The following is a 50,687-nucleotide window of genomic DNA, read 5'->3' on the forward strand; positions in this document are numbered from 1 at the left end:
TGTACTTGGTGACGGCCTTGGTGCCCTCGCTGACTGCATGCTTGGCAAGCTCTCCCGGCAGGAGCAGGCGAACTGCTGTCTGCACCTCGCGGCTGGTGATGGTCGACTTCTTGTTGTAGTGTGCAAGGCGAGAGGCCTCGGTTGCGATGCGCTCGAAGACGTCATTGACAAAGCTGTTCATGATGCTCATGGCCTTGCTGGAGATGCCCGTGTCGGGGTGCACCTGTTTCATGACTTTATAAATGTAGATGCCGTAGCTCTCCTTGCGACGCCGGTGCCTCTTCTTGTCTGTGCGAGTCGGGGTCTTGGTGTTTCCGGCCTTCTTCTGACCTTTCCCGCTAACTTTAGGAGCCATGCTGGAGCGCTTGAAGTGTGAGAGATCGAGGGATCGAATGAAAAAGCGTCACGGCTACGCCGGCTTTTATCATGGGCGGCGTGGATTCTGAACACGGGCGCATTGTCCACCTTCCCGCCAGTTGAAAAGAGCGCCCCCCGGCCACCCAGGCGTGAAGACGCGCATGGCTTGCAAGGGCAAGCTGAAACTTACGGCAAGGGAAACGCTGAAAGCGGTCGGTCGTTCGTTCGGTCAATAACCGTTCCGTGCAACCGAGTTATCTGTTCTATTTGAATATTTGGTTATTTTCTCCGCCATCCTCTCAAGCGGCTAACGCGGAATTCGTCTGCCAAAGCACAACGCAGCCTTTCGCGTCGCTAACTAAATTGACAAGAGTACCAGTCAGGAAGTCGATCGGACTCCACAAAGGCGAAACAAGGTCGCTTTCAAAGCGAGGGCCGGGGTGAAGCTGTCGGGGAGGGGTCGTCTGATACTGTACGCTCATTCATACCCAAATACGAATAACTACACAAAACTTAAAGGAGAGGGAAGGAAAAGCAGACCAATCACGCCCCGTGTGAAATCGCAATCGGAGAGCCCTTTCAATTTGTTGTATTATTGACTCAACTGTGGCCGTTACTCGGTTGTGTTTAATTTCCTCCCGCCCAGCACCTTTCCCCGCAGACAACTCGAGCAGAATCATTCTCTTTTTGAAGTAGTGGTGGCTCTGATAAGAGCCGTTAGGTTTGGTGGTCGTGGCGCGCCAACACTCAGGCCCGTTCACCGCGAATTCGGCGGGCCAACTGGATGTCCTTGGGCATGATGGTGACCCTCTTTGCGTGGATGGCGCACAGGTTGGTGTCCTCGAACAGGCCCACCAGGTAAGCCTCGCTAGCCTCCTGCAAAGCCATGACGGCAGAACTTTGGAATCGCAGCTCGGTCTTGAAATCCTGTGCAATTTCTCGCACAAGTCTCTGGAAGGGGAGCTTTCGGATCAGCAGTTCGGTGCTCTTCTGGTAGCGACGGATCTCACGGAGGGCAACGGTTCCCGGCCTGTACCGGTGAGGTTTCTTGACGCCGCCAGTAGCCGGAGCGCTCTTGCGGGCCGCCTTGGTGGCCAACTGCTTCCTGGGGGCTTTCCCGCCCGTGCTCTTTCTTGCCGTCTGCTTGGTACGAGCCATGATGAGGTGCGTCGGGTGCTTGGAGCTTGACACAAGTGAGTGCAGGGCACGGCAACCCAGCGTCTCTTAAGCCCGGCAACGGCATCCCGGGCCGAAGGCCTGACAATGGACCGCTTTCCGATTGGATAACTCCAAGGGCGGGCGCAGCGCTTGACTGGTCACATGTACACTGAGGTTAATTGGGGGGGGGGACCGCGACAAGAAGGCAAAGTGCACCGACAGCTCTGTGTCAAGAGAAGAAAAAAACCACCCCCAGCACCACCCCCGCCCAACCAACCACACACGGCACTTTCACGCTGAGCACAACTCCGCCTACATCGCGGCAACACCCTTCCGCCCGTCACGCGTTCCATCCAGTACTCAACGCTTTCCACCGTCAGGCTCAACGACAGTACACACGGACGCGCATCAGTGAAACAGCAGGGCTGTGGAAGTCACTTGGGTATCACGAACACATTACGACAACACGGCTACGTACCGTATATTAAACGGAAAACGCGGAGAGGGACGAAATGAACCGCAACGACAAGGAACGGAGAGGGAAACGTACAAAAAGAATCCACGGGAAAACGATCGGGGTCATTGATCGAGCTTAAGGAAGGATGGCAATTATAGCTATTAATTACGAACAGGGTAATCATACAGCAGCTATGCGTGGGAATAAATCTCTTTTGGAAAACTGTCGTGGCTCTGAAGAGAGCCGTTGGTTTTGAAATGGGAATTCGGCGGTCTAGCCCCCAAAGCCGTACAGCGTCCGCCCTTGCCTCTTGAGCGCGTACACCACGTCCATGGCAGTGACAGTCTTCCTCTTGGCGTGTTCGCAGTAGGTGACCGCATCGCGGATGACGTTCTCCAGGAAGACTTTCAGGACTCCACGCGTTTCCTCGTAAATGAGACCGGAGATGCGCTTCACTCCTCCCCGGCGGGCAAGGCGACGAATGGCCGGGCTTGGTGATGCCCTGGATGTTGTCACGGAGGACCTTCCGGTGGCGTTTGGCACCCCCCTTGCCCAGTCCTTTGCCTCCCTTGCCTCGTCCAGACATGATGTTCTTGCTCTGTTCAATCGCTAGTGCAAATGATGCGGACGACAAGCCGGCAGAGCAGGTATAACGCCTGCGCGGACGCGGTAGAAGCTGCGCGAGCGTGCGGTCGGGGCGACAGCGCCATCTGGCGGTAAACGGGGTCAAGAGAGCGAGGTCAAAGGTCCACGGGGGGGGGGGGGGACGGACAGAAGGAGAATTGGAGGAGGGGGGGGGGAGATCGTCATGTGAAAACCCGTCAAAATAAAATGCGATGACGCCAGACAAGAAGTGGGTGTCGTGTCTTTGTCTCTCTCTTTTCCCTGCCACTTTTTATTGGCATTCTTGCATGCCGTTATTGCTCAGAAACATACTGTATATAATGTCCATTTTTGTAAAATGGCCTTTTTTGTCGAAATGTTTCGGAGAGGAAGAAATAGCCGAGAGATAAAGTAATTCAACAAAAATTAAGTCAGTCCGTGTTTTTATCTTTTTTTATGTCCCCCGAAGGGAGTGGGCCGAATCCCGGATGTACTGCTATACCGGGCCAACCCGTGGCCGGGACGAGGCAAGCCCCTATTCCACAGCCCAAGTTCAAAAATCAGTTTGATAAACTGGCTGTTCAATGAACAGCGTTTCAGATATCACACTGAAAAGAACAGATACTACACATGATCTTAGCCAAAAGGCCGAGAAGCGATAAAGATCAGTATTTTCCACATTACGCAGCCCAAGATAACCTCTCGATCGTGACAGTAAATGAGGACATGACCTTGAACTTTGGCAATTTCTGTTAATATCATGAACAATCTTTCAGTGAGAAATGTTCCCACGGTCGACTCTGCGCAAGTACCTGCGCCGCACTATATGCAAGCCACAAGATGGCGCCCTTCACAATTGCACTGTGTCTACACTCGACCCCGCGCCGGAAGTGATCCCACGTTGTGGGCGTGGCGATATAGCACGCTTCCAAGACCTCGTGACAGTGACAGTGTGCCATTGCTTACACTCTTTACTTTTAACGGCAGAACCCGTGATATATCCGTATTTCACATTCAGGACTTGTGAGAAGAACCTATCGGGTTTTAAACTTGAAAGGCCGTGAGGGTGTGCTTCACGGGATCACGTGTTGAATGTACGTGTGAAAGGATGGTTTACTGTCGGCAGTAAGAGCCAAACGATGCAGTTCCAAAATTATTGAAAATCATCCATGAGGCACGCACTTGCCTTTTGCGCTACGTAGAAGCGCGCACCCGACGGCGCATAATAAAAAGCTGAACATGTCAATACACAATGATGAACCAACACATCATTTGTAAACTTGGAAAGTTTGCAAGCACACACTGCGTGCTGAATATTTGATGAGATGAACGGCCCTTAGAACAATGAAAAGAATGCACGTCTGTTGCGTAAGTTATACGCGTTGCATATTTGACGCGCGTTGCCTGGATTCAGGTTCGAAACACAAACATGTCATTATACAGCACCGCAACGGCCGGCACGGCAGGAGTAAAGAGAAAGGCAGGCTGCAATTTGGAGTCGCAAAGAGACACAGACCGGGCCTCGGTTCGAAGGCGGGGCCGACGTTTGAAGGAGGAACAAGCAGGTGGGACTTCGGCAAGGCCGAACTGCGGCGTATCGTTCAATATTGGAATGAAACGAAAAGAGGGAAGCGATCAAGAACGAATATTAATACAGTTCAGAGAAGTAACTAGAAAGATAAACCTAGAAAATAACACAACATCCGAAGTAGCATGGCACAAAGGGGGCTTTCAATTAAACAGCCATCGACCTGTCTCTTCTTTGAAATAGTGGCGGCCCTGAAAAGAGCCTTTGGGTTCGCGGGGCAAGGGGCCCGTCCTTTCAGTTGGAGACTTTGGCGGTCTTCTTGGGCAAGAGGACCGACTGAATATTGGGGAGCACACCTCCTTGCGCGATGGTTACCCCGCTCATCAGCTTGTTGAGCTCCTCGTCGTTGCGTATGGCAAGTTGCAGGTGACGTGGGTTGATTCTTGTCTTCTTGTTGTCGCGGGCAGCATTACCGGCTAGCTCCAAGATCTCAGCGGTAAGGTACTCCATCACTGCAGCCAGGTAGACAGGGGCACCGGCGCCAACACGTTCGGCGTAGTTTCCCTTGCGCAGGAATCGGTGAACGCGGCCAACGGGAAACTGAAGGCCAGCCCGCGATGACCTGCTCTTGGCCTTGCTTCTGGATTTGCCGCTCTTTCCTCGTCCAGACATCTTGAGAGAAATCAGTGTGCAGATCTGTTCACCGGGTCGCAGTTGCGCTGGAATGGTTGCTCCGGGGCCCGCGACACAAGTTATAGCAGTCCAGTGGATTGGCCGAAGCGTACCAACTAGCCAATCACGTCACGCAGCGGGTCCATCGCACGGTTGGATGAGCCGGAGCCCACAGGCCGGGATAAACACAAAATCAAGTCCATGAACGGGAACCAAAATGTAACAAAGCCAAAAGAAAGAAAGAACAGAGAGAAAAGAAAACCGGGTCCACATGAGTTACCACACCCCTGGGGGGGGGGGGGGGCTGAAGCCGTCAGAAATACAGTTTGTATATTTTGCGACAGGTCCCTCGCAAGGGGAATGCCCGTTTCACGGTGTCTGGACGTTTACACGAGGCACCCTCTTGGACAATCTGAACAACCGTCAAATATCAAGGTCAGAGCGAGTGCGAAAAAGATCAGGAAAAGTTTTCACCTCAACCCCCCCCCATACAAGCACCGTCAAGAGGTAATATCTATTTGCTTGCAGTGTGCGCGATATTCGGAAAAATACCTTTTTAATTACGAGGCACCTGTATTAGACAAAAGGAGACCAAGAACGGGGAAATAATGTACAACAGAATGTCTCAGTGAACCACACCCAACGTCGAAAACAAAAGGGGGAAAAGACTAACGAGGAGCAGAAAAGCAAAGCATCTCTTTCGTGGAGTTGTTTTGGCTCTGAAAAGAGCCGTTTGGTTGGTAGCGGCGGGCTACTTGGAAGTCGTGTACTTGGTGACGGCCTTGGTGCCCTCGCTGACTGCATGCTTGGCAAGCTCTCCCGGCAGGAGCAGGCGAACTGCTGTCTGCACCTCGCGGCTGGTGATGGTCGACTTCTTGTTGTAGTGTGCAAGGCGAGAGGCCTCGGTTGCGATGCGCTCGAAGACGTCATTGACAAAGCTGTTCATGATGCTCATGGCCTTGCTGGAGATGCCCGTGTCGGGGTGCACCTGTTTCATGACTTTATAAATGTAGATGCCGTAGCTCTCCTTGCGACGCCGGTGCCTCTTCTTGTCTGTGCGAGTCGGGGTCTTGGTGTTTCCGGCCTTCTTCTGACCTTTCCCGCTAACTTTAGGAGCCATGCTGGAGCGCTTGAAGTGTGAGAGATCGAGGGATCGAATGAAAAAGCGTCACGGCTACGCCGGCTTTTATCATGGGCGGCGTGGATTCTGAACACGGGCGCATTGTCCACCTTCCCGCCAGTTGAAAAGAGCGCCCCCCGGCCACCCAGGCGTGAAGACGCGCATGGCTTGCAAGGGCAAGCTGAAACTTACGGCAAGGGAAACGCTGAAAGCGGTCGGTCGTTCGTTCGGTCAATAACCGTTCCGTGCAACCGAGTTATCTGTTCTATTTGAATATTTGGTTATTTTCTCCGCCATCCTCTCAAGCGGCTAACGCGGAATTCGTCTGCCAAAGCACAACGCAGCCTTTCGCGTCGCTAACTAAATTGACAAGAGTACCAGTCAGGAAGTCGATCGGACTCCACAAAGGCGAAACAAGGTCGCTTTCAAAGCGAGGGCCGGGGTGAAGCTGTCGGGGAGGGGTCGTCTGATACTGTACGCTCATTCATACCCAAATACGAATAACTACACAAAACTTAAAGGAGAGGGAAGGAAAAGCAGACCAATCACGCCCCGTGTGAAATCGCAATCGGAGAGCCCTTTCAATTTGTTGTATTATTGACTCAACTGTGGCCGTTACTCGGTTGTGTTTAATTTCCTCCCGCCCAGCACCTTTCCCCGCAGACAACTCGAGCAGAATCATTCTCTTTTTGAAGTAGTGGTGGCTCTGATAAGAGCCGTTAGGTTTGGTGGTCGTGGCGCGCCAACACTCAGGCCCGTTCACCGCGAATTCGGCGGGCCAACTGGATGTCCTTGGGCATGATGGTGACCCTCTTTGCGTGGATGGCGCACAGGTTGGTGTCCTCGAACAGGCCCACCAGGTAAGCCTCGCTAGCCTCCTGCAAAGCCATGCCGACAGACCTTTGGAATCGCAGCTCGGTCTTGAAATCCTGTGCAATTTCTCGCACAAGTCTCTGGAAGGGGAGCTTTCGGATCAGCAGTTCGGTGCTCTTCTGGTAGCGACGGATCTCACGGAGGGCAACGGTTCCCGGCCTGTACCGGTGAGGTTTCTTGACGCCGCCAGTAGCCGGAGCGCTCTTGCGGGCCGCCTTGGTGGCCAACTGCTTCCTGGGGGCTTTCCCGCCCGTGCTCTTTCTTGCCGTCTGCTTGGTACGAGCCATGATGAGGTGCGTCGGGTGCTTGGAGCTTGACACAAGTGAGTGCAGGGCACGGCAACCCAGCGTCTCTTAAGCCCGGCAACGGCATCCCGGGCCGAAGGCCTGACAATGGACCGCTTTCCGATTGGATAACTCCAAGGGCGGGCGCAGCGCTTGACTGGTCACATGTACACTGAGGTTAATTTGGGGGGGGGGACCGCGACAAGAAGGCAAAGTGCACCGACAGCTCTGTGTCAAGAGAAGAAAAAAACCACCCCCAGCACCACCACCGCCCAACCAACCACACACGGCACTTTCACGCTGAGCACAACTCCGCCTACATCGCGGCAACACCCTTCCGCCCGTCACGCGTTCCATCCAGTACTCAACGCTTTCCACCGTCAGGCTCAACGACAGTACACACGGACGCGCATCAGTGAAACAGCAGGGCTGTGGAAGTCACTTGGGTATCACGAACACATTACGACAACACGGCTACGTACCGTATATTAAACGGAAAACGCGGAGAGGGACGAAATGAACCGCAACGACAAGGAACGGAGAGGGAAACGTACAAAAAGAATCCACGGGAAAACGATCGGGGTCATTGATCGAGCTTAAGGAAGGATGGCAATTATAGCTATTAATTACGAACAGGGTAATCATACAGCAGCTATGCGTGGGAATAAATCTCTTTTGGAAAACTGTCGTGGCTCTGAAGAGAGCCGTTGGTTTTGAAATGGGAATTCGGCGGTCTAGCCCCCAAAGCCGTACAGCGTCCGCCCTTGCCTCTTGAGCGCGTACACCACGTCCATGGCAGTGACAGTCTTCCTCTTGGCGTGTTCGCAGTAGGTGACCGCATCGCGGATGACGTTCTCCAGGAAGACTTTCAGGACTCCACGCGTTTCCTCGTAAATGAGACCGGAGATGCGCTTCACTCCTCCCCGGCGGGCAAGGCGACGAATGGCCGGGCTGGGGGTGGCCTGGGTGGTGTCACGGAGGACCTTCCGGTGGCGTTTGGCACCCCCCTTGCCCAGTCCCTTTGCCTCCCTTGCCTCGTCCAGACATGATGTTCTTGCTCTGTTCAATCGCTAGTGCAAATGATGCGGACGACAAGCCGGCAGAGCAGGTATAACGCCTGCGCGGACGCGGTAGAAGCTGCGCGAGCGTGCGGTCGGGGCGACAGCGCCATCTGGCGGTAAACGGGGTCAAGAGAGCGAGGTCAAAGGTCCACGGGGGGGGGGGGACGGACAGAAGGAGAATTGGAGGAGGGGGGGGGGAGATCGTCATGTGAAAACCCGTCAAAATAAAATGCGATGACGCCAGACAAGAAGTGGGTGTCGTGTCTTTGTCTCTCTCTTTTCCCTGCCACTTTTTATTGGCATTCTTGCATGCCGTTATTGCTCAGAAACATACTGTATATAATGTCCATTTTTGTAAAATGGCCTTTTTTGTCGAAATGTTTCGGAGAGGAAGAAATAGCCGAGAGATAAAGTAATTCAACAAAAATTAAGTCAGTCCGTGTTTTTATCTTTTTTTATGTCCCCCGAAGGGAGTGGGCCGAATCCCGGATGTACTGCTATACCGGGCCAACCCGTGGCCGGGACGAGGCAAGCCCCTATTCCACAGCCCAAGTTCAAAAATCAGTTTGATAAACTGGCTGTTCAATGAACAGCGTTTCAGATATCACACTGAAAAGAACAGATACTACACATGATCTTAGCCAAAAGGCCGAGAAGCGATAAAGATCAGTATTTTCCACATTACGCAGCCCAAGATAACCTCTCGATCGTGACAGTAAATGAGGACATGACCTTGAACTTTGGCAATTTCTGTTAATATCATGAACAATCTTTCAGTGAGAAATGTTCCCACGGTCGACTCTGCGCAAGTACCTGCGCCGCACTATATGCAAGCCACAAGATGGCGCCCTTCACAATTGCACTGTGTCTACACTCGACACCGCGCCGGAAGTGATCCCACGTTGTGGGCGTGGCGATATAGCACGCTTCCAAGACCTCGTGACAGTGACAGTGTGCCATTGCTTACACTCTTTACTTTTAACGGCAGAACCCGTGATATATCCGTATTTCACATTCAGGACTTGTGAGAAGAACCTATCGGGTTTTAAACTTGAAAGGCCGTGAGGGTGTGCTTCACGGGATCACGTGTTGAATGTACGTGTGAAAGGATGGTTTACTGTCGGCAGTAAGAGCCAAACGATGCAGTTCCAAAATTATTGAAAATCATCCATGAGGCACGCACTTGCCTTTTGCGCTACGTAGAAGCGCGCACCCGACGGCGCATAATAAAAAGCTGAACATGTCAATACACAATGATGAACCAACACATCATTTGTAAACTTGGAAAGTTTGCAAGCACACACTGCGTGCTGAATATTTGATGAGATGAACGGCCCTTAGAACAATGAAAAGAATGCACGTCTGTTGCGTAAGTTATACGCGTTGCATATTTGACGCGCGTTGCCTGGATTCAGGTTCGAAACACAAACATGTCATTATACAGCACCGCAACGGCCGGCACGGCAGGAGTAAAGAGAAAGGCAGGCTGCAATTTGGAGTCGCAAAGAGACACAGACCGGGCCTCGGTTCGAAGGCGGGGCCGACGTTTGAAGGAGGAACAAGCAGGTGGGACTTCGGCAAGGCCGAACTGCGGCGTATCGTTCAATATTGGAATGAAACGAAAAGAGGGAAGCGATCAAGAACGAATATTAATACAGTTCAGAGAAGTAACTAGAAAGATAAACCTAGAAAATAACACAACATCCGAAGTAGCATGGCACAAAGGGGGCTTTCAATTAAACAGCCATCGACCTGTCTCTTCTTTGAAATAGTGGCGGCCCTGAAAAGAGCCTTTGGGTTCGCGGGGCAAGGGGCCCGTCCTTTCAGTTGGAGACTTTGGCGGTCTTCTTGGGCAAGAGGACCGACTGAATATTGGGGAGCACACCTCCTTGCGCGATGGTTACCCCGCTCATCAGCTTGTTGAGCTCCTCGTCGTTGCGTATGGCAAGTTGCAGGTGACGTGGGTTGATTCTTGTCTTCTTGTTGTCGCGGGCAGCATTACCGGCTAGCTCCAAGATCTCAGCGGTAAGGTACTCCATCACTGCAGCCAGGTAGACAGGGGCACCGGCGCCAACACGTTCGGCGTAGTTTCCCTTGCGCAGGAATCGGTGAACGCGGCCAACGGGAAACTGAAGGCCAGCCCGCGATGACCTGCTCTTGGCCTTGCTTCTGGATTTGCCGCTCTTTCCTCGTCCAGACATCTTGAGAGAAATCAGTGTGCAGATCTGTTCACCGGGTCGCAGTTGCGCTGGAATGGTTGCTCCGGGGCCCGCGACACAAGTTATAGCAGTCCAGTGGATTGGCCGAAGCGTACCAACTAGCCAATCACGTCACGCAGCGGGTCCATCGCACGGTTGGATGAGCCGGAGCCCACAGGCCGGGATAAACACAAAATCAAGTCCATGAACGGGAACCAAAATGTAACAAAGCCAAAAGAAAGAAAGAACAGAGAGAAAAGAAAACCGGGTCCACATGAGTTACCACACCCCTGGGGGGGGGGGGGGGGGGTGAAGCCGTCAGAAATACAGTTTGTATATTTTGCGACAGGTCCCTCGCAAGGGGAATGCCCGTTTCACGGTGTCTGGACGTTTACACGAGGCACCCTCTTGGACAATCTGAACAACCGTCAAATATCAAGGTCAGAGCGAGTGCGAAAAAGATCAGGAAAAGTTTTCACCTCAACCCCCCCCCATACAAGCACCGTCAAGAGGTAATATCTATTTGCTTGCAGTGTGCGCGATATTCGGAAAAATACCTTTTTAATTACGAGGCACCTGTATTAGACAAAAGGAGACCAAGAACGGGGAAATAATGTACAACAGAATGTCTCAGTGAACCACACCCAACGTCGAAAACAAAAGGGGGAAAAGACTAACGAGGAGCAGAAAAGCAAAGCATCTCTTTCGTGGAGTTGTTTTGGCTCTGAAAAGAGCCGTTTGGTTGGTAGCGGCGGGCTACTTGGAAGTCGTGTACTTGGTGACGGCCTTGGTGCCCTCGCTGACTGCATGCTTGGCAAGCTCTCCCGGCAGGAGCAGGCGAACTGCTGTCTGCACCTCGCGGCTGGTGATGGTCGACTTCTTGTTGTAGTGTGCAAGGCGAGAGGCCTCGGTTGCGATGCGCTCGAAGACGTCATTGACAAAGCTGTTCATGATGCTCATGGCCTTGCTGGAGATGCCCGTGTCGGGGTGCACCTGTTTCATGACTTTATAAATGTAGATGCCGTAGCTCTCCTTGCGACGCCGGTGCCTCTTCTTGTCTGTGCGAGTCGGGGTCTTGGTGTTTCCGGCCTTCTTCTGACCTTTCCCGCTAACTTTAGGAGCCATGCTGGAGCGCTTGAAGTGTGAGAGATCGAGGGATCGAATGAAAAAGCGTCACGGCTACGCCGGCTTTTATCATGGGCGGCGTGGATTCTGAACACGGGCGCATTGTCCACCTTCCCGCCAGTTGAAAAGAGCGCCCCCCGGCCACCCAGGCGTGAAGACGCGCATGGCTTGCAAGGGCAAGCTGAAACTTACGGCAAGGGAAACGCTGAAAGCGGTCGGTCGTTCGTTCGGTCAATAACCGTTCCGTGCAACCGAGTTATCTGTTCTATTTGAATATTTGGTTATTTTCTCCGCCATCCTCTCAAGCGGCTAACGCGGAATTCGTCTGCCAAAGCACAACGCAGCCTTTCGCGTCGCTAACTAAATTGACAAGAGTACCAGTCAGGAAGTCGATCGGACTCCACAAAGGCGAAACAAGGTCGCTTTCAAAGCGAGGGCCGGGGTGAAGCTGTCGGGGAGGGGTCGTCTGATACTGTACGCTCATTCATACCCAAATACGAATAACTACACAAAACTTAAAGGAGAGGGAAGGAAAAGCAGACCAATCACGCCCCGTGTGAAATCGCAATCGGAGAGCCCTTTCAATTTGTTGTATTATTGACTCAACTGTGGCCGTTACTCGGTTGTGTTTAATTTCCTCCCGCCCAGCACCTTTCCCCGCAGACAACTCGAGCAGAATCATTCTCTTTTTGAAGTAGTGGTGGCTCTGATAAGAGCCGTTAGGTTTGGTGGTCGTGGCGCGCCAACACTCAGGCCCGTTCACCGCGAATTCGGCGGGCCAACTGGATGTCCTTGGGCATGATGGTGACCCTCTTTGCGTGGATGGCGCACAGGTTGGTGTCCTCGAACAGGCCCACCAGGTAAGCCTCGCTAGCCTCCTGCAAAGCCATGACGGCAGAACTTTGGAATCGCAGCTCGGTCTTGAAATCCTGTGCAATTTCTCGCACAAGTCTCTGGAAGGGGAGCTTTCGGATCAGCAGTTCGGTGCTCTTCTGGTAGCGACGGATCTCACGGAGGGCAACGGTTCCCGGCCTGTACCGGTGAGGTTTCTTGACGCCGCCAGTAGCCGGAGCGCTCTTGCGGGCCGCCTTGGTGGCCAACTGCTTCCTGGGGGCTTTCCCGCCCGTGCTCTTTCTTGCCGTCTGCTTGGTACGAGCCATGATGAGGTGCGTCGGGTGCTTGGAGCTTGACACAAGTGAGTGCAGGGCACGGCAACCCAGCGTCTCTTAAGCCCGGCAACGGCATCCCGGGCCGAAGGCCTGACAATGGACCGCTTTCCGATTGGATAACTCCAAGGGCGGGCGCAGCGCTTGACTGGTCACATGTACACTGAGGTTAATTGGGGGGGGGGACCGCGACAAGAAGGCAAAGTGCACCGACAGCTCTGTGTCAAGAGAAGAAAAAAAACCACCCCCAGCACCACCACCGCCCAACCAACCACACACGGCACTTTCACGCTGAGCACAACTCCGCCTACATCGCGGCAACACCCTTCCGCCCGTCACGCGTTCCATCCAGTACTCAACGCTTTCCACCGTCAGGCTCAACGACAGTACACACGGACGCGCATCAGTGAAACAGCAGGGCTGTGGAAGTCACTTGGGTATCACGAACACATTACGACAACACGGCTACGTACCGTATATTAAACGGAAAACGCGGAGAGGGACGAAATGAACCGCAACGACAAGGAACGGAGAGGGAAACGTACAAAAAGAATCCACGGGAAAACGATCGGGGTCATTGATCGAGCTTAAGGAAGGATGGCAATTATAGCTATTAATTACGAACAGGGTAATCATACAGCAGCTATGCGTGGGAATAAATCTCTTTTGGAAAACTGTCGTGGCTCTGAAGAGAGCCGTTGGTTTTGAAATGGGAATTCGGCGGTCTAGCCCCCAAAGCCGTACAGCGTCCGCCCTTGCCTCTTGAGCGCGTACACCACGTCCATGGCAGTGACAGTCTTCCTCTTGGCGTGTTCGCAGTAGGTGACCGCATCGCGGATGACGTTCTCCAGGAAGACTTTCAGGACTCCACGCGTTTCCTCGTAAATGAGACCGGAGATGCGCTTCACTCCTCCCCGGCGGGCAAGGCGACGAATGGCCGGGCTTGGTGATGCCCTGGATGTTGTCACGGAGGACCTTCCGGTGGCGTTTGGCACCCCCCTTGCCCAGTCCTTTGCCTCCCTTGCCTCGTCCAGACATGATGTTCTTGCTCTGTTCAATCGCTAGTGCAAATGATGCGGACGACAAGCCGGCAGAGCAGGTATAACGCCTGCGCGGACGCGGTAGAAGCTGCGCGAGCGTGCGGTCGGGGCGACAGCGCCATCTGGCGGTAAACGGGGTCAAGAGAGCGAGGTCAAAGGTCCACGGGGGGGGGGGACGGACAGAAGGAGAATTGGAGGAGGGGGGGGGGGGAGATCGTCATGTGAAAACCCGTCAAAATAAAATGCGATGACGCCAGACAAGAAGTGGGTGTCGTGTCTTTGTCTCTCTCTTTTCCCTGCCACTTTTTATTGGCATTCTTGCATGCCGTTATTGCTCAGAAACATACTGTATATAATGTCCATTTTTGTAAAATGGCCTTTTTTGTCGAAATGTTTCGGAGAGGAAGAAATAGCCGAGAGATAAAGTAATTCAACAAAAATTAAGTCAGTCCGTGTTTTTATCTTTTTTTATGTCCCCCGAAGGGAGTGGGCCGAATCCCGGATGTACTGCTATACCGGGCCAACCCGTGGCCGGGACGAGGCAAGCCCCTATTCCACAGCCCAAGTTCAAAAATCAGTTTGATAAACTGGCTGTTCAATGAACAGCGTTTCAGATATCACACTGAAAAGAACAGATACTACACATGATCTTAGCCAAAAGGCCGAGAAGCGATAAAGATCAGTATTTTCCACATTACGCAGCCCAAGATAACCTCTCGATCGTGACAGTAAATGAGGACATGACCTTGAACTTTGGCAATTTCTGTTAATATCATGAACAATCTTTCAGTGAGAAATGTTCCCACGGTCGACTCTGCGCAAGTACCTGCGCCGCACTATATGCAAGCCACAAGATGGCGCCCTTCACAATTGCACTGTGTCTACACTCGACACCGCGCCGGAAGTGATCCCACGTTGTGGGCGTGGCGATATAGCACGCTTCCAAGACCTCGTGACAGTGACAGTGTGCCATTGCTTACACTCTTTACTTTTAACGGCAGAACCCGTGATATATCCGTATTTCACATTCAGGACTTGTGAGAAGAGCCTATCGGGTTTTAAACTTGAAAGGCCGTGAGGGTGTGCTTCACGGGATCACGTGTTGAATGTACGTGTGAAAGGATGGTTTACTGTCGGCAGTAAGAGCCAAACGATGCAGTTCCAAAATTATTGAAAATCATCCATGAGGCACGCACTTGCCTTTTGCGCTACGTAGAAGCGCGCACCCGACGGCGCATAATAAAAAGCTGAACATGTCAATACACAATGATGAACCAACACATCATTTGTAAACTTGGAAAGTTTGCAAGCACACACTGCGTGCTGAATATTTGATGAGATGAACGGCCCTTAGAACAATGAAAAGAATGCACGTCTGTTGCGTAAGTTATACGCGTTGCATATTTGACGCGCGTTGCCTGGATTCAGGTTCGAAACACAAACATGTCATTATACAGCACCGCAACGGCCGGCACGGCAGGAGTAAAGAGAAAGGCAGGCTGCAATTTGGAGTCGCAAAGAGACACAGACCGGGCCTCGGTTCGAAGGCGGGGCCGACGTTTGAAGGAGGAACAAGCAGGTGGGACTTCGGCAAGGCCGAACTGCGGCGTATCGTTCAATATTGGAATGAAACGAAAAGAGGGAAGCGATCAAGAACGAATATTAATACAGTTCAGAGAAGTAACTAGAAAGATAAACCTAGAAAATAACACAACATCCGAAGTAGCATGGCACAAAGGGGGCTTTCAATTAAACAGCCATCGACCTGTCTCTTCTTTGAAATAGTGGCGGCCCTGAAAAGAGCCTTTGGGTTCGCGGGGCAAGGGGCCCGTCCTTTCAGTTGGAGACTTTGGCGGTCTTCTTGGGCAAGAGGACCGAGTGAATATTGGGGAGCACACCTCCTTGCGCGATGGTTACCCCGCTCATCAGCTTGTTGAGCTCCTCGTCGTTGCGTATGGCAAGTTGCAGGTGACGTGGGTTGATTCTTGTCTTCTTGTTGTCGCGGGCAGCATTACCGGCTAGCTCCAAGATCTCAGCGGTAAGGTACTCCATCACTGCAGCCAGGTAGACAGGGGCACCGGCGCCAACACGTTCGGCGTAGTTTCCCTTGCGCAGGAATCGGTGAACGCGGCCAACGGGAAACTGAAGGCCAGCCCGCGATGACCTGCTCTTGGCCTTGCTTCTGGATTTGCCGCTCTTTCCTCGTCCAGACATCTTGAGAGAAATCAGTGTGCAGATCTGTTCACCGGGTCGCAGTTGCGCTGGAATGGTTGCTCCGGGGCCCGCGACACAAGTTATAGCAGTCCAGTGGATTGGCCGAAGCGTACCAACTAGCCAATCACGTCACGCAGCGGGTCCATCGCACGGTTGGATGAGCCGGAGCCCACAGGCCGGGATAAACACAAAATCAAGTCCATGAACGGGAACCAAAATGTAACAAAGCCAAAAGAAAGAAAGAACAGAGAGAAAAGAAAACCGGGTCCACATGAGTTACCACACCCCTGGGGGGGGGGGGGGGCTGAAGCCGTCAGAAATACAGTTTGTATATTTTGCGACAGGTCCCTCGCAAGGGGAATGCCCGTTTCACGGTGTCTGGACGTTTACACGAGGCACCCTCTTGGACAATCTGAACAACCGTCAAATATCAAGGTCAGAGCGAGTGCGAAAAAGATCAGGAAAAGTTTTCACCTCAACCCCCCCCCATACAAGCACCGTCAAGAGGTAATATCTATTTGCTTGCAGTGTGCGCGATATTCGGAAAAATACCTTTTTAATTACGAGGCACCTGTATTAGACAAAAGGAGACCAAGAACGGGGAAATAATGTACAACAGAATGTCTCAGTGAACCACACCCAACGTCGAAAACAAAAGGGGGAAAAGACTAACGAGGAGCAGAAAAGCAAAGCATCTCTTTCGTGGAGTTGTTTTGGCTCTGAAAAGAGCCGTTTGGTTGGTAGCGGCGGGCTACTTGGAAGTCGTGTACTTGGTGACGGCCTTGGTGCCCTCGCTGACTGCATGCTTGGCAAGCTCTCCCGGCAGGAGCAGGCGAACTGCTGTCTGCACCTCGCGGCTGGTGATGGTCGACTTCTTGTTGTAGTGTGCAAGGCGAGAGGCCTCGGTTGCGATGCGCTCGAAGACGTCATTGACAAAGCTGTTCATGATGCTCATGGCCTTGCTGGAGATGCCCGTGTCGGGGTGCACCTGTTTCATGACTTTATAAATGTAGATGCCGTAGCTCTCCTTGCGACGCCGGTGCCTCTTCTTGTCTGTGCGAGTCGGGGTCTTGGTGTTTCCGGCCTTCTTCTGACCTTTCCCGCTAACTTTAGGAGCCATGCTGGAGCGCTTGAAGTGTGAGAGATCGAGGGATCGAATGAAAAAGCGTCACGGCTACGCCGGCTTTTATCATGGGCGGCGTGGATTCTGAACACGGGCGCATTGTCCACCTTCCCGCCAGTTGAAAAGAGCGCCCCCCGGCCACCCAGGCGTGAAGACGCGCATGGCTTGCAAGGGCAAGCTGAAACTTACGGCAAGGGAAACGCTGAAAGCGGTCGGTCGTTCGTTCGGTCAATAACCGTTCCGTGCAACCGAGTTATCTGTTCTATTTGAATATTTGGTTATTTTCTCCGCCATCCTCTCAAGCGGCTAACGCGGAATTCGTCTGCCAAAGCACAACGCAGCCTTTCGCGTCGCTAACTAAATTGACAAGAGTACCAGTCAGGAAGTCGATCGGACTCCACAAAGGCGAAACAAGGTCGCTTTCAAAGCGAGGGCCGGGGTGAAGCTGTCGGGGAGGGGTCGTCTGATACTGTACGCTCATTCATACCCAAATACGAATAACTACACAAAACTTAAAGGAGAGGGAAGGAAAAGCAGACCAATCACGCCCCGTGTGAAATCGCAATCGGAGAGCCCTTTCAATTTGTTGTATTATTGACTCAACTGTGGCCGTTACTCGGTTGTGTTTAATTTCCTCCCGCCCAGCACCTTTCCCCGCAGACAACTCGAGCAGAATCATTCTCTTTTTGAAGTAGTGGTGGCTCTGATAAGAGCCGTTAGGTTTGGTGGTCGTGGCGCGCCAACACTCAGGCCCGTTCACCGCGAATTCGGCGGGCCAACTGGATGTCCTTGGGCATGATGGTGACCCTCTTTGCGTGGATGGCGCACAGGTTGGTGTCCTCGAACAGGCCCACCAGGTAAGCCTCGCTAGCCTCCTGCAAAGCCATGACGGCAGAACTTTGGAATCGCAGCTCGGTCTTGAAATCCTGTGCAATTTCTCGCACAAGTCTCTGGAAGGGGAGCTTTCGGATCAGCAGTTCGGTGCTCTTCTGGTAGCGACGGATCTCACGGAGGGCAACGGTTCCCGGCCTGTACCGGTGAGGTTTCTTGACGCCGCCAGTAGCCGGAGCGCTCTTGCGGGCCGCCTTGGTGGCCAACTGCTTCCTGGGGGCTTTCCCGCCCGTGCTCTTTCTTGCCGTCTGCTTGGTACGAGCCATGATGAGGTGCGTCGGGTGCTTGGAGCTTGACACAAGTGAGTGCAGGGCACGGCAACCCAGCGTCTCTTAAGCCCGGCAACGGCATCCCGGGCCGAAGGCCTGACAATGGACCGCTTTCCGATTGGATAACTCCAAGGGCGGGCGCAGCGCTTGACTGGTCACATGTACACTGAGGTTAATTGGGGGGGGGGGACCGCGACAAGAAGGCAAAGTGCACCGACAGCTCTGTGTCAAGAGAAGAAAAAAACCACCCCCAGCACCACCACCGCCCAACCAACCACACACGGCACTTTCACGCTGAGCACAACTCCGCCTACATCGCGGCAACACCCTTCCGCCCGTCACGCGTTCCATCCAGTACTCAACGCTTTCCACCGTCAGGCTCAACGACAGTACACACGGACGCGCATCAGTGAAACAGCAGGGCTGTGGAAGTCACTTGGGTATCACGAACACATTACGACAACACGGCTACGTACCGTATATTAAACGGAAAACGCGGAGAGGGACGAAATGAACCGCAACGACAAGGAACGGAGAGGGAAACGTACAAAAAGAATCCACGGGAAAACGATCGGGGTCATTGATCGAGCTTAAGGAAGGATGGCAATTATAGCTATTAATTACGAACAGGGTAATCATACAGCAGCTATGCGTGGGAATAAATCTCTTTTGGAAAACTGTCGTGGCTCTGAAGAGAGCCGTTGGTTTTGAAATGGGAATTCGGCGGTCTAGCCCCCAAAGCCGTACAGCGTCCGCCCTTGCCTCTTGAGCGCGTACACCACGTCCATGGCAGTGACAGTCTTCCTCTTGGCGTGTTCGCAGTAGGTGACCGCATCGCGGATGACGTTCTCCAGGAAGACTTTCAGGACTCCACGCGTTTCCTCGTAAATGAGACCGGAGATGCGCTTCACTCCTCCCCGGCGGGCAAGGCGACGAATGGCCGGGCTTGGTGATGCCCTGGATGTTGTCACGGAGGACCTTCCGGTGGCGTTTGGCACCCCCCTTGCCCAGTCCTTTGCCTCCCTTGCCTCGTCCAGACATGATGTTCTTGCTCTGTTCAATCGCTAGTGCAAATGATGCGGACGACAAGCCGGCAGAGCAGGTATAACGCCTGCGCGGACGCGGTAGAAGCTGCGCGAGCGTGCGGTCGGGGCGACAGCGCCATCTGGCGGTAAACGGGGTCAAGAGAGCGAGGTCAAAGGTCCACGGGGGGGGGGGGACGGACAGAAGGAGAATTGGAGGAGGGGGGGGGGGAGATCGTCATGTGAAAACCCGTCAAAATAAAATGCGATGACGCCAGACAAGAAGTGGGTGTCGTGTCTTTGTCTCTCTCTTTTCCCTGCCACTTTTTATTGGCATTCTTGCATGCCGTTATTGCTCAGAAACATACTGTATATAATGTCCATTTTTGTAAAATGGCCTTTTTTGTCGAAATGTTTCGGAGAGGAAGAAATAGCCGAGAGATAAAGTAATTCAACAAAAATTAAGTCAGTCCGTGTTTTTATCTTTTTTTATGTCCCCCGAAGGGAGTGGGCCGAATCCCGGATGTACTGCTATACCGGGCCAACCCGTGGCCGGGACGAGGCAAGCCCCTATTCCACAGCCCAAGTTCAAAAATCAGTTTGATAAACTGGCTGTTCAATGAACAGCGTTTCAGATATCACACTGAAAAGAACAGATACTACACATGATCTTAGCCAAAAGGCCGAGAAGCGATAAAGATCAGTATTTTCCACATTACGCAGCCCAAGATAACCTCTCGATCGTGACAGTAAATGAGGACATGACCTTGAACTTTGGCAATTTCTGTTAATATCATGAACAATCTTTCAGTGAGAAATGTTCCCACGGTCGACTCTGCGCAAGTACCTGCGCCGCACTATATGCAAGCCACAAGATGGCGCCCTTCACAATTGCACTGTGTCTACACTCGACACCGCGCCGGAAGTGATCCCACGTTGTGGGCGTGGCGATATAGCACGCTTCCAAGACCTCGTGACAGTGACAGTGTGCCATTGCTTACACTCTTTACTTTTAACGGCAGAACCCGTGATATATCCGTATTTCACATTCAGGACTTGTGAGAAGAACCTATCGGGTTTTAAACTTGAAAGGCCGTGAGGGTGTGCTTCACGGGATCACGTGTTGAATGTACGTGTGAAAGGATGGTTTACTGTCGGCAGTAAGAGCCAAACGATGCAGTTCCAAAATTATTGAAAATCATCCATGAGGCACGCACTTGCCTTTTGCGCTACGTAGAAGCGCGCACCCGACGGCGCATAATAAAAAGCTGAACATGTCAATACACAATGATGAACCAACACATCATTTGTAAACTTGGAAAGTTTGCAAGCACACACTGCGTGCTGAATATTTGATGAGATGAACGGCCCTTAGAACAATGAAAAGAATGCACGTCTGTTGCGTAAGTTATACGCGTTGCATATTTGACGCGCGTTGCCTGGATTCAGGTTCGAAACACAAACATGTCATTATACAGCACCGCAACGGCCGGCACGGCAGGAGTAAAGAGAAAGGCAGGCTGCAATTTGGAGTCGCAAAGAGACACAGACCGGGCCTCGGTTCGAAGGCGGGGCCGACGTTTGAAGGAGGAACAAGCAGGTGGGACTTCGGCAAGGCCGAACTGCGGCGTATCGTTCAATATTGGAATGAAACGAAAAGAGGGAAGCGATCAAGAACGAATATTAATACAGTTCAGAGAAGTAACTAGAAAGATAAACCTAGAAAATAACACAACATCCGAAGTAGCATGGCACAAAGGGGGCTTTCAATTAAACAGCCATCGACCTGTCTCTTCTTTGAAATAGTGGCGGCCCTGAAAAGAGCCTTTGGGTTCGCGGGGCAAGGGGCCCGTCCTTTCAGTTGGAGACTTTGGCGGTCTTCTTGGGCAAGAGGACCGACTGAATATTGGGGAGCACACCTCCTTGCGCGATGGTTACCCCGCTCATCAGCTTGTTGAGCTCCTCGTCGTTGCGTATGGCAAGTTGCAGGTGACGTGGGTTGATTCTTGTCTTCTTGTTGTCGCGGGCAGCATTACCGGCTAGCTCCAAGATCTCAGCGGTAAGGTACTCCATCACTGCAGCCAGGTAGACAGGGGCACCGGCGCCAACACGTTCGGCGTAGTTTCCCTTGCGCAGGAATCGGTGAACGCGGCCAACGGGAAACTGAAGGCCAGCCCGCGATGACCTGCTCTTGGCCTTGCTTCTGGATTTGCCGCTCTTTCCTCGTCCAGACATCTTGAGAGAAATCAGTGTGCAGATCTGTTCACCGGGTCGCAGTTGCGCTGGAATGGTTGCTCCGGGGCCCGCGACACAAGTTATAGCAGTCCAGTGGATTGGCCGAAGCGTACCAACTAGCCAATCACGTCACGCAGCGGGTCCATCGCACGGTTGGATGAGCCGGAGCCCACAGGCCGGGATAAACACAAAATCAAGTCCATGAACGGGAACCAAAATGTAACAAAGCCAAAAGAAAGAAAGAACAGAGAGAAAAGAAAACCGGGTCCACATGAGTTACCACACCCCTGGGGGGGGGGGGGGGGCTGAAGCCGTCAGAAATACAGTTTGTATATTTTGCGACAGGTCCCTCGCAAGGGGAATGCCCGTTTCACGGTGTCTGGACGTTTACACGAGGCACCCTCTTGGACAATCTGAACAACCGTCAAATATCAAGGTCAGAGCGAGTGCGAAAAAGATCAGGAAAAGTTTTCACCTCAACCCCCCCCCATACAAGCACCGTCAAGAGGTAATATCTATTTGCTTGCAGTGTGCGCGATATTCGGAAAAATACCTTTTTAATTACGAGGCACCTGTATTAGACAAAAGGAGACCAAGAACGGGGAAATAATGTACAACAGAATGTCTCAGTGAACCACACCCAACGTCGAAAACAAAAGGGGGAAAAGACTAACGAGGAGCAGAAAAGCAAAGCATCTCTTTCGTGGAGTTGTTTTGGCTCTGAAAAGAGCCGTTTGGTTGGTAGCGGCGGGCTACTTGGAAGTCGTGTACTTGGTGACGGCCTTGGTGCCCTCGCTGACTGCATGCTTGGCAAGCTCTCCCGGCAGGAGCAGGCGAACTGCTGTCTGCACCTCGCGGCTGGTGATGGTCGACTTCTTGTTGTAGTGTGCAAGGCGAGAGGCCTCGGTTGCGATGCGCTCGAAGACGTCATTGACAAAGCTGTTCATGATGCTCATGGCCTTGCTGGAGATGCCCGTGTCGGGGTGCACCTGTTTCATGACTTTATAAATGTAGATGCCGTAGCTCTCCTTGCGACGCCGGTGCCTCTTCTTGTCTGTGCGAGTCGGGGTCTTGGTGTTTCCGGCCTTCTTCTGACCTTTCCCGCTAACTTTAGGAGCCATGCTGGAGCGCTTGAAGTGTGAGAGATCGAGGGATCGAATGAAAAAGCGTCACGGCTACGCCGGCTTTTATCATGGGCGGCGTGGATTCTGAACACGGGCGCATTGTCCACCTTCCCGCCAGTTGAAAAGAGCGCCCCCCGGCCACCCAGGCGTGAAGACGCGCATGGCTTGCAAGGGCAAGCTGAAACTTACGGCAAGGGAAACGCTGAAAGCGGTCGGTCGTTCGTTCGGTCAATAACCGTTCCGTGCAACCGAGTTATCTGTTCTATTTGAATATTTGGTTATTTTCTCCGCCATCCTCTCAAGCGGCTAACGCGGAATTCGTCTGCCAAAGCACAACGCAGCCTTTCGCGTCGCTAACTAAATTGACAAGAGTACCAGTCAGGAAGTCGATCGGACTCCACAAAGGCGAAACAAGGTCGCTTTCAAAGCGAGGGCCGGGGTGAAGCTGTCGGGGAGGGGTCGTCTGATACTGTACGCTCATTCATACCCAAATACGAATAACTACACAAAACTTAAAGGAGAGGGAAGGAAAAGCAGACCAATCACGCCCCGTGTGAAATCGCAATCGGAGAGCCCTTTCAATTTGTTGTATTATTGACTCAACTGTGGCCGTTACTCGGTTGTGTTTAATTTCCTCCCGCCCAGCACCTTTCCCCGCAGACAACTCGAGCAGAATCATTCTCTTTTTGAAGTAGTGGTGGCTCTGATAAGAGCCGTTAGGTTTGGTGGTCGTGGCGCGCCAACACTCAGGCCCGTTCACCGCGAATTCGGCGGGCCAACTGGATGTCCTTGGGCATGATGGTGACCCTCTTTGCGTGGATGGCGCACAGGTTGGTGTCCTCGAACAGGCCCACCAGGTAAGCCTCGCTAGCCTCCTGCAAAGCCATGACGGCAGAACTTTGGAATCGCAGCTCGGTCTTGAAATCCTGTGCAATTTCTCGCACAAGTCTCTGGAAGGGGAGCTTTCGGATCAGCAGTTCGGTGCTCTTCTGGTAGCGACGGATCTCACGGAGGGCAACGGTTCCCGGCCTGTACCGGTGAGGTTTCTTGACGCCGCCAGTAGCCGGAGCGCTCTTGCGGGCCGCCTTGGTGGCCAACTGCTTCCTGGGGGCTTTCCCGCCCGTGCTCTTTCTTGCCGTCTGCTTGGTACGAGCCATGATGAGGTGCGTCGGGTGCTTGGAGCTTGACACAAGTGAGTGCAGGGCACGGCAACCCAGCGTCTCTTAAGCCCGGCAACGGCATCCCGGGCCGAAGGCCTGACAATGGACCGCTTTCCGATTGGATAACTCCAAGGGCGGGCGCAGCGCTTGACTGGTCACATGTACACTGAGGTTAATTGGGGGGGGGGGACCGCGACAAGAAGGCAAAGTGCACCGACAGCTCTGTGTCAAGAGAAGAAAAAAACCACCCCCAGCACCACCACCGCCCAACCAACCACACACGGCACTTTCACGCTGAGCACAACTCCGCCTACATCGCGGCAACACCCTTCCGCCCGTCACGCGTTCCATCCAGTACTCAACGCTTTCCACCGTCAGGCTCAACGACAGTACACACGGACGCGCATCAGTGAAACAGCAGGGCTGTGGAAGTCACTTGGGTATCACGAACACATTACGACAACACGGCTACGTACCGTATATTAAACGGAAAACGCGGAGAGGGACGAAATGAACCGCAACGACAAGGAACGGAGAGGGAAACGTACAAAAAGAATCCACGGGAAAACGATCGGGGTCATTGATCGAGCTTAAGGAAGGATGGCAATTATAGCTATTAATTACGAACAGGGTAATCATACAGCAGCTATGCGTGGGAATAAATCTCTTTTGGAAAACTGTCGTGGCTCTGAAGAGAGCCGTTGGTTTTGAAATGGGAATTCGGCGGTCTAGCCCCCAAAGCCGTACAGCGTCCGCCCTTGCCTCTTGAGCGCGTACACCACGTCCATGGCAGTGACAGTCTTCCTCTTGGCGTGTTCGCAGTAGGTGACCGCATCGCGGATGACGTTCTCCAGGAAGACTTTCAGGACTCCACGCGTTTCCTCGTAAATGAGACCGGAGATGCGCTTCACTCCTCCCCGGCGGGCAAGGCGACGAATGGCCGGCTTGGTGATGCCCTGGATGTTGTCACGGAGGACCTTCCGGTGGCGTTTGGCACCCCCCTTGCCCAGTCCTTTGCCTCCCTTGCCTCGTCCAGACATGATGTTCTTGCTCTGTTCAATCGCTAGTGCAAATGATGCGGACGACAAGCCGGCAGAGCAGGTATAACGCCTGCGCGGACGCGGTAGAAGCTGCGCGAGCGTGCGGTCGGGGCGACAGCGCCATCTGGCGGTAAACGGGGTCAAGAGAGCGAGGTCAAAGGTCCACGGGGGGGGGGGGGGACGGACAGAAGGAGAATTGGAGGAGGGGGGGGGGAGATCGTCATGTGAAAACCCGTCAAAATAAAATGCGATGACGCCAGACAAGAAGTGGGTGTCGTGTCTTTGTCTCTCTCTTTTCCCTGCCACTTTTTATTGGCATTCTTGCATGCCGTTATTGCTCAGAAACATACTGTATATAATGTCCATTTTTGTAAAATGGCCTTTTTTGTCGAAATGTTTCGGAGAGGAAGAAATAGCCGAGAGATAAAGTAATTCAACAAAAATTAAGTCAGTCCGTGTTTTTATCTTTTTTTATGTCCCCCGAAGGGAGTGGGCCGAATCCCGGATGTACTGCTATACCGGGCCAACCCGTGGCCGGGACGAGGCAAGCCCCTATTCCACAGCCCAAGTTCAAAAATCAGTTTGATAAACTGGCTGTTCAATGAACAGCGTTTCAGATATCACACTGAAAAGAACAGATACTACACATGATCTTAGCCAAAAGGCCGAGAAGCGATAAAGATCAGTATTTTCCACATTACGCAGCCCAAGATAACCTCTCGATCGTGACAGTAAATGAGGACATGACCTTGAACTTTGGCAATTTCTGTTAATATCATGAACAATCTTTCAGTGAGAAATGTTCCCACGGTCGACTCTGCGCAAGTACCTGCGCCGCACTATATGCAAGCCACAAGATGGCGCCCTTCACAATTGCACTGTGTCTACACTCGACACCGCGCCGGAAGTGATCCCACGTTGTGGGCGTGGCGATATAGCACGCTTCCAAGACCTCGTGACAGTGACAGTGTGCCATTGCTTACACTCTTTACTTTTAACGGCAGAACCCGTGATATATCCGTATTTCACATTCAGGACTTGTGAGAAGAACCTATCGGGTTTTAAACTTGAAAGGCCGTGAGGGTGTGCTTCACGGGATCACGTGTTGAATGTACGTGTGAAAGGATGGTTTACTGTCGGCAGTAAGAGCCAAACGATGCAGTTCCAAAATTATTGAAAATCATCCATGAGGCACGCACTTGCCTTTTGCGCTACGTAGAAGCGCGCACCCGACGGCGCATAATAAAAAGCTGAACATGTCAATACACAATGATGAACCAACACATCATTTGTAAACTTGGAAAGTTTGCAAGCACACACTGCGTGCTGAATATTTGATGAGATGAACGGCCCTTAGAACAATGAAAAGAATGCACGTCTGTTGCGTAAGTTATACGCGTTGCATATTTGACGCGCGTTGCCTGGATTCAGGTTCGAAACACAAACATGTCATTATACAGCACCGCAACGGCCGGCACGGCAGGAGTAAAGAGAAAGGCAGGCTGCAATTTGGAGTCGCAAAGAGACACAGACCGGGCCTCGGTTCGAAGGCGGGGCCGACGTTTGAAGGAGGAACAAGCAGGTGGGACTTCGGCAAGGCCGAACTGCGGCGTATCGTTCAATATTGGAATGAAACGAAAAGAGGGAAGCGATCAAGAACGAATATTAATACAGTTCAGAGAAGTAACTAGAAAGATAAACCTAGAAAATAACACAACATCCGAAGTAGCATGGCACAAAGGGGGCTTTCAATTAAACAGCCATCGACCTGTCTCTTCTTTGAAATAGTGGCGGCCCTGAAAAGAGCCTTTGGGTTCGCGGGGCAAGGGGCCCGTCCTTTCAGTTGGAGACTTTGGCGGTCTTCTTGGGCAAGAGGACCGACTGAATATTGGGGAGCACACCTCCTTGCGCGATGGTTACCCCGCTCATCAGCTTGTTGAGCTCCTCGTCGTTGCGTATGGCAAGTTGCAGGTGACGTGGGTTGATTCTTGTCTTCTTGTTGTCGCGGGCAGCATTACCGGCTAGCTCCAAGATCTCAGCGGTAAGGTACTCCATCACTGCAGCCAGGTAGACAGGGGCACCGGCGCCAACACGTTCGGCGTAGTTTCCCTTGCGCAGGAATCGGTGAACGCGGCCAACGGGAAACTGAAGGCCAGCCCGCGATGACCTGCTCTTGGCCTTGCTTCTGGATTTGCCGCTCTTTCCTCGTCCAGACATCTTGAGAGAAATCAGTGTGCAGATCTGTTCACCGGGTCGCAGTTGCGCTGGAATGGTTGCTCCGGGGCCCGCGACACAAGTTATAGCAGTCCAGTGGATTGGCCGAAGCGTACCAACTAGCCAATCACGTCACGCAGCGGGTCCATCGCACGGTTGGATGAGCCGGAGCCCACAGGCCGGGATAAACACAAAATCAAGTCCATGAACGGGAACCAAAATGTAACAAAGCCAAAAGAAAGAAAGAACAGAGAGAAAAGAAAACCGGGTCCACATGAGTTACCACACCCCTGGGGGGGGGGGGGGCTGAAGCCGTCAGAAATACAGTTTGTATATTTTGCGACAGGTCCCTCGCAAGGGGAATGCCCGTTTCACGGTGTCTGGACGTTTACACGAGGCACCCTCTTGGACAATCTGAACAACCGTCAAATATCAAGGTCAGAGCGAGTGCGAAAAAGATCAGGAAAAGTTTTCACCTCAACCCCCCCCCATACAAGCACCGTCAAGAGGTAATATCTATTTGCTTGCAGTGTGCGCGATATTCGGAAAAATACCTTTTTAATTACGAGGCACCTGTATTAGACAAAAGGAGACCAAGAACGGGGAAATAATGTACAACAGAATGTCTCAGTGAACCACACCCAACGTCGAAAACAAAAGGGGGAAAAGACTAACGAGGAGCAGAAAAGCAAAGCATCTCTTTCGTGGAGTTGTTTTGGCTCTGAAAAGAGCCGTTTGGTTGGTAGCGGCGGGCTACTTGGAAGTCGTGTACTTGGTGACGGCCTTGGTGCCCTCGCTGACTGCATGCTTGGCAAGCTCTCCCGGCAGGAGCAGGCGAACTGCTGTCTGCACCTCGCGGCTGGTGATGGTCGACTTCTTGTTGTAGTGTGCAAGGCGAGAGGCCTCGGTTGCGATGCGCTCGAAGACGTCATTGACAAAGCTGTTCATGATGCTCATGGCCTTGCTGGAGATGCCCGTGTCGGGGTGCACCTGTTTCATGACTTTATAAATGTAGATGCCGTAGCTCTCCTTGCGACGCCGGTGCCTCTTCTTGTCTGTGCGAGTCGGGGTCTTGGTGTTTCCGGCCTTCTTCTGACCTTTCCCGCTAACTTTAGGAGCCATGCTGGAGCGCTTGAAGTGTGAGAGATCGAGGGATCGAATGAAAAAGCGTCACGGCTACGCCGGCTTTTATCATGGGCGGCGTGGATTCTGAACACGGGCGCATTGTCCACCTTCCCGCCAGTTGAAAAGAGCGCCCCCCGGCCACCCAGGCGTGAAGACGCGCATGGCTTGCAAGGGCAAGCTGAAACTTACGGCAAGGGAAACGCTGAAAGCGGTCGGTCGTTCGTTCGGTCAATAACCGTTCCGTGCAACCGAGTTATCTGTTCTATTTGAATATTTGGTTATTTTCTCCGCCATCCTCTCAAGCGGCTAACGCGGAATTCGTCTGCCAAAGCACAACGCAGCCTTTCGCGTCGCTAACTAAATTGACAAGAGTACCAGTCAGGAAGTCGATCGGACTCCACAAAGGCGAAACAAGGTCGCTTTCAAAGCGAGGGCCGGGGTGAAGCTGTCGGGGAGGGGTCGTCTGATACTGTACGCTCATTCATACCCAAATACGAATAACTACACAAAACTTAAAGGAGAGGGAAGGAAAAGCAGACCAATCACGCCCCGTGTGAAATCGCAATCGGAGAGCCCTTTCAATTTGTTGTATTATTGACTCAACTGTGGCCGTTACTCGGTTGTGTTTAATTTCCTCCCGCCCAGCACCTTTCCCCGCAGACAACTCGAGCAGAATCATTCTCTTTTTGAAGTAGTGGTGGCTCTGATAAGAGCCGTTAGGTTTGGTGGTCGTGGCGCGCCAACACTCAGGCCCGTTCACCGCGAATTCGGCGGGCCAACTGGATGTCCTTGGGCATGATGGTGACCCTCTTTGCGTGGATGGCGCACAGGTTGGTGTCCTCGAACAGGCCCACCAGGTAAGCCTCGCTAGCCTCCTGCAAAGCCATGACGGCAGAACTTTGGAATCGCAGCTCGGTCTTGAAATCCTGTGCAATTTCTCGCACAAGTCTCTGGAAGGGGAGCTTTCGGATCAGCAGTTCGGTGCTCTTCTGGTAGCGACGGATCTCACGGAGGGCAACGGTTCCCGGCCTGTACCGGTGAGGTTTCTTGACGCCGCCAGTAGCCGGAGCGCTCTTGCGGGCCGCCTTGGTGGCCAACTGCTTCCTGGGGGCTTTCCCGCCCGTGCTCTTTCTTGCCGTCTGCTTGGTACGAGCCATGATGAGGTGCGTCGGGTGCTTGGAGCTTGACACAAGTGAGTGCAGGGCACGGCAACCCAGCGTCTCTTAAGCCCGGCAACGGCATCCCGGGCCGAAGGCCTGACAATGGACCGCTTTCCGATTGGATAACTCCAAGGGCGGGCGCAGCGCTTGACTGGTCACATGTACACTGAGGTTAATTGGGGGGGGGGGACCGCGACAAGAAGGCAAAGTGCACCGACAGCTCTGTGTCAAGAGAAGAAAAAAACCACCCCCAGCACCACCACCGCCCAACCAACCACACACGGCACTTTCACGCTGAGCACAACTCCGCCTACATCGCGGCAACACCCTTCCGCCCGTCACGCGTTCCATCCAGTACTCAACGCTTTCCACCGTCAGGCTCAACGACAGTACACACGGACGCGCATCAGTGAAACAGCAGGGCTGTGGAAGTCACTTGGGTATCACGAACACATTACGACAACACGGCTACGTACCGTATATTAAACGGAAAACGCGGAGAGGGACGAAATGAACCGCAACGACAAGGAACGGAGAGGGAAACGTACAAAAAGAATCCACGGGAAAACGATCGGGGTCATTGATCGAGCTTAAGGAAGGATGGCAATTATAGCTATTAATTACGAACAGGGTAATCATACAGCAGCTATGCGTGGGAATAAATCTCTTTTGGAAAACTGTCGTGGCTCTGAAGAGAGCCGTTGGTTTTGAAATGGGAATTCGGCGGTCTAGCCCCCAAAGCCGTACAGCGTCCGCCCTTGCCTCTTGAGCGCGTACACCACGTCCATGGCAGTGACAGTCTTCCTCTTGGCGTGTTCGCAGTAGGTGACCGCATCGCGGATGACGTTCTCCAGGAAGACTTTCAGGACTCCACGCGTTTCCTCGTAAATGAGACCGGAGATGCGCTTCACTCCTCCCCGGCGGGCAAGGCGACGAATGGCCGGCTTGGTGATGCCCTGGATGTTGTCACGGAGGACCTTCCGGTGGCGTTTGGCACCCCCCTTGCCCAGTCCTTTGCCTCCCTTGCCTCGTCCAGACATGATGTTCTTGCTCTGTTCAATCGCTAGTGCAAATGATGCGGACGACAAGCCGGCAGAGCAGGTATAACGCCTGCGCGGACGCGGTAGAAGCTGCGCGAGCGTGCGGTCGGGGCGACAGCGCCATCTGGCGGTAAACGGGGTCAAGAGAGCGAGGTCAAAGGTCCACGGGGGGGGGGGGGACGGACAGAAGGAGAATTGGAGGAGGGGGGGGGGAGATCGTCATGTGAAAACCCGTCAAAATAAAATGCGATGACGCCAGACAAGAAGTGGGTGTCGTGTCTTTGTCTCTCTCTTTTCCCTGCCACTTTTTATTGGCATTCTTGCATGCCGTTATTGCTCAGAAACATACTGTATATAATGTCCATTTTTGTAAAATGGCCTTTTTTGTCGAAATGTTTCGGAGAGGAAGAAATAGCCGAGAGATAAAGTAATTCAACAAAAATTAAGTCAGTCCGTGTTTTTATCTTTTTTTATGTCCCCCGAAGGGAGTGGGCCGAATCCCGGATGTACTGCTATACCGGGCCAACCCGTGGCCGGGACGAGGCAAGCCCCTATTCCACAGCCCAAGTTCAAAAATCAGTTTGATAAACTGGCTGTTCAATGAACAGCGTTTCAGATATCACACTGAAAAGAACAGATACTACACATGATCTTAGCCAAAAGGCCGAGAAGCGATAAAGATCAGTATTTTCCACATTACGCAGCCCAAGATAACCTCTCGATCGTGACAGTAAATGAGGACATGACCTTGAACTTTGGCAATTTCTGTTAATATCATGAACAATCTTTCAGTGAGAAATGTTCCCACGGTCGACTCTGCGCAAGTACCTGCGCCGCACTATATGCAAGCCACAAGATGGCGCCCTTCACAATTGCACTGTGTCTACACTCGACACCGCGCCGGAAGTGATCCCACGTTGTGGGCGTGGCGATATAGCACGCTTCCAAGACCTCGTGACAGTGACAGTGTGCCATTGCTTACACTCTTTACTTTTAACGGCAGAACCCGTGATATATCCGTATTTCACATTCAGGACTTGTGAGAAGAACCTATCGGGTTTTAAACTTGAAAGGCCGTGAGGGTGTGCTTCACGGGATCACGTGTTGAATGTACGTGTGAAAGGATGGTTTACTGTCGGCAGTAAGAGCCAAACGATGCAGTTCCAAAATTATTGAAAATCATCCATGAGGCACGCACTTGCCTTTTGCGCTACGTAGAAGCGCGCACCCGACGGCGCATAATAAAAAGCTGAACATGTCAATACACAATGATGAACCAACACATCATTTGTAAACTTGGAAAGTTTGCAAGCACACACTGCGTGCTGAATATTTGATGAGATGAACGGCCCTTAGAACAATGAAAAGAATGCACGTCTGTTGCGTAAGTTATACGCGTTGCATATTTGACGCGCGTTGCCTGGATTCAGGTTCGAAACACAAACATGTCATTATACAGCACCGCAACGGCCGGCACGGCAGGAGTAAAGAGAAAGGCAGGCTGCAATTTGGAGTCGCAAAGAGACACAGACCGGGCCTCGGTTCGAAGGCGGGGCCGACGTTTGAAGGAGGAACAAGCAGGTGGGACTTCGGCAAGGCCGAACTGCGGCGTATCGTTCAATATTGGAATGAAACGAAAAGAGGGAAGCGATCAAGAACGAATATTAATACAGTTCAGAGAAGTAACTAGAAAGATAAACCTAGAAAATAACACAACATCCGAAGTAGCATGGCACAAAGGGGGCTTTCAATTAAACAGCCATCGACCTGTCTCTTCTTTGAAATAGTGGCGGCCCTGAAAAGAGCCTTTGGGTTCGCGGGGCAAGGGGCCCGTCCTTTCAGTTGGAGACTTTGGCGGTCTTCTTGGGCAAGAGGACCGACTGAATATTGGGGAGCACACCTCCTTGCGCGATGGTTACCCCGCTCATCAGCTTGTTGAGCTCCTCGTCGTTGCGTATGGCAAGTTGCAGGTGACGTGGGTTGATTCTTGTCTTCTTGTTGTCGCGGGCAGCATTACCGGCTAGCTCCAAGATCTCAGCGGTAAGGTACTCCATCACTGCAGCCAGGTAGACAGGGGCACCGGCGCCAACACGTTCGGCGTAGTTTCCCTTGCGCAGGAATCGGTGAACGCGGCCAACGGGAAACTGAAGGCCAGCCCGCGATGACCTGCTCTTGGCCTTGCTTCTGGATTTGCCGCTCTTTCCTCGTCCAGACATCTTGAGAGAAATCAGTGTGCAGATCTGTTCACCGGGTCGCAGTTGCGCTGGAATGGTTGCTCCGGGGCCCGCGACACAAGTTATAGCAGTCCAGTGGATTGGCCGAAGCGTACCAACTAGCCAATCACGTCACGCAGCGGGTCCATCGCACGGTTGGATGAGCCGGAGCCCACAGGCCGGGATAAACACAAAATCAAGTCCATGAACGGGAACCAAAATGTAACAAAGCCAAAAGAAAGAAAGAACAGAGAGAAAAGAAAACCGGGTCCACATGAGTTACCACACCCCTGGGGGGGGGGGGGGGCTGAAGCCGTCAGAAATACAGTTTGTATATTTTGCGACAGGTCCCTCGCAAGGGGAATGCCCGTTTCACGGTGTCTGGACGTTTACACGAGGCACCCTCTTGGACAATCTGAACAACCGTCAAATATCAAGGTCAGAGCGAGTGCGAAAAAGATCAGGAAAAGTTTTCACCTCAACCCCCCCCCATACAAGCACCGTCAAGAGGTAATATCTATTTGCTTGCAGTGTGCGCGATATTCGGAAAAATACCTTTTTAATTACGAGGCACCTGTATTAGACAAAAGGAGACCAAGAACGGGGAAATAATGTACAACAGAATGTCTCAGTGAACCACACCCAACGTCGAAAACAAAAGGGGGAAAAGACTAACGAGGAGCAGAAAAGCAAAGCATCTCTTTCGTGGAGTTGTTTTGGCTCTGAAAAGAGCCGTTTGGTTGGTAGCGGCGGGCTACTTGGAAGTCGTGTACTTGGTGACGGCCTTGGTGCCCTCGCTGACTGCATGCTTGGCAAGCTCTCCCGGCAGGAGCAGGCGAACTGCTGTCTGCACCTCGCGGCTGGTGATGGTCGACTTCTTGTTGTAGTGTGCAAGGCGAGAGGCCTCGGTTGCGATGCGCTCGAAGACGTCATTGACAAAGCTGTTCATGATGCTCATGGCCTTGCTGGAGATGCCCGTGTCGGGGTGCACCTGTTTCATGACTTTATAAATGTAGATGCCGTAGCTCTCCTTGCGACGCCGGTGCCTCTTCTTGTCTGTGCGAGTCGGGGTCTTGGTGTTTCCGGCCTTCTTCTGACCTTTCCCGCTAACTTTAGGAGCCATGCTGGAGCGCTTGAAGTGTGAGAGATCGAGGGATCGAATGAAAAAGCGTCACGGCTACGCCGGCTTTTATCATGGGCGGCGTGGATTCTGAACACGGGCGCATTGTCCACCTTCCCGCCAGTTGAAAAGAGCGCCCCCCGGCCACCCAGGCGTGAAGACGCGCATGGCTTGCAAGGGCAAGCTGAAACTTACGGCAAGGGAAACGCTGAAAGCGGTCGGTCGTTCGTTCGGTCAATAACCGTTCCGTGCAACCGAGTTATCTGTTCTATTTGAATATTTGGTTATTTTCTCCGCCATCCTCTCAAGCGGCTAACGCGGAATTCGTCTGCCAAAGCACAACGCAGCCTTTCGCGTCGCTAACTAAATTGACAAGAGTACCAGTCAGGAAGTCGATCGGACTCCACAAAGGCGAAACAAGGTCGCTTTCAAAGCGAGGGCCGGGGTGAAGCTGTCGGGGAGGGGTCGTCTGATACTGTACGCTCATTCATACCCAAATACGAATAACTACACAAAACTTAAAGGAGAGGGAAGGAAAAGCAGACCAATCACGCCCCGTGTGAAATCGCAATCGGAGAGCCCTTTCAATTTGTTGTATTATTGACTCAACTGTGGCCGTTACTCGGTGGTTGTGTTTAATTTCCTCCCGCCCAGCACCTTTCCCCGCAGACAACTCGAGCAGAATCATTCTCTTTTTGAAGTAGTGGTGGCTCTGATAAGAGCCGTTAGGTTTGGTGGTCGTGGCGCGCCAACACTCAGGCCCGTTCACCGCGAATTCGGCGGGCCAACTGGATGTCCTTGGGCATGATGGTGACCCTCTTTGCGTGGATGGCGCACAGGTTGGTGTCCTCGAACAGGCCCACCAGGTAAGCCTCGCTAGCCTCCTGCAAAGCCATGACGGCAGAACTTTGGAATCGCAGCTCGGTCTTGAAATCCTGTGCAATTTCTCGCACAAGTCTCTGGAAGGGGAGCTTTCGGATCAGCAGTTCGGTGCTCTTCTGGTAGCGACGGATCTCACGGAGGGCAACGGTTCCCGGCCTGTACCGGTGAGGTTTCTTGACGCCGCCAGTAGCCGGAGCGCTCTTGCGGGCCGCCTTGGTGGCCAACTGCTTCCTGGGGGCTTTCCCGCCCGTGCTCTTTCTTGCCGTCTGCTTGGTACGAGCCATGATGAGGTGCGTCGGGTGCTTGGAGCTTGACACAAGTGAGTGCAGGGCACGGCAACCCAGCGTCTCTTAAGCCCGGCAACGGCATCCCGGGCCGAAGGCCTGACAATGGACCGCTTTCCGATTGGATAACTCCAAGGGCGGGCGCAGCGCTTGACTGGTCACATGTACACTGAGGTTAATTGGGGGGGGGGGACCGCGACAAGAAGGCAAAGTGCACCGACAGCTCTGTGTCAAGAGAAGAAAAAAACCACCCCCAGCACCACCACCGCCCAACCAACCACACACGGCACTTTCACGCTGAGCACAACTCCGCCTACATCGCGGCAACACCCTTCCGCCCGTCACGCGTTCCATCCAGTACTCAACGCTTTCCACCGTCAGGCTCAACGACAGTACACACGGACGCGCATCAGTGAAACAGCAGGGCTGTGGAAGTCACTTGGGTATCACGAACACATTACGACAACACGGCTACGTACCGTATATTAAACGGAAAACGCGGAGAGGGACGAAATGAACCGCAACGACAAGGAACGGAGAGGGAAACGTACAAAAAGAATCCACGGGAAAACGATCGGGGTCATTGATCGAGCTTAAGGAAGGATGGCAATTATAGCTATTAATTACGAACAGGGTAATCATACAGCAGCTATGCGTGGGAATAAATCTCTTTTGGAAAACTGTCGTGGCTCTGAAGAGAGCCGTTGGTTTTGAAATGGGAATTCGGCGGTCTAGCCCCCAAAGCCGTACAGCGTCCGCCCTTGCCTCTTGAGCGCGTACACCACGTCCATGGCAGTGACAGTCTTCCTCTTGGCGTGTTCGCAGTAGGTGACCGCATCGCGGATGACGTTCTCCAGGAAGACTTTCAGGACTCCACGCGTTTCCTCGTAAATGAGACCGGAGATGCGCTTCACTCCTCCCCGGCGGGCAAGGCGACGAATGGCCGGCTTGGTGATGCCCTGGATGTTGTCACGGAGGACCTTCCGGTGGCGTTTGGCACCCCCCTTGCCCAGTCCTTTGCCTCCCTTGCCTCGTCCAGACATGATGTTCTTGCTCTGTTCAATCGCTAGTGCAAATGATGCGGACGACAAGCCGGCAGAGCAGGTATAACGCCTGCGCGGACGCGGTAGAAGCTGCGCGAGCGTGCGGTCGGGGCGACAGCGCCATCTGGCGGTAAACGGGGTCAAGAGAGCGAGGTCAAAGGTCCACGGGGGGGGGGGGGACGGACAGAAGGAGAATTGGAGGAGGGGGGGGGAGATCGTCATGTGAAAACCCGTCAAAATAAAATGCGATGACGCCAGACAAGAAGTGGGTGTCGTGTCTTTGTCTCTCTCTTTTCCCTGCCACTTTTTATTGGCATTCTTGCATGCCGTTATTGCTCAGAAACATACTGTATATAATGTCCATTTTTGTAAAATGGCCTTTTTTGTCGAAATGTTTCGGAGAGGAAGAAATAGCCGAGAGATAAAGTAATTCAACAAAAATTAAGTCAGTCCGTGTTTTTATCTTTTTTTATGTCCCCCGAAGGGAGTGGGCCGAATCCCGGATGTACTGCTATACCGGGCCAACCCGTGGCCGGGACGAGGCAAGCCCCTATTCCACAGCCCAAGTTCAAAAATCAGTTTGATAAACTGGCTGTTCAATGAACAGCGTTTCAGATATCACACTGAAAAGAACAGATACTACACATGATCTTAGCCAAAAGGCCGAGAAGCGATAAAGATCAGTATTTTCCACATTACGCAGCCCAAGATAACCTCTCGATCGTGACAGTAAATGAGGACATGACCTTGAACTTTGGCAATTTCTGTTAATATCATGAACAATCTTTCAGTGAGAAATGTTCCCACGGTCGACTCTGCGCAAGTACCTGCGCCGCACTATATGCAAGCCACAAGATGGCGCCCTTCACAATTGCACTGTGTCTACACTCGACACCGCGCCGGAAGTGATCCCACGTTGTGGGCGTGGCGATATAGCACGCTTCCAAGACCTCGTGACAGTGACAGTGTGCCATTGCTTACACTCTTTACTTTTAACGGCAGAACCCGTGATATATCCGTATTTCACATTCAGGACTTGTGAGAAGAACCTATCGGGTTTTAAACTTGAAAGGCCGTGAGGGTGTGCTTCACGGGATCACGTGTTGAATGTACGTGTGAAAGGATGGTTTACTGTCGGCAGTAAGAGCCAAACGATGCAGTTCCAAAATTATTGAAAATCATCCATGAGGCACGCACTTGCCTTTTGCGCTACGTAGAAGCGCGCACCCGACGGCGCATAATAAAAAGCTGAACATGTCAATACACAATGATGAACCAACACATCATTTGTAAACTTGGAAAGTTTGCAAGCACACACTGCGTGCTGAATATTTGATGAGATGAACGGCCCTTAGAACAATGAAAAGAATGCACGTCTGTTGCGTAAGTTATACGCGTTGCATATTTGACGCGCGTTGCCTGGATTCAGGTTCGAAACACAAACATGTCATTATACAGCACCGCAACGGCCGGCACGGCAGGAGTAAAGAGAAAGGCAGGCTGCAATTTGGAGTCGCAAAGAGACACAAACCGGGCCTCGGTTCGAAGGCGGGGCGACGACGTTTGAAGGAGGAACAAGCAGGTGGGACTTCGGCAAGGCCGAACTGCGGCGTATCGTTCAATATTGGAATGAAACGAAAAGATGGAAGCGATCAAGAACGAATATTAATACAGTTCAGAGAAGTAACTAGAAAGATAAACCTAGAAAATAACACAACATCCGAAGTAGCATGGCACAAAGGGGGCTTTCAATTAAACAGCCATCGACCTGTCTCTTCTTTGAAATAGTGGCGGCCCTGAAAAGAGCCTTTGGGTTCGCGGGGCAAGGGGCCCGTCCTTTCAGTTGGAGACTTTGGCGGTCTTCTTGGGCAAGAGGACCGACTGAATATTGGGGAGCACACCTCCTTGCGCGATGGTTACCCCGCTCATCAGCTTGTTGAGCTCCTCGTCGTTGCGTATGGCAAGTTGCAGGTGACGTGGGTTGATTCTTGTCTTCTTGTTGTCGCGGGCAGCATTACCGGCTAGCTCCAAGATCTCAGCGGTAAGGTACTCCATCACTGCAGCCAGGTAGACAGGGGCACCGGCGCCAACACGTTCGGCGTAGTTTCCCTTGCGCAGGAATCGGTGAACGCGGCCAACGGGAAACTGAAGGCCAGCCCGCGATGACCTGCTCTTGGCCTTGCTTCTGGATTTGCCGCTCTTTCCTCGTCCAGACATCTTGAGAGAAATCAGTGTGCAGATCTGTTCACCGGGTCGCAGTTGCGCTGGAATGGTTGCTCCGGGGCCCGCGACACAAGTTATAGCAGTCCAGTGGATTGGCCGAAGCGTACCAACTAGCCAATCACGTCACGCAGCGGGTCCATCGCACGGTTGGATGAGCCGGAGCCCACAGGCCGGGATAAACACAAAATCAAGTCCATGAACGGGAACCAAAATGTAACAAAGCCAAAAGAAAGAAAGAACAGAGAGAAAAGAAAACCGGGTCCACATGAGTTACCACACCCCTGGGGGGGGGGGGGGCTGAAGCCGTCAGAAATACAGTTTGTATATATTTTGCGACAGGTCCCTCGCAAGGGGAATGCCCGTTTCACGGTGTCTGGACGTTTACACGAGGCACCCTCTTGGACAATCTGAACAACCGTCAAATATCAAGGTCAGAGCGAGTGCGAAAAAGATCAGGAAAAGTTTTCACCTCAACCCCCCCCCCATACAAGCACCGTCAAGAGGTAATATCTATTTGCTTGCAGTGTGCGCGATATTCGGAAAAATACCTTTTTAATTACGAGGCACCTGTATTAGACAAAAGGAGACCAAGAACGGGGAAATAATGTACAACAGAATGTCTCAGTGAACCACACCCAACGTCGAAAACAAAAGGGGGAAAAGACTAACGAGGAGCAGAAAAGCAAAGCATCTCTTTCGTGGAGTTGTTTTGGCTCTGAAAAGAGCCGTTTGGTTGGTAGCGGCGGGCTACTTGGAAGTCGTGTACTTGGTGACGGCCTTGGTGCCCTCGCTGACTGCATGCTTGGCAAGCTCTCCCGGCAGGAGCAGGCGAACTGCTGTCTGCACCTCGCGGCTGGTGATGGTCGACTTCTTGTTGTAGTGTGCAAGGCGAGAGGCCTCGGTTGCGATGCGCTCGAAGACGTCATTGACAAAGCTGTTCATGATGCTCATGGCCTTGCTGGAGATGCCCGTGTCGGGGTGCACCTGTTTCATGACTTTATAAATGTAGATGCCGTAGCTCTCCTTGCGACGCCGGTGCCTCTTCTTGTCTGTGCGAGTCGGGGTCTTGGTGTTTCCGGCCTTCTTCTGACCTTTCCCGCTAACTTTAGGAGCCATGCTGGAGCGCTTGAAGTGTGAGAGATCGAGGGATCGAATGAAAAAGCGTCACGGCTACGCCGGCTTTTATCATGGGCGGCGTGGATTCTGAACACGGGCGCATTGTCCACCTTCCCGCCAGTTGAAAAGAGCGCCCCCCGGCCACCCAGGCGTGAAGACGCGCATGGCTTGCAAGGGCAAGCTGAAACTTACGGCAAGGGAAACGCTGAAAGCGGTCGGTCGTTCGTTCGGTCAATAACCGTTCCGTGCAACCGAGTTATCTGTTCTATTTGAATATTTGGTTATTTTCTCCGCCATCCTCTCAAGCGGCTAACGCGGAATTCGTCTGCCAAAGCACAACGCAGCCTTTCGCGTCGCTAACTAAATTGACAAGAGTACCAGTCAGGAAGTCGATCGGACTCCACAAAGGCGAAACAAGGTCGCTTTCAAAGCGAGGGCCGGGGTGAAGCTGTCGGGGAGGGGTCGTCTGATACTGTACGCTCATTCATACCCAAATACGAATAACTACACAAAACTTAAAGGAGAGGGAAGGAAAAGCAGACCAATCACGCCCCGTGTGAAATCGCAATCGGAGAGCCCTTTCAATTTGTTGTATTATTGACTCAACTGTGGCCGTTACTCGGTTGTGTTTAATTTCCTCCCGCCCAGCACCTTTCCCCGCAGACAACTCGAGCAGAATCATTCTCTTTTTGAAGTAGTGGTGGCTCTGATAAGAGCCGTTAGGTTTGGTGGTCGTGGCGCGCCAACACTCAGGCCCGTTCACCGCGAATTCGGCGGGCCAACTGGATGTCCTTGGGCATGATGGTGACCCTCTTTGCGTGGATGGCGCACAGGTTGGTGTCCTCGAACAGGCCCACCAGGTAAGCCTCGCTAGCCTCCTGCAAAGCCATGACGGCAGAACTTTGGAATCGCAGCTCGGTCTTGAAATCCTGTGCAATTTCTCGCACAAGTCTCTGGAAGGGGAGCTTTCGGATCAGCAGTTCGGTGCTCTTCTGGTAGCGACGGATCTCACGGAGGGCAACGGTTCCCGGCCTGTACCGGTGAGGTTTCTTGACGCCGCCAGTAGCCGGAGCGCTCTTGCGGGCCGCCTTGGTGGCCAACTGCTTCCTGGGGGCTTTCCCGCCCGTGCTCTTTCTTGCCGTCTGCTTGGTGCGAGCCATGATGAGGTGCGTCGGGTGCTTGGAGCTTGACACAAGTGAGTGCAGGGCACGGCAACCCAGCGTCTCTTAAGCCCGGCAACGGCATCCCGGGCCGAAGGCCTGACAATGGACCGCTTTCCGATTGGATAACTCCAAGGGCGGGCGCAGCGCTTGACTGGTCACATGTACACTGAGGTTAATTTGGGGGGGGGGGGACCGCGACAAGAAGGCAAAGTGCACCGACAGCTCTGTGTCAAGAGAAGAAAAAAACCACCCCCAGCACCACCACCGCCCAACCAACCACACACGGCACTTTCACGCTGAGCACAACTCCGCCTACATCGCGGCAACACCCTTCCGCCCGTCACGCGTTCCATCCAGTACTCAACGCTTTCCACCGTCAGGCTCAACGACAGTACACACGGACGCGCATCAGTGAAACAGCAGGGCTGTGGAAGTCACTTGGGTATCACGAACACATTACGACAACACGGCTACGTACCGTATATTAAACGGAAAACGCGGAGAGGGACGAAATGAACCGCAACGACAAGGAACGGAGAGGGAAACGTACAAAAAGAATCCACGGGAAAACGATCGGGGTCATTGATCGAGCTTAAGGAAGGATGGCAATTATAGCTATTAATTACGAACAGGGTAATCATACAGCAGCTATGCGTGGGAATAAATCTCTTTTGGAAAACTGTCGTGGCTCTGAAGAGAGCCGTTGGTTTTGAAATGGGAATTCGGCGGTCTAGCCCCCAAAGCCGTACAGCGTCCGCCCTTGCCTCTTGAGCGCGTACACCACGTCCATGGCAGTGACAGTCTTCCTCTTGGCGTGTTCGCAGTAGGTGACCGCATCGCGGATGACGTTCTCCAGGAAGACTTTCAGGACTCCACGCGTTTCCTCGTAAATGAGACCGGAGATGCGCTTCACTCCTCCCCGGCGGGCAAGGCGACGAATGGCCGGCTTGGTGATGCCCTGGATGTTGTCACGGAGGACCTTCCGGTGGCGTTTGGCACCCCCCTTGCCCAGTCCTTTGCCTCCCTTGCCTCGTCCAGACATGATGTTCTTGCTCTGTTCAATCGCTAGTGCAAATGATGCGGACGACAAGCCGGCAGAGCAGGTATAACGCCTGCGCGGACGCGGTAGAAGCTGCGCGAGCGTGCGGTTGGGCGACAGCGCCCTCTGGCGGTAAACGGGGTCAAGAGAGCGAGGTCAAAGGTCCACGGGGGGGGGGGGACGGACAGAAGGAGAATTGGAGGAGGGGGGGGGGAGATCGTCATGTGAAAACCCGTCAAAATAAAATGCGATGACGCCAGACAAGAAGTGGGTGTCGTGTCTTTGTCTCTCTCTTTTCCCTGCCACTTTTTATTGGCATTCTTGCATGCCGTTATTGCTCAGAAACATACTGTATATAATGTCCATTTTTGTAAAATGGCCTTTTTTGTCGAAATGTTTCGGAGAGGAAGAAATAGCCGAGAGATAAAGTAATTCAACAAAAATTAAGTCAGTCCGTGTTTTTATCTTTTTTTATGTCCCCCGAAGGGAGTGGGCCGAATCCCGGATGTACTGCTATACCGGGCCAACCCGTGGCCGGGACGAGGCAAGCCCCTATTCCACAGCCCAAGTTCAAAAATCAGTTTGATAAACTGGCTGTTCAATGAACAGCGTTTCAGATATCACACTGAAAAGAACAGATACTACACCATGATCTTAGCCAAAAGGCCGAGAAGCGATAAAGATCAGTATTTTCCACATTACGCAGCCCAAGATAACCTCTCGATCGTGACAGTAAATGAGGACATGACCTTGAACTTTGGCAATTTCTGTTAATATCATGAACAATCTTTCAGTGAGAAATGTTCCCGAGGTCGACTCTGCGCAAGTACCTGCGCCGCACTATATGCAAGCCACAAGATGGCGCCCTTCACAATTGCACTGTGTCTACACTCGACACCGCGCCGGAAGTGATCCCACGTTGTGGGCGTGGCGATATAGCACGCTTCCAAGACCTCGTGACAGTGACAGTGTGCCATTGCTTACACTCTTTACTTTTAACGGCAGAACCCGTGATATATCCGTATTTCACATTCAGGACTTGTGAGAAGAACCTATCGGGTTTTAAACTTGAAAGGCCGTGAGGTGTGCTTCACGGGATCACGTGTTGAATGTACGTGTGAAAGGATGGTTTACTGTCGGCAGTAAGAGCCAAACGATGCAGTTCCAAAATTATTGAAAATCATCCATGAGGCACGCACTTGCCTTTTGCGCTACGTAGAAGCGCGCACCCGACGGCGCATAATAAAAAGCTGAACATGTCAATACACAATGATGAACCAACACATCATTTGTAAACTTGGAAAGTTTGCAAGCACACACTGCGTGCTGAATATTTGATGAGATGAACGGCCCTTAGAACAATGAAAAGAATGCACGTCTGTTGCGTAAGTTATACGCGTTGCATATTTGACGCGCGTTGCCTGGATTCAGGTTCGAAACACAAACATGTCATTATACAGCACCGCAACGGCCGGCACGGCAGGAGTAAAGAGAAAGGCAGGCTGCAATTTGGAGTCGCAAAGAGACACAAACCGGGCCTCGTCCAGGGGGGTCGGTTCGAAGGCGGGGCCGACGTTTGAAGGAGGAACAAGCAGGTGGGACTTCGGCAAGGCCGAACTGCGGCGTATCGTTCAATATTGGAATGAAACGAAAAGATGGAAGCGATCAAGAACGAATATTAATACAGTTCAGAGAAGTAACTAGAAAGATAAACCTAGAAAATAACACAACATCCGAAGTAGCATGGCACAAAGGGGGGCTTTCAATTAAACAGCCATCGACCTGTCTCTTCTTTGAATTAGTGGCGTCCCTGAACAGAGCCCTTGGGTGCGCGGGGCAGGCGCCCCGACCTTTCAGTTGGAGACTTTGGCGGTCTTCTTGGGCAAGAGGACCGACTGAATATTGGGGAGCACACCTCCTTGCGCGATGGTTACCCCCGCTCATCAGCTTGTTGAGCTCCTCGTCGTTGCGTATGGCAAGTTGCAGGTGACGTGGGTTGATTCTTGTCTTCTTGTTGTCGCGGGCAGCATTACCGGCTAGCTCCAAGATCTCAGCGGTAAGGTACTCCATCACTGCAGCCAGGTAGACAGGGGCACCGGCGCCAACACGTTCGGCGTAGTTTCCCTTGCGCAGGAATCGGTGAACGCGGCCAACGGGAAACTGAAGGCCAGCCCGCGATGACCTGCTCTTGGCCTTGCTTCTGGATTTGCCGCTCTTTCCTCGTCCAGACATCTTGAGAGAAATCAGTGTGCAGATCTGTTTCACCGGGTCGCAGTTGCGCTGGAATGGTTGCTCCGGGGCCCGCGACACAAGTTATAGCAGTCCAGTGGATTGGCCGAAGCGTACCAACTAGCCAATCACGTCACGCAGCGGGTCCATCGCACGGTTGGATGAGCCGGAGCCCACAGGCCGGGATAAACACAAAATCAAGTCCATGAACGGGAACCAAAATGTAACAAAGCCAAAAGAAAGAAAGAACAGAGAGAAAAGAAAACCGGGTCCACATGAGTTACCACACCCCTGGGGGGGGGCTGAAGCCGTCAGAAATACAGTTTGTATATTTTGCGACAGGTCCCTCGCAAGGGGAATGCCCGTTTCACGGTGTCTGGACGTTTACACGAGGCACCCTCTTGGACAATCTGAACAACCGTCTAATATCAAGGTCAGAGCGAGTGCGAAAAAGATCAGGAAAAGTTTTCACCTCAACCCCCCCCCCATACAAGCACCGTCAAGAGGTAATATCTATTTGCTTGCAGTGTGCGCGATATTCGGAAAAATACCTTTTTAATTACGAGGCACCTGTATTAGACAAAAGGAGACCAAGAACGGGGAAATAATGTACAACAGAATGTCTCAGTGAACCACACCCAACGTCGAAAACAAAGGGGGAAAAGACTAACGAGGAGCAGAAAAGCAAAGCATCTCTTTCGTGGAGTTGTTTTGGCTCTGAAAAGAGCCGTTTGGTTGGTAGCGGCGGGCTACTTGGAAGTCGTGTACTTGGTGACGGCCTTGGTGCCCTCGCTGACTGCATGCTTGGCAAGCTCTCCCGGCAGGAGCAGGCGAACTGCTGTCTGCACCTCGCGGCTGGTGATGGTCGACTTCTTGTTGTAGTGTGCAAGGCGAGAGGCCTCGGTTGCGATGCGCTCGAAGACGTCATTGACAAAGCTGTTCATGATGCTCATGGCCTTGCTGGAGATGCCCGTGTCGGGGTGCACCTGTTTCATGACTTTATAATGTAGATGCCGTAGCTCTCCTTGCGACGCCGGTGCCTCTTCTTGTCTGTGCGAGTCGGGGTCTTGGTGTTTCCGGCCTTCTTCTGACCTTTCCCGCTAACTTTAGGAGCCATGCTGGAGCGCTTGAAGTGTGAGAGATCGAGGGATCGAATGAAAAAGCGTCACGGCTACGCCGGCTTTTATCACGGGCGGCGTGGATTCTGAACACGGGCGCATTGTCCACCTTCCCGCCAGTTGAAAAGAGCGCCCCCGGCCACCCAGGCGTGAAGACGCGCATGGCTTGCAGGGGCAAGCTGAAACTTACGGCAAGGGAAACGCTGAAAGCGGTCGGTCGGTCGTTCGTTCGGTCAATAACCGTTCCGTGCAACCGAGTCATCTGTTCTATTTGAATATTTGGTTATTTTCTCCGCCATCCTCTCAAGCGGCTAACGCGGAAATTCGTCTGCCAAAGCACAACGCAGCCTTTCGCGTCGCTAACTAAATTGACAAGAGTACCAGTCAGGAAGTCGATCGGACTCCACAAAGGCGAAACAAGGTCGCTTTCAAAGCGAGGGCCGGGGTGAAGCTGTCGGGGAGGGGTCGTCTGATACTGTACGCTCATTCATACCCAAATACGAATAACTACACAAAACGTAAAGGAGAGGGAAGGAAAAGCAGACCAATCACGCCCCGTGTGAAATCGCAATCGGAGAGCCCTTTCAATTTGTTATATTATTGACTCAACTGTGGCCGTTACTCGGTTGTGGTTTAGTTCCTCCCGCCGAGCACCTTTCCCCCCAGACAACTCGAGCAGAATCATTCTCTTTTTGAAGTAGTGGTGGCTCTGATAAGAGCCGTTAGGTTTGGTGGTCGTGGCGCGCCAACACTCAGGCCCGTTCACCGCGAATTCGGCGGGCCAACTGGATGTCCTTGGGCATGATGGTGACCCTCTTTGCGTGGATGGCGCACAGGTTGGTGTCCTCGAACAGGCCCACCAGGTAAGCCTCGCTAGCCTCCTGCAAAGCCATGACGGCAGAACTTTGGAATCGCAGCTCGGTCTTGAAATCCTGTGCAATTTCTCGCACAAGCCTTTGTAAAGGGAGCTTTTCGGATCAGCAGTTCGGTGCTCTTCTGGTAGCGACGGATCTCACGGAGGGCAACGGTTCCCGGCCTGTACCGGTGAGGTTTCTTGACGCCGCCAGTAGCCGGAGCGCTCTTGCGGGCCGCCTTGGTGGCCAACTGCTTCCTGGGGGCTTTCCCGCCCGTGCTCTTTCTTGCCGTCTGCTTGGTGCGAGCCATGATGAGGTGCGTCGGGTGCTTGGAGCTTGACACAAGTGAGTGCAGGGCACGGCAACCCAGCGTCTCTTAAGCCCGGCAACGGCATCCCGGGCCGAAGGCCTGACAATGGACCGCTTTCCGATTGGATAACTCCAAGGGCGGGCGCAGCGCTTGACTGGTCACATGTACACTGAGGTTAATTTGGGGGGGGGGGGGACCGCGACCAGAAGGCAAAGTGCACCGACAGCTCTGTGTCAAGAGAAGAAAAAAACCACCCCCAGCACCACCACCGCCCAACCAACCACACACGGCACTTTCACGCTGAGCACAACTCCCCCTACATCGCGGCAACACCCGTCCGCCCCTCACCCGTTCCATCCACTACTCAACGCTTTCCACCGTCAGCCTCAACGACAGTACACACGGACGCGCATCAGTGAAACAGCAGGGCTGTGGACGTCACTTGGGTATCACGAACACATTACGACAACACGGCTACGTACCGTATTAAACGGAAAACGCGGAGGAGGACGAAATGAACCGCAACGACAAGGAACGGAGAGGGAAACGTACAAAAAGAATCCACGGGGAAAACGATCGGGGTCATTGATCGAGCTTAAGGAAGGATGGCAATTATAGCTATTAATTACGAACAGGGTAATCATACAGCAGCTATGCGTGGGAATAAATCTCTTTTGGAAAACTGTCGTGGCTCTGAAGAGAGCCGTTGGTTTTGAAATGGGAATTCGGCGGTCTAGCCCCCAAAGCCGTACAGCGTCCGCCCTTGCCTCTTGAGCGCGTACACCACGTCCATGGCAGTGACAGTCTTCCTCTTGGCGTGTTCGCAGTAGGTGACCGCATCGCGGATGACGTTCTCCAGGAAGACTTTCAGGACTCCACGCGTTTCCTCGTAAATGAGACCGGAGATGCGCTTCACTCCTCCCCGGCGGGCAAGGCGACGAATGGCCGGCTTGGTGATGCCCTGGATGTTGTCACGGAGGACCTTCCGGTGGCGTTTGGCACCCCCCTTGCCCAGTCCTTTGCCTCCCTTGCCTCGTCCAGACATGATGTTCTTGCTCTGTTCAATCGCTAGTGCAAATGATGCGGACGACAAGCCGGCAGAGCAGGTATAACGCCTGCGCGGACGCGGTAGAAGCTGCGCGAGCGTGCGGTTGGGCGACAGCGCCCTCTGGCGGTAAACGGGGTCAAGAGAGCGAGGTCAAAGGTCCACGGGGGGGGGGGGACGGACAGAAGGAGAATTGGAGGAGGGGGGGGGGAGATCGTCATGTGAAAACCCGTCAAAATAAAATGCGATGACGCCAGACAAGAAGTGGGTGTCGTGTCTTTGTCTCTCTCTTTTCCCTGCCACTTTTTAATTGCATTCTTGCGTGCCGTTAGTGCTCAGAAACATACTGTATATAATGTCCATTTTTGTAAAATTTCCTTTTTTGTCGAAATGTTTCGGAGAGGAAGAAATAGCCGAGAGATAAAGTAATTCAACAAAAATTAAGTCAGTCCGTGTTTTTATCTTTTTTTATGTCCCCCGAAGGGAGTGGGCCGAATCCCGGATGTACTGCTATACCGGGCCAACCCGTGGCCGGGACGAGGCAAGCCCCTATTCCACAGCCCAAGTTCAAAAATCAGTTTGATAAACTGGCTGTTCAATGAACAGCGTTTCAGATATCACACTGAAAAGCGATAAAGATCAGTATTTTCCACATTACGCAGCCCAAGATAACCTCTCGATCGTGACAGTAAATGAGGACATGACCTTGAACTTTGGCAATTTCTGTTAATATCATGAACAATCTTTCAGTGAGAAATGTTCCCGAGGTCGACTCTGCGCAAGTACCTGCGCCGCACTATATGCAAGCCACAAGATGGCGCCCTTCACAATTGCACTGTGTCTACACTCGACACCGCGCCGGAAGTGATCCCACGTTGTGGGCGTGGCGATATAGCACGCTTCCAAGACCTCGTGACAGTGACAGTGTGCCATTGCTTACACTCTTTACTTTTAACGGCAGAACCCGTGATATATCCGTATTTCACATTCAGGACTTGTGAGAAGAACCTATCGGGTTTTAAACTTGAAAGGCCGTGAGGGTGTGCTTCACGGATCACGTGTTGAATGTACGTGTGAAAGGATGGTTTACTGTCGGCAGTAAGAGCCAAACGATGCAGTTCCAAAATTATTGAAAATCATCCATGAGGCACGCACTTGCCTTTTGCGCTACGTAGAAGCGCGCACCCGACGGGGCATAATAAAAAGCTGAACATGTCAATACACAATGATGAACCAACACATCATTTGTAAACTTGGAAAGTTTGCAAGCACACACTGCGTGCTGAATATTTGATGAGATGAACGGCCCTTAGAACAATGAAAAGAATGCACGTCTGTTGCGTAAGTTATACGCGTTGCATATTTGACGCGCGTTGCCTGGATTCAGGTTCGAAACACAAACATGTCATTATACAGCACCGCAACGGCCGGCACGGCAGGAGTAAAGAGAAAGGCAGGCTGCAATTTGGAGTCGCAAAGAGACACAAACCGGGCCTCGTCCAGCGGGGTCGGTTCGAAGGCGGGGCCGACGTTTGAAGGAGGAACAAGGAGGGTGGGCTTCGGCAAGGCCGAACTGCGGCGTATCGTTCAATATTGAATGAAAGGAAAAGATGGAAGCGATCAAGAACGAATATTAATACAGTTCAGAGAAGTAACTAGAAAGATAAACCTAGAAAATAACACAACATCCGAAGTAGCATGGCACAAAGGGGGCTTTCAATTAAACAGCCATCGACCTGTCTCTTCTTTGAAATAGTGGCGGCCCTGAAAAGAGCCTTTGGGTTCGCGGGGGAAGGGCCCGTCCTTTCAGTTGGAGACTTTGGCGGTCTTCTTGGGCAAGAGGACCGACTGAATATTGGGGAGCACACCTCCTTGCGCGATGGTTACCCCGCTCATCAGCTTGTTGAGCTCCTCGTCGTTGCGTATGGCAAGGTGCAGGTGACGTGGGTTGATTCTTGTCTTCTTGTTGTCGCGGGCAGCATTACCGGCTAGCTCCAAGATCTCAGCGGTAAGGTACTCCATCACTGCAGCCAGGTAGACAGGGGCACCGGCGCCAACACGTTCGGCGTAGTTTCCCTTGCGCAGGAATCGGTGAACGCGGCCAACGGGAAAACTGAAGGCCAGCCCGCGATGACCTGCTCTTGGCCTTGCTTCTGGATTTGCCGCTCTTTCCTCGTCCAGACATCTTGAGAGAAATCAGTGTGCAGATCTGTTCACCGGGTCGCAGTTGCGCTGGAATGGTTGCTCCGGGGCCCGCGACACAAGTTATAGCAGTCCAGTGGATTGGCCGAAGCGTACCAACTAGCCACTCACGGCCCGCAGCGGGTCCATCGCACGGTTGGATGAGCCCGGGCCCCCCGCCCGGGACAAACCCAAAATCAAGTCCATGCACGGGAACCAAAATGTAACAAAGCCAAAAGAAAGAAAGAACAGAGAGAAAAGAAATCCGGGGTCCACATGAGTTACCACACCCCTGGGGGGGGGCTGAAGCCGTCAGAAATACAGTTTGTATATTTTGCGACAGGTCCCCTTCGCAAGGGGAATTGCCCGTTTCACGGTGTCTGGACGTTTACACGAGGCACCCATCTTGGACAATCTGAACAACCGTCTAATATCAAGGTCAGAGCGAGTGCGAAAAAGATCAGGAAAAGTTTTCACCTCAACCCCCCCCCCCCCCATACAAGCACCGTCAAGAGGTAATATCTATTTGCTTGCAGTGTGCGCGATATTCGGAAAAAATACGTTTTTAATTACGAGGCACCTGTATTAGACAAAAGGAGACCAAGAACGGGGAAATAATGTACAACAGAATGTCTCAGTGAACCACACCCAACGTCGAAAACAAAAGGGGGAAAAGACTAACGAGGAGCAGAAAAGCAAAGCATCTCTTTCGTGGAGTTGTTTTGGCTCTGAAAAGAGCCGTTTGGTTGGTAGCGGCGGGCTACTTGGAAGGCGTGTACTTGGTGACGGCGTTGGTGCCCTCGCTGACTGCATGCTCGGCAACCACCCCCGGCAGGACCAGGCGACCTGCTGTCTGCACCTCGCGGCTGGTGATGGTCGCCTTCTTGTTGTAGTGTGCAAGGCGAGAGGCCTCGGTTGCGATGCGCTCGAAGACGTCATTGACAAAGCTGTTCATGATGCTCATGGCCTTGCTGGAGATGCCCGTGTCGGGGTGCACCTGTTTCATGACTTTATAAATGTAGATGCCGTAGCTCTCCCTTGCGACGCCGGTGCCTCTTCTTGTCTGTGCGAGTCGGGGTCTTGGTGTTTCCGGCCTTCTTCTGACCTTTCCCGCTAACTTTAGGAGCCCTTGCTGGAGCGCTTGAAGTGTGAGAGATCGAGGGATCGAATGAAAAAGCGTCACGGCTACGCCCGGCTTTTATCACGGGCGGCGTGGATTCTGAACACGGGCGCATTGTCCACCTTCCCGCCAGTTGAAAAGAGCGCCCCCGGCCACCCAGGCGTGAAGACGCGCATGGCTTTGCAGGGGCAAGCTGAAACTTACGGCAAGGGAAACGCTGAAAGCGGTCGGTCGGTCGTTCGTTCGGTCAATAACCGTTCCGTGCAACCGAGTCATCTGTTCTATTTGAATATTTGGTTATTTTCTCCGCCATCCTCTCAAGCGGCTAACGCGGAATTCGTCTGCCAAAGCACAACGCAGCCTTTCGCCGTCGCTAACTAAATTGACAAGAGTACCAGTCAGGAAGTCGATCGGACTCCACAAAGGCGAAACAAGGTCGCTTTCAAAGCGAGGGCCGGGGTGAAGCTGTCGGGGAGGGGTCGTCTGAT

The 50,687-nt window shown here is 52.7% G+C and overlaps 8 non-coding genes and 1 pseudogene across 8 annotated transcripts; all 9 read right to left on the minus strand.

The window, feature by feature from the left end:
• Positions 1–3,042: 3,042 nt before the first annotated feature.
• LOC147795205 (U2 spliceosomal RNA) lies at positions 3,043–3,235 on the minus strand. The gene has a single exon (XR_015424069.1). It is a non-coding gene; the product is annotated as a U2 spliceosomal RNA (small nuclear RNA).
• Positions 3,236–8,581: 5,346 nt separating this feature from the next.
• Positions 8,582–8,774, minus strand: LOC147795206 (U2 spliceosomal RNA). The gene has a single exon (XR_015424073.1). It is a non-coding gene; the product is annotated as a U2 spliceosomal RNA (small nuclear RNA).
• A 5,349-nt stretch (positions 8,775–14,123) lies between these two features.
• LOC147795207 (U2 spliceosomal RNA) lies at positions 14,124–14,316 on the minus strand. Its single transcript, XR_015424074.1, has one exon. It is a non-coding gene; the product is annotated as a U2 spliceosomal RNA (small nuclear RNA).
• Positions 14,317–19,663: 5,347 nt separating this feature from the next.
• On the minus strand, positions 19,664–19,856 carry LOC147795208 (U2 spliceosomal RNA). The gene has a single exon (XR_015424075.1). It is a non-coding gene; the product is annotated as a U2 spliceosomal RNA (small nuclear RNA).
• Positions 19,857–25,204: 5,348 nt separating this feature from the next.
• Positions 25,205–25,397, minus strand: LOC147795209 (U2 spliceosomal RNA). Its single transcript, XR_015424076.1, has one exon. It is a non-coding gene; the product is annotated as a U2 spliceosomal RNA (small nuclear RNA).
• Positions 25,398–30,742: 5,345 nt separating this feature from the next.
• LOC147795210 (U2 spliceosomal RNA) lies at positions 30,743–30,935 on the minus strand. The gene has a single exon (XR_015424070.1). It is a non-coding gene; the product is annotated as a U2 spliceosomal RNA (small nuclear RNA).
• Positions 30,936–36,283: 5,348 nt separating this feature from the next.
• On the minus strand, positions 36,284–36,476 carry LOC147795211 (U2 spliceosomal RNA). Its single transcript, XR_015424071.1, has one exon. It is a non-coding gene; the product is annotated as a U2 spliceosomal RNA (small nuclear RNA).
• Positions 36,477–41,826: 5,350 nt separating this feature from the next.
• LOC147795212 (U2 spliceosomal RNA) lies at positions 41,827–42,020 on the minus strand. Its single transcript, XR_015424072.1, has one exon. It is a non-coding gene; the product is annotated as a U2 spliceosomal RNA (small nuclear RNA).
• A 5,359-nt stretch (positions 42,021–47,379) lies between these two features.
• Positions 47,380–47,591, minus strand: LOC147795213 (U2 spliceosomal RNA; annotated as a pseudogene).
• Between the last annotated feature and the right edge of the window lie 3,096 nt (positions 47,592–50,687).

This window comes from Acanthaster planci, unplaced genomic scaffold, assembly GCF_054643075.1.
Source record: "Acanthaster planci isolate LZ-2023a unplaced genomic scaffold, COTS_SCS Contig129, whole genome shotgun sequence".
Taxonomy (NCBI): Eukaryota; Metazoa; Echinodermata; class Asteroidea; order Valvatida; family Acanthasteridae; genus Acanthaster; species Acanthaster planci.